The sequence below is a fragment of the Cupressus sempervirens genome, chromosome 4 (genome assembly GCF_028749045.1).
Source record: "Cupressus sempervirens isolate cs-2001-9-10 chromosome 4, ASM2874904v1, whole genome shotgun sequence".
NCBI lineage: Eukaryota > Viridiplantae > Streptophyta > Pinopsida > Cupressales > Cupressaceae > Cupressus > Cupressus sempervirens.
In genome coordinates, this window is record NC_143121.1 from 630,707,933 (window position 1) to 630,780,021 (window position 72,089).

Here is a 72,089-nt window from a genome sequence, read left to right on the forward strand (position 1 = left end):
TTTTTGTGAGAGAATTCGCTCCTATCCAAGAACTTCTCTCTAACACTTTCCCCAAAAATTCCCTTCCAACAGTCACTTCCAAATTTTGCTCCCAAAATTCGCGTCCCAAATTTTTGTCCAAAAATTCCCCTCCCTCAAATATGAACCCCTTAATTGTGATAAAGAGTTCTCTCCTCAAATTGAGGCACTAATTGTGCATTCACCCCGAGAGAACTCCGTGCTCACAACCCTTAATTGCATATTAACTTTTATTTATCTTTCTTTTATCTTGCATTAAACTTTTTCATGCACATTGAAAGAATTATTAAATAACTTTATTAAATTTTCCACTTGACTTGTTTTTAATTAATTATTAAATACTCATGGATGCATCATGCAAACTTTAAACTTTTAAATTTATTTTTGAAACTCAATTGATAAAATATTTATTAACTTAAATAATAACAATATTTAGCATTTATTTAGAAATGAACTCTAATTAAATTAAATAAATATTATCATGTTCTAAGTTTATACTATAAATTTTATCTTCAAATTTAATTCTTTTTATTTAATTAATTTCCTGGTTAATTAAATAAAATTAAATATTAAAATATTATAATAATTTTCCATTTACTTAAATCATTAATTAAATCTTTTAATTAGAATTAATCAATAGAAAATCATCAAGGACTCATAAAGTAAAATATGAAAAGCCATCATAGTAAAACACATACAAAGTCAAACTAAAGGGTTAAAATCATGAATCAATGTCATCCGACGCATTCGAAGGGTACACGACTTAGATACTTGTCCTAATTGTCAATTAAGACAAATGACTCAGAGGTTTAGGATTTGGACTCAAGAATTTATGTCCCCTCTCTTACCATTGAGATAATGCAATAGGGTATGTTCATCCTAGCAATTCAGGGAAGTTGATACCCGATACTTGCAACCTTGATAAAATCCACACATGTACATACACAATATATGCTAAGCTAAATAGGCAATGGTAGGAAGAGGTGCATGGTGTAGATCTTGACTAGTAGGTGACTACGACTCCCTTACTTAACCACATCAAAAACACAATACATAAAGAAAACAAGCACGCACACCATACACATGTAGTGTAGAGTAATTATCCATAAGAAAACACATAAGATGATCCATCTAACTAAACATCATCAATAACTTAACAACATTGTAATAATCATCATGCACACATGAAATATAGAGTACCGAGTAATCTCATCATTTAATCAACTAAATGTAAAACAATATCTAATAATCTCAAGATGATGCTACTAAACATCAAGTGTAAAAATGGCCTAAAAGAGTTTAGTAACGATAACAGAAATGTAACTAGGAAGATGTAAACTGGGGCAGGCACTACATGATAGACTATAGTAAATTCAAGCATTTTTTCTTTGAAGGAATGGAGCAACCAGTTAAATTAAATTCTAGTAATGGGTATGAAAAACTTTCTCTTTCTAGCCATTTTGGTGTCCTTTGTTACTAATTAATCAAATATTTTACTGTTGAAGATCATTATATGGTATATCATAGCTATCATTTTCTATTGCTTAACATGTTAAGGTATGGGGAAAAGGTTGGCATCCATTTCTTCTTGTTCTCATCTCTAGTTAACAACATTGTCCTTGGGGAAAACCATCCTATTCCCCAAGGGCTAATCTTTTTCATGTATCACCATGTTTGCTCTGATCACTCAAGGTTTAGTAGATGTCTCTCACCCATTGAAACCCCAAGGACCCCCAAATATTCCAAGTCCTTTGTGGTTATTGATGATATTTCTATTAAGAAAACCAAAATGGATTCCCCTTGAATTTTGGATAACCTTTAGTCCTCTAATTCTAAAAAATAAAATCATGACTCTTCTTGCTAATGGAGGCCTCCAAGAAATAGACTAATGCCTTGGCCAAATATAGTCATGTAAGTACCCCTAAATAGAGAAAAGTTGCACAAGATATTATTCAAATTGATAAGCATGATAGGGAGGTGAACTCATAATATGAGGAGGAGGAAAGAGCTTTGGACTCTAAAAGGAAAAAGGTGAATTTTAGCTCTAATGAGAGGAAATCTATGAGTTTGAAAAATAAAAGGGAAAGAATTACAAGGAACAGGGCAAGGAGGGATCTCACAACTCCCAATTGGAGGACAAGGATGAAGAGATGGAAGTGGAACAAATGCCCAAGAAATCTAGTTATTATCACTCTAATGGAGTTGATTTTGATGTAGAGGCACAAGAAATGGATCAGAGGACCCAATTTGCTAAGGAAAAGAGAATGGTGGTGGAGTTAGGGATTAGTAGAGGTGATGAGTGGATTAAAGTTAATGAAAAAATTGAAGTCGATGACATGGAGATTTTCCTTACCAATGTTCAGAGGAGGATGCAAGTGCTTAAGAAGGATTTCTTTGATAAGTTTTCTTAAATTAATGAGAAGATTGATTAACTAAATAAAAGGTTCAAATCTATGGTCATTGATCTTGGATTGGGAGTGGTTGAATCTTGCATTTACAAATTCTTGAAAAAAATGGTGAGAAAGGCTATTTTTGTGTTCATCAATGGCAAAAGAAAACTAAAAAAAGGTGAGTCAGGCTAAGGAGAAAAACTATAAGCAGTTAAAGAGTTTCATGGCAATCAAGAACTGGATGGAAGAAATCAAGTATCTGAAAGACTAGGAGACCATCAATCATGCTTAATATTTCCTATCCTAGGTTTTGATATTTTATAGGTATGTGTAATTTATATTTTAGTCTCTTCTATTTTTAAGACTTTGATCATCTCAATTTTGTGGAGGCTTTTGTTAAATACTATTAAGTGTGTCAATCCCCAATGTTGTTGTAGTAGGAAGACTTGGAATATGGTTAGCAAGTTTTTTAGTTTAAAATTAGGGTTAACTATGACTTTCTATAGCTACTCGAAGAACATGGATAGTTTTGATTAATGTTTTGGTTTTTCTTGGGTAGGACTTTAACCATTAGGGTTAGAGTGTGCTTCTTTTCTGCTTGGCTATAATGTTCTGGATCAGGGATGGTTGTAGTACTTTGTTGTTATCTGGGTCCAAGAACCCCTTCCTGCCCTTTTTAATCAAAATATTACTTTATAATCTAATCTTGAAAAAACTAAGTGAATTAAGTATTTGCATCAAATAATAATATTTACTTGTATACATATTTGAATGAAAAACCACCCACTCAATTATTCTTTATATAGAAACCTTGCAAAACATTAGTGGTATTCAAAACCATGGGCTAACCAATAGGAAACGTCCCCACATAGTGTAAAAATAGTTTCATTAGAGAAAACATATTTCAAAAAGTTCTTTTGGAAGTATTATAAGAAGTCTCCAAATAAACATGCATGTCAAAAAAGATATCTTAAACTTTACCTAATTCATATGTCAATAAAGGTTGTACTCATTTGTCTCTTTATGATCTTGAAATTTTTGTATATCTAATCAATTTGAAGACTTTAACTTTAGTTTTCAAACACATGTTTCTAAAAATCTTACTAATAAAAACATTTTAAAATCTTATTGGAAGTATTCTAAGATGTATTTATCCAAGATTGTACATCATAGTAGTTGTATCACAAAATGTCTTCAACAATTTTTGTCACTTCTAACCAAATTTATCTTTATTCAATACAATTCCAACCAATCACACAATTTTAATTAGGCTTTCAAGCACATGTTCATAAAAAATTCTACATTGAAAATATTTCACTAAATCTCTTTTGAAATATTTTAAGATATATCTAACCCAATCACACATTATAACAACTTAATTGCATCTCAACTTAATTTTTAAGTTCATATGTTTTGTTGTAATTCTAGCTTAATAACATGTCTAGAGGAAGAAAATTAATAGCTCCTTATAGCTAACTTTGCACATTTTGAACTTCTGAATAGGACATCAGCAATGCTTTTAGTTGTTGTATGTAACTTAGCCATTTATAATTGTTGTTCTAACTTATGAGTAGTAAAAATGAACATTGGATCCATTATGGACACAAGGACAAAAAAGTCACCATTTCAAAGTTTAATCCAAAACTCGCTCCCCATTGCTCTATTACCCATTTCCTTTAACAACTAAAATAATTGTACAATTGATTTATTAACTACGGCCTAATCACGTATCAGCAATACTCATTTAATTATACTATTGATTAGTTAATTTTTTGAAAAGGCCATTAATCCATTACATATTTAATAACCAAATCCAATAAACAAACTGAAACGTTGACAGCAATAGTGTTCATTCCCTCTTCACCATTATTCAAAGCAATTCTGCAAATTTAGTTTAACTGTTCAAGCACACATTTATAGAACACACATTTATAAGGAAAACCAATATCAATACGACACTGACTTGCAAAACACGGCAAGTGGACAAGACTCCAATTGCAAAGCTATATTGTATTACATTTGCAATTTGGTTGGTTGCATTTCTATAGGAAATCACAAGTAAACACGTATTATAATTTTGATTCAATGCTCTCTCTGATAACGTATTACAATTTTGATTCAATGCTCTCTCTGATAAACTGAAAACCACAAAGAATTCTCCCAACTTAAGATAAATTTATATAAAAATATATGTCTAATACACGAATAAATTAGATGGTTAAAATGATACCATAATCAAAGGTGACAACATAAACGTTGTTATAATACAAGAGTCTTAGAAAGACTAGCAATGGCATGATATCACTATTACTATAATCAACCTGGTTATGGGTATTCATAATTCCCATAGAGGATCCCACAAAAGAATGGGGTCGATCTCTTCGTAGAAGATTTCTTGAATTGGTTGCGGTGTTGGAATAGTGGCCGGATAGATCTCCTCATACAAGATTTCTTCATTTAATGGCGCTTGTGGTGTTGGAATAGTGGGATATACAGCATTTTGACCATCAAGAGATCCCGTGTGGAGGAGTAATAATATCTTATCATGCTTGGAACGCACAGTTGTGAGCTCTTCTCTCATGTTTTCCAGTTGGGTTTTCATCTCAGCAATCTGCTTCTGCAATTGTTCGATTGCATTTGCAGACCCACGAACAGGGTCTTCCATCCTCGCTTTTGCTTCAAACACCATACTCTTCACTGCTTCTTCTCTTTGTTCAGCCTTTATACCCTAAAATAGCATCACATAAAAACTATGAGATGCATTTTCTATACATGATTTTTCCCTTATTCGTATAACTTTTGAATAAGTAGATAAAAGAAAGAAAACATAAAATAAATAAAAGATATGTTTCACAATAGATATTTGCAAGTGTTGTTTATCACAACATGTTTAGTTGTTTTAGTAAATATTGGGACTGTGACATTTAGGTGGGTAAAGCCGAGATCATTGACGATAATGTGTTAAGTCTTTGAGGAGCCGCTTTTTGAACAGTATGATACGAGGTTGACATACCAAAAACTTTTACGTCAACGTGGGGAAACAACTCATACTGAAAACATCCCGCACGAAATGACACGTGGGAATAATTATGCATGTATAAATACTTAAACTACACACTCGTTGAGGGAAGTCTACTATGCCACGGAACGTAAGCTAAAATATTAATATCATATAATGGAATGTAATACATCGGTAAAAACTCTTACAGTTCCGATGAACAAAGTACATAAATAAAAGTATCATATCTACGTATTCTGATATTGTATTTAATTGTACTGGGTTTTAGTTTAGTATATTGATTTGAATATGGTGATATAATTATGGTTATAAAATTTTGATATTAAATTTAATTGTAGAGGGTTTTGGTTTGATGTATTGATTTAAATGTGTTTGTATTATTCTTGTTATCAAGGTTCAAATTTTATTAAGATTATTGTTTACTATTATATTGTAGAGGAGATTTGAGAACAAAACAAAACATCTCTGTAAACTAATGTGAACTAATTTAAAGAAAGTTAAATACAATCTTTCTTGTAAAATGAAATACAACTCCAATATATCAAAGTTTCCACTAAAAATTACTTTTACTCAACAATATAATGCAAAAGAGTAAAATCAAATGAGTAGTGGAAGAAAAAGGTATTATAGAATGAATCAGATTGGCAAACATATGAAGATGATCAGTGAACCTCAAGCAAGTTACTGAAAAACATACGCGATATAAGTATAATAGAATAAATCACATAATTTATGAGTGTACTTAGAGAAGTCCCTAAAAAATATAGCAATTTCAACCAAAAGCTTATGTCACAATTATCTGACCTTTGAGAACTCATATCAACTGTAAAATTCATTCCACATGTAATAATTTTAGTTTGCAAAACCAAAGACTAAGGCTTAAAGAAGCTTAAAAAGTGAAAAATATAGGCAATTCAAACCAAGAGCTCATGCCACAATTATCTGACCTTCGAGAACTCATGCCAACTGTAAAATGCATTTCACATTGTAATCTTGGTGCTCAAAACAAAAGACTAGACTTAATGAAGCTTAAAAAATGTACAAGTAGTTGGTCTTTTGAATCATCAGAAGTTTAGAACAACAAATTATACTTCCAATTGTTACTTCATTGTGGAATCCTATGATCTGGATTTAAATAAAAGAACTATTAATATTGTGGATCTTTCTCGAACATCTATTTGTTTTATAGTAATAAGTTATAAAACATAACCTGAAATATTGATATTAAATTTTTTTATACAATTAAATTTAAAAATAAATTACAAGGCATGACGACCATACCAATCTTAACTACTCATGTATTTCTTTAATCGAAGAAATCAGTTGTAAGTTCTTTCGTATCAAGAAAATTTATGTCCCTTCATACTTTAATCCATTCGAATAACAGAATATATAAAAAATACTATGCATAATCAAATCTACAAAATTCTTTCAGATAATAATTTTAATTAATTCAATTGAATATAGTCCCAACCCAACATTAAAGTAACATTAAAGTAAAGTTAAAGTAACATCAAGTCAAATAGAACAATCGAAATCCACGAAGTCTAATTGCAACCAGCTACCAACAACAGACCCACAAATCAGAAAATTTAAAAAAGGGGAAAAATCAGCAAAAAGAAATACAATGGCTAATTAAGAAGTCTTCTCCTTACCTCGGACCAAGAGACATGGAGCAAGAAGTTGGATTACCTGAAGCAATCGGACAATATGACTGGTTCCAAACACTCTCTGCACAATTGCAAATTTGTCGGGATCATCAGAAGGAAAATGCGGAGCCAGCACGCAATCTTCACAACACTTTTTGCGTTGCATTCGACAAGCAGCGCAGGCAGAAGTGGTCATCTTTCTTTTTGCCATTGAATAAAAATAATAATAATATGATGCGATACAATGCCTGCTCTAACTATTATAATACTTCCCCCAAGGAACAATTTCTTGTCTACTTGGCATTGACAACATGTCGACGTAAACAGAATTCAAGCCATGATTTCAAACGATAGCACGCGATTGGATGGGAGGCTACTGATTTTGAATTCATATTAATCAATCTCTTTTATCATGAAATTATTTGGTCTATTCATATCCATGCAAGTCTGAACAGCAGAAATAAAGGGGACTTTTTTTATCACCAGTCAAATATGTACAGCTGTTTCAATAAGATTTTTGTTTTGATTGATATATATTGAAAAGACAGATTATAGAAGTTTCAGAGAGGCATGAAGAGGTAGTATAGATAAGAGATAAGAAAAAGATCTTCGAGCCACAATCCGTATTTTCAACATATTACCGACAATTGTGATGGATTAGTTTGTTTGTATTCTCCGTCGACCTCACTGTTCATTTCGTCGACCACAAGTTTGGGCTCGTGTCCTATTTCTTCTGTCCCTCCCAAATCAGTGTGGGCACAACAATTATACCTTTTTTTCCTTGACTTAGAATTATGAAATGGTAAAGTTAAGAAGGAGGACTTCCTTATCAACTAACATATTATTTGATAATAACATTCTAGCTGGAACCTTCATGGTAAGAACAACATGACAACTTAAGCATCCATTGATGATATCAGTTGTACCATGAATCTTAGTGTTTGATGTTAAAAACATATATTTGGAAATTATTTCCTTTTCTTTTAGATTTTTTTAGTGATTTTAAAAGTAGATAAATTTAAATATTAAGAAAAGAAAGTTTAGTTCTTGTCTTTTATGCTTTCTTTAGTTTATATCTAAATTTGGGTCAATTCATATAGTTGTAACAACAACCAAGTTGTTCTGTCACAATAAATGAGATCAACTAATATTCTTATGCTTTTTATCTTTCGTATGTTCTTTAATTTTTATTTTTTTTATGATTGTGCAAACAAGAAAATTACAAAAACAACCGTAAGTTCAAAAGCATATATTAACAAACAAATTAGAAAACATGCTGAGCAAAAAGCCCGGGCCAAAATAAATAACAAATGACAACAGTTTGTCCACATCATTTAGAAGATGTAAAAATTTGTTAGTCAATTGAACGGAATGTTGAAAGAAACACTTTTTTTTGCCAAGCCCACCCATTTAGTAACAGTATCAACTATCACACTTCATTTTCAAGGGATATGCCCAAAGGAGATAGAATTGAAGTTGTGCGATAAATAACGAACTTGATCAACCAGACAAGCCAAATGCTAAGAGAACCTCTCAAGATTTTTTTTATTCAAAATAAAAGATTAAAAAGTATAATCCCTAAAGACTAAAAATGGGATCTTTTCAAGAAGAAAAAAATGACAAGTATCTTTCTGATTAAGGACATATTTAGAAGGCCATTGTAACCCCCACTTTTTTATAGTCCCAAGTAAGACATTTATTGTAATAAAGGAAACAAGTAAAGATTGTAATTGGGACGAAAAAATGTCATTCTTAATCATTTTCCACCAAAAGAATCTTCCAAATCATTATATTAAAGATCTATCATCTAATAACTACTAGAAATAAAGTAAATTCCTTTAGAATCAAAACCTAGAGCTAGAGTGTTACAATTTAGCAATAAAATGACATTCATAGAAGAAATAGAAATAAATGATATAGGTAAAAGCATAGATCTATGTCACTGTTTGTGATATCAAAACTTGTTTTGGTCAAATTTCATTTCTCTATCAAAACTGAATTTTATTCAAAAACTAAAAATACCCTTTTATAGATCTTAGATTCAATATCATCATTATATAAATTTTTGAGTGTTTTGATTAGTTATAATATGTTAGAATTTTAAAATATTATAAGTTGATATTTCAACATTTCAGAAGATGCTCACGTAAAAAAGGGAAAAAAATAGTAAATCATACCAAAAAAACAAAAAAATTATATTTATTTCTAGAGGAGAGAGTCCTCTTCATGAATATGTAATTTTTTCTCAAGAAGGTGTAGATTTGATTGGGAAGTTTTGATGGGAGGAAAAAACTGTTGGCTTCTGAGAAGGTCGAGGTTAAGTACTTATAACAAAGAAAATATAGATAAAAAATAATTATTTCTTTTTTTGTGCACGAGATATACATGTCATCTATAAGATATTTTCAAATCAAAACAAAAAAAGATGATTTGCTTCTTCTTTTTTGACGTGAACTACACCCTATATTTTTTATAGTTAAAAAAGGGACTTCAAAATAAAAGAAATGAATAAATTCTTACTCAATTTTTTTTATAAAAATCATAGGCATAAATTTCATCCAATTCTACACATTTCATCAGTTTACATCATTTTCAAATTCTAAACACAAATACCATTTTTTTTGTCATTAATGTTGAACTGTCGCATTCTGATATCATGTTTCTTCATAAAAGGTGACACAGGTTTGTGCTTTTACCCATATATTGTCTCTCTTTATAGTCTAACGACTTGCATCATTCTAGAAAAAGAAAGAAGTGCACCTATTTGATAAGATTCTTTAAAATTAACAACATTATACTATGAAACCTCTACATTAAATTACTCAAATGGTGGAAAAGAGGATTGTTAAAAAGGATAGGAGAGTGAACATGACCAAAAACATTTTTGTCCCAATTAAAAATATTTCATTTTCTAACATCAAAATTAAATCCCATATAAATTTCCAAAGGAAAAAATAAAAATAACATAATTAAGTCTTTAGGGGTGGAAACAACTATAAACCTATAAATTGGAAGGTCAATTGACTGATCCACACGCTATCTTTATTAGATAACTAGAGGGTTGAGTAGCTAGAGTAACACACACCTATTTATTACTTGATGGATATGTTTGTTGACACTAGAGTGAAATAACCAAACATCATGCAAGGGCGTGGAGGTTTGGTAGACAAGAACCAAGTTTAGATTGACATCACCACGAGTTGTATGTAGTATCACATGCCTCACATGTTGGAAATTAGCCTAGGGTAGATATGATAGATTTTTCATTGAGAGAAACATATACTTAGTGTCAAGTGAGAAAAGTATGGAGATAAAACTCTTGGCAGTAAGACTTAGAAAATTGTCTAAGTTTTATGAAGATTATCTATCGATATAGCCAAAGTTTTGATTGGTGAGCTTCACAAAGATACTATTGGCACATGCAGAGTTACCTAGTGATAGTAAAATATGTCAAGATAGTATTCTTAAGTGTGTGAGGTAGTACAACTAGTGTGAATAGAGTTATGACAGTTCTTCCAATTGCAGTATTGAGCTGACTGAGTAGGATGTAGTTAAGGAATCAGATATTTTATGTTAAGGAAATATTTTGTTTACCAAAATAATTACTTGGATAATTAGCAACAACATTCTAGATGATAATCCTAAGTGAGAAAAGTATAGTTTTGTATTTTGATATACATGTGAAAGCATCAAGGCTAATAGTACATAATATAATGTTCAATATTATGGTATAAAGGAAATATTTGAAATGTAAGGTTATGTGTGGCTATTGTGATATCTAGACTATTATTTTGTGATGTAAATTTTGTGACCAGAGTGGTAAGAGGAAGTATATGTGAGTTGGCATAACGAGATACAAAGATCATATCAAATATTGAAGATATCAACATTGAGAAAGAGGTTATTGTACATCTATACTTTTGTATAAGTTAAATATTATTATATATTTCATGTTTGGGTAGTGGAATCATCTTGCATACATTATGTAATTATAATAACAACTCGTAATACAGTTGAGGCTTCTAACAAGGCCTAGTCCTCTAAAAAGGACTGAGACACTATAAAGATGTAATAGAGTCCTAACAGGGTCAATATCTTTCACAAGATACATTTGATTAGTGGAACATTTTGTGGGTACCATCCCCACCATGGTTTTCTCTTGGCCAAGGTTTCCCTAGTTAACAAAATATGGTGTTATGTGATGCATTTCTTTATGGTTGTGATTACTGTTCAACTTAATCAGTTTATTTTTGTATGCAAGTTATAAGATTGTGAATGATATCCATAGTAGGGAAAAAGTTTGTAAAATATTGATTCATCCCCCCAACCCCCCTCTCAATATTTCCTATTTATAAAAATTAGTATAAGAGCACAACTACTCAGAAGAGGCCTAACAACTTTAGTAAAATCTCTATGGATATGGATTAGTTATAGAAGAACCTAGAAGAAGCACTTGAGAAACTTGATGTACTTATAGAACATATAGATACTCTAGAGGATGAGTATGAAGATGCAAAAGATTGCATTAAGAATTAGAAGGACAATATAGAACATATATCAGATCCAAGAAAGAGAAAAAAGATTAAAAAAACAAGGATTGCAATTAAATTCCAAGGTTTAAGAAAGAGAGTGAGATCCTGAAGCATGAGCTAGAAATTACAAATTTGAAGTTGAGTCTAAAGGATGATGACAAAGAAATTAAATCAAATCAGAGATTAGAGAATATAGATTTGAAATGAAAACTTGCAAAGATGACATCTAATCTTGAATCATCGAAGTTACAATATGATAAAATTGAGAAGTACAATACAATTTTGAAAAGAGAGCTTACACAATCTAAGAAATATCTTGAAAGGTTATATTCAAGTAGGATGAACCCACAAGAGTGGGTTACACTTTGTTGGAAGAAGAAATTCCTCCAAAACATTGATGGCCAAAATTTCAACTTTCATTGTTTCAATCAGAACTCGTAACAAAGTTTTGATCAAAATTAAATAGAGCCAAATAGAGTTTAAAAACCCCAATCTGCAACCCCAATTTTTATTTTCATTGTTGCTTACTGACTAGTTTTGGTCAAAACTAAGGAAAAGAGGTGCATCTGACTAACCAGCCTACAAAATAGGTACGAATTTTCATTCTTCATCCCTTTCTAATGTTATGTGTGTGTGTGTGTGTGTGTGTGTGTGTGTGTGTGTGTGTGTGTGTACACACACACACACACACACACACACACACACACACACACACACACACACACACACACACACACACATATATAATTATTGTATAAATATATATATATGGTGTATATACACATATATGATGTTTATATGTGTACATACATGTATGCATATGCATACATATGTGTATATATACATATTATGTATATATTTTCTTTGTATTTTTTATTGCATATATGTTCTATATTAAGTTAGTTCCATGATCTAAACTACTTCCCTAATCATAACCATAACTTTAATTTCTTGATATTAAACCCTAGTCCTTTTGTTAAGCCATGTTCCTAAATACTAGATATGGGCTAATTCTAATCCAAACTTGTAAGTTCTATAATATTAAAAGCTCTCAACCCTAAATCTAGATCCTGAGATCTTAAATTCAAACCCTAATCCTATATATAATCCTAGAGTTCTCCAAAGATGTAATAAGTTTAACTCTAATTTTAGGTAGATATCTAGAATATGATGTAAATGTACATTCCCTAACCCTACTAAGTGAATAATCAAATTTCTAAATTAAATTCTAAGCCTAATCCTAAATGATAAACCCAAATCAGGGCAAGTAAAGTTAAACTTAGTGAACTCTAAGATCCTAAAAATTCATGTAATATACAAAATCCTAAATCATAAGGTCTAAGTCAAGAACATTATCTTGAATTTCTAAGTAAATCCTAAAATTATTTAAACATGTTATCCTAGACCATACTATAGGTCCTAATCCTATTATCCTAATTGCTAAACCCCAATCCAAACTAGTAAACTCTAATCTTAAAAGCTCTTGAGCCCATTTAAATATTAATGCTAATTCCATTTAAATCCTTACTCCTAAGCTCATAACTTACTTAACTAGATAATCCTAGAACCACAATGTACTAACACATGTATGAAAATCATCTAGACATGTGACTATTTAAGTTTAAAAAATTACAATCCCTATTAAGGTTTGATTTTAGAAACAATTCCATTTTAAAGTTTGATCACACATGTATATTTATTTATTTAAAAGTTTTAGGGCTTATATATTTAAAAGTAAAATTTCAATACATGTGTATTCTCTTGTCATTTTTGAAAATAAGTTTGATTCATGTGTATTATGGGTTCATTTCATGTTTAATTGACTTAAATGTATATCACACATACAAAATCATTTCACATGTACATGTATGACTTAAATTAATATATGGCATGTGTGTGTGTATACATGTATAATTTCATATTTAGGAAAATTATATTTTCTTAAATGTCACATGCATGTCACATAATAAATTTTAAGTTTATTAAATGTCATGTATTTTAATTTAAAATTTAGGTTTACACATACACATACTATCTACATACATTGGTCCACATGGTAGATCAACAACCTCCTATCCCCCCAACCAGTAGCCTGTCTCCCCTAGATTAGCATAAGATCCCCCCAGATCAAAAGTCTCATATCCCTTGCAAGCAACAACCTGTCCCCACCAACATCAGTGTAGGAGCACCCTAGATCAGAAACCTATTCCACCCCATGAGCTATATGAGTGCACTAAGAAAGAGATTCTGAGACTTTAGGAATCCTTGACTAGTGACACATTCTCTAGTGTTTATAGTAGTACATGTTAGGATTACACCTCTGACAAAAATAAAAATTACATGAAAATACAAACAACATCATAAAACAATAGATCACACAGAAGAGAACACAAGACACCAAGATTTAACATGGTTCACCCAAACCCTGGGCTACATCCACCAAACAACAAGCTCAATATTATTATGATCCAATGATTAAAACTTGATTACAATCTATAATCCCTTATATCTCAATACCATTGTAAGAACCAATTTTTGCATCACTCCTTATGAAACAATCCCTAACCTTAAGCCCTTTTATACAAGTATATTTGCTGCTTTAGGGTTAAAATTAGTTACAACATGTTGGCCATAAATTAGTGAATATAAATAATATCCAATTGGCAAATGTTAGCCATTGGCAAATAGTAGCCCATCATTGGCGAATAGTATCCCAAAAAGAAAAAATTGGGGTGATGTCGTAAACCCCAAAGAATTTATGAAGTATGTACATTTCTTCCCTAATCAGTCACCACAAACTAAGAGTACATGCTAGAGAATTTTGCACAACCTTACATTTATTAGAGATGATATTAATGGTACTACTCTATATTCAGCATAGGATATATAGGTTATCCTTGATAGTAAGAGACTAGAGATCTCTTTGGGTCTTTCACTTCAGCAGGTACAAGATTTAGTGTCCAAAGATGTTTTGAAGAGGGAATGTTTCCCTCATTATGTTTCACAAAAGTTTGTTAAGGGGTATTCTCCCTTCAAATGTATAGATCTATAGGTGGTTACATTAATACACCTATGATTCCTTCCTGCTCATGGTTGTTATCCAAATAACAACTAGATTCCACTCTATTTACATGACAACTTTGTGTCAAGGTTTTCTTAGGAAGGGTAGTGAACTACACTGATTTACTAGGTCACTTAAGACATGGGTGTAAAAGATGGGTTGATAGGTTGCTAGGTCATTCACCACAAACACATATGGCATTATTAGAGAGAGTGCACTTGATATTTCTCATGTATTAGGTCTCTCAGCTAATGAGGCTTTGCATAGCACCTAGTTATGGGTGGTGATTTAGGGAATTGGAGAGATTAGTTATGTATAATTCCTTATTTGAACAAGTTTCAAACCTAATTAGTTAGGTATAATTCCTAAATATAGTAAATATATATATAGTTCATCCCTTTAACCTGCACATGTCCTAATTTCATCCCATTAAGCTCAATATTCCAATTTGTTCCTCTTAAAAATTTGAATTAGTTAGATATTCTAAAATTAGCTACATATGTTAATTTGAATAATGTACACAAGACTTAAACGCATGTGTTTTATTTAATTTAAGTTGTTTATAAATATAATTTATTTTCTAATTTGAACAAGTTTCAAACCTAGAATTAGTTACATAATTCCTTTAATCCCTTTAATTAATTAGTTAAATAGATATAGTAGTTCATCCCTTTAATTTGCGCATGTCCTAATTTCATCCCCTTAAGGCCAATATTCTAATTTTTTCCTCTTAAAACATGAAAGGATAAATATATATACTTCATCCCCTTAAGGAAAAATGTTCTAATAAAAAAGTCAAAGTTCAATAATTAGTTACAAGTCCTAATTTCAAATTGTGTCAAATTGTTTAACCAAATTTCAAATTGTGTCGAATTATTCGGCCAAAATTCAAATTACAAGTTGTTTCTATCTCGTATCAAGTGGTCCATTTCATGGTTCGATAATATTTAATATTTTCTCATGATAATCAATATTGAGCCTCCACTTATGTATTCTAGGTCCTTTGATAGGATGAAGAGTTAGACCAGTGGAAATAACATGGTTAGTATATTGATAAACCTTGTTATTAGGCTGATAATCAGTCAAATAAATACGATTTTAATTACTCTCTTTTGCTTCAAATATGTTCCTTGTATAACAATAGAACCTACATACACATTTAAAAAATATCTCATATAGATTAATTGTACTTAAGTTAAATATAAAAAATCAAGTAAACATGCTTCAACTATACTAACCAATGGGAAACATAATTCCAAAAGTTATTTCAATCTTTGTTAGCTTCTCTCTTTCCATGGTGCAACACAATAAATAATAGATAGCACCTTCTACATTTTGAGAGTCTACAATGACTGCAAAATATTGCCTACACAAAGTACATGAGTATAATAGTTATCACCTAACATATTAAATTAACCAAAATAATTTAAAACAAAAACATGTAAATACATACATATCAACTTTGATCAATCCTAAAATATGGTTGTAATCACTAGAAATCAATGGAATATCATCATCATTTTCATCCTCAGACTCATTCATATTAATGACATCTAGTGGCACCAAAGTCCATTCACCCACATATCCATGTACTTTATTAATGCAACCACCATAGTTTTCATCAATGCAATTAGGATAAAAACATGAGTATTCTCTAGTGTACAATGACCACACATTACTATATGTACTCATAACTAAATGCAAAGATCATGTCTTCTACATTCTTGCATGAATGCATTGATCTTCTATTGACACCTAAATGTAAGGTCCATACATACATTTAAAAATTCAAGTTAAATATTCAAATTAATCTATACTTGGTACCTCCCAAAACACTCTGAATGGTATGACTTGATCCACTTGTGATGACATGTTACCTATATTTGTTAGCATCATAAAAATGAATTTACACCACTCAACTGCAACATGAGCATTATTAATGTGATATCCTTTATAGTTCATTTAGTACTTTCTTTAAGTATGTTTGATATAAGCTCCAGTGCCATCATGCTCACCCTTTCCATGTCCACTTTGAAAAAAAAACTCCAAATGTGTGGTATATTAAGGTGTTAATGATAGCTACATAATGCATAAAATGGTCTCGTTAATTTAAATTATGTTGTACATCCATCTGAGCATACAAAATATTTTTCTATTTTTATGCCTTTGTTTTTTAACTATTCAAAAATGTGTTAAAAAAATGTTCCACAAAATGTGTGTCATGACTTTTGTCATCACTAATTTAAAAGTGATAATATTTTTTAATGACTTGTGCTTGATCTATACTTTCCACACCATCCAAAATTGATTTGTGCATGTCAATAAGACACTGGAACCATAATAGTAACCTGCTCTGTAAAGTAGTATTTTGAATGAAATTATTCTTGAGAAATGAAAGAGTAATTCTCTGCAAAGTCAACAACAAATAAAATTTTTCCGAGTGGAGATTCCCTTAGTGTTTAAATTTTTTCTACTTGCCACTTAGAAAAAAAAAGCATGATGTATATATGGTTGAATCAATTTATGAAAATTTGACATAAATTCTCCAATAGGTATCTCATACTCTACATATTCCAACCTTGTTGATTTCTTTCCAACTTCTTTTTATGACTTTATGTACTTATATCTCTTATAGTTTACTATTCTCATCATATCAGTATCTTCATATCTCAAAGGAAATTTAGTCATGTTACCACATGTTTCACAAGTTCCTCTTATGCAATATTTTTCACATAGTGCATGAACATCTAGTTTCTCACATAAGATTGATGTTATAAATTGGCTCAGTCATTTATGGAAAGAAGTTTGAGAACCACCACTTTCTTCTATCATCTTTTAGAACCCTTGATAGTAAAAATTAAATTCAACATAATATCAACAACAACACATTTCAAAATATTTGTTTATCTTCACAAAATAGGGCTTTAAAATCTTTCAAACATTGTCTATCCAATCTTTGTGGCGGGATTTAAATTTAAAAATGAGAGATACAATTCATGTTGTGTGACATCAAACCAATATTTTGTGTGTTGAATATATTTGTTAGGCATGATCCTATGCTTGATGATCTCTTCTATTTGGTGAAGGATGAGCATTATCAATCCAAAATTGAATAACTAAGTTCTTAACCATTTCCCCAATCCTATCAAATCGAGGAGCTCTACACATTAGTGCCCAATTGTATTCTAATGTACTATCATCCAAATTGTTTCTCCTTTTTAGATAATGTAATATCATCTTTCAACTATACCCAATATGCAATGATAGTGAGATCTATATTTTTCCCTGTAATTTCTTATTTAAAATATATGACAGTATCACTCTTTGTGCAATGGATCTATCTATAGATCTAGATTTTTACCCAATGGAATGTAACCATTCCTTAACACTTTCAACAATATCCTTTTTTTGTTTATAATTCTTCCTCTTTTTTATACTTGTATCAATACCCTATAGTTTCAATGGCTCTTTTAATTCATCTTTGAGAAGTGAAATCAATAATAGTTGAGTTTTCTCCACTGTATCAAGATTCTCAAAATGTGCAATTATATCCTTTGACTTTTTATTCAATTGCCTCTTCATAGTATGTGTAGGTTGACTAGAATATTCTCTTAAGTTTTCCACATCCATTTCAATTAAATGATCTATGTTTCTATGACAAACTTTTCTCATCAATCTTTGAGCCACATTAATATTCTCATTTGTTGTTTGATCTCAGGCTGGAAGAATTTTCTTTTTAAAGCCTTAAGCTATAGTATTTTTAAGGGACTTATATAAATAAAGATATAACTTGAAATATTATACAATTTTATCTTTAATCAGGAAAAATCTTCAAATATTATAAATGTTTAACTTTTAATTTTTGAACTAAAGAGGTCGATGAACACACTTCTTTGACCTTGTAATGATCCAGGTTCTTCAATATCCATTGGTTCAACTTCAATTTCCTCTTGTCCAACATTTTCATCATTGACTACTTTGCACATGATATAACAAATAAAATCAAGCAACCATAATTTAATGAACACTATAAATTAAAAATGCATTGGAAAAAATATTGCACATGCGTACGTTGCCTCCTATAGGATCCCACTAAAGATTTTCAAAAAAACCCGTCTTCTTGTTCATCAATTCTTTTTTGTGCATACTTACTTTCTCTTCTACCTTTATTGCCCATGTCACAAATTCTTCTTCCAAAATTTGAAAACAAACATGTTGAAAATATTTTCTCCTTCCCAATTGAAGTGAAAATTATCTAAGTTGTTTATATTGTAAAATGAAAAAAATATATATATTTATATGAGAATTTTTTTCAAACTAAAAACCCCCATAAAGTCAACTTTAGTAAATTTAGTGAAAAGCTTGATGAGAATATCCTTGTGCAATGACATCCTTGTGATAATATTGGTCTTGGATACTTTGGAGCAGAATCACCTAAGAGATCTAAAGTTACTAAGGAACCAGATCTTGTGATCTAATAGCCTAAACCACAACAAGAAGATTAGAACAAGGTTGAGTCAAGTTAGTCTAAAGATGTACCTAAATAAGCTAAATCACCTAAAGAAGTAATGAGCCAATTTACTGGAAAGTGTTATGCATGTAATGAAGTTGGTCATAGAAAGAAGGACTATGTAGGTAAGTATACTAACATACTTCTAGTTATTCTTATAATGGTTATGGTTTTGGACATAAAACTAGTGGTTATGACTTTAGGAAAACTAGATTTAACAATAATAATGGTAGAATATTTATAGGTACTGATCTTGTAGATAATAGACCTATTGGAGAAACCAATATTGTAATAAATGGTATAATTTGTTATATATGCAACATCTTTTGGACATATTTCTAGATATTATAGATTATAGATCAATTAGTCGGGACCTAGATATGGAAACAATGTGATAGCATGTCAAATTTGAAATAACTTGGGACATACTACAAGATTTTGTAGGAAAAAGATTGTAAGGCTATCAAATAACATGAGGAACAACATGAGAAACCCAAAGTTTAGAAGGAATATGAACAATGTTAGAAGGAATGAGAATAACAAAAATGGTTAGAAAGAAAATATGAAAAAGCATGCAAAATATGTTAATGAGATATTTGTTAGAGCTAAGGATGCCATAAGTTCATATGTTGTGATAGAAAATTAATCAAGTGAAGTACTCGAAAACAAGATAATGTTAGTACTTGCTACTAATGAACCCTTATCTATTTGAGCAACTTATTTCATATTTAACCAAAGAAACTAGTGTCAAAAAATTATTTGCACCCTTAGGCAAAGAGGTGAGAGTTGCATCATTATAATGAGGTAAGAAGGAATGTAGTAAAGCTATGGTTAACTGCACATAAGTTTTTGAGTTCATATGTGGGTGCACAAAGAGAAAGAATAGAAACATCTTTTTGATGAATGCTTGCTTGCACAATTAATGAAAAAGTTAACAAGTGATTTAAGGATCAAAATTTGATTTTTATGCACCATTTGATCATGTGAAGAGTTAAGGTGCAATTAAAGGAAAATCTAAGAGAAATTAAAGTGAAGTTGAAGGATATATGAAGGCTATTCTTAAGTCAGCAAAATATGCTGAATTTTGTAGATTTGGAACTTTTGAGGAAAATATGCAACTGATTTATCAAGATAAGCTAGAGAAGTTTGTCAAAAGAAAAATAGATAACACAATGAAGAAAGTTATGTGGATTGCATATACCTCATGTAGTTGGGCTTTAGGAAGGATTGAAGATTTTTCTTCAATAATTAATTTCTTAGGAAAGAATCTAGAAAATTGTGTATTACGAATTGAATGAGAAATTAAAAAATTCATTTATTGAAGTTACATGAAATGTTCATTTGTATCCATTCTTAACTAATTGGATGAAATAATAAATTAAATAGAATATTTTATTACCATGACATGATCTAAAAATATTAATTGATTGTAAGTTATTCATAATTTCATGGGTAAGTGCAAGAAGTTGGGTCTCACTTTTGGGCAAAAAGCGGAAGTGGTTTTCCTATTTTTAAAATTTCTTGTCAATTGATGTCAAAATCTAACGCATTTAGAGATTGAATATAGAAAAAAAATAGGAAATAAAAATTGTAGTGTTCCAAATCTACTTTTTGAATATGTAATTTATTTGTGTACCCATATGATAGAACTTTTTATATATAAATCTTTAGAAACCACTTTTTCAAAATGCATGTTTCAAGACCATACCACACTAATGTATAGACACAATAATTTGACACAAATAAATATTTTTTTGTAAATCCTTTTAAATGAAGTTATCTAACATACCAAAGATTGATGATAATATCTTTCATTTTTTATTGAATAATTTTTTTAATTAAATTTTAATTGGCTATAAAAGTAAATTTTAAAACCTCTCGTATACAAACACTATAATTTAATCAAAATTTTACTTTAAAAAAAAAAAAAAAAAAAAATTCAAAAGAACTGAATCTAGATTGATGACATATAAATTAATTTAAGAAAATTTATAAAATAAAAAAGTTATTAAAGTTTTAGTGAACATGACTATTTACATTTACATACCACCTTTGATTAAAAAATAATTTAAAAAGAGTAAATAAAATCTTAACACTATAAAATTTATATTTCTGAAATGAGGACAATGAGAGCTCTAATGGGTTTTTGTTTCATAAAAAAATTTGATTGGGAAGGCCCTCTAAAAATTATGGCAAGGCGTGAATTTGTTAGTTCAATGCCTTAGCCAAATCTTAAGAGGCCAAGGCATAGGCTTGGTCTTAGCAAGCCTATCATGAACAAAAATCCAATGTAGGAAAAATCTCACCTCATGTTGTAAGAAATAGGCATCTCTTATTTTGAAATTCAAAAAATGGGTACCCATTTTGAAAAATTAAAAGTGGCATTTAAAATCCCCCCAAAAATTAAAAAAATATGATTTTTTTAGAAATAGGTACTCATTTTTTTAAAGTTAAAAATGAGTAACCATTTCTAAAAAAATCAAAAATTTTATTTTTTCAAAATGGGTACCCATTTTTTTAAAATAAAAAATGGGTGCCTATTCTTGAAATTTAGGGTCGAGTACCCAACCTGAAAATGGGTGCCCATTTTAAAAATTGGGTACCCATTTCTAGGAGGTTTCATTCTGTGGATTTGACTTCCACAAAATTGCAACTCAACTTTGTGCATTCACCCTCATATCATGATGTAAATGTCATGATATATTTTAGTGTGATGCACGTTGAATTATAAGATTAGTTAGGGTAGAAAGTTCCTATGCAAAAGAGATGTGACTAAGTAGGTCATTTGTATCTAGGGTAATGCTTAATTTTCTCAGATGTACATTGGAGAGTGTCTTAAATTAAATTTTGTTTTTTTATTGTGAAAATTTATTATTGGAAGGGTGTTGAATTTGGATCATTAGGGAAGGGTAGGAAATGAAACTAATGTACTTTTCTTTCCTACCTACTAGTTTTTATGTACTCTCATACTAGTAAAATTGCTTGGCCAAGATATTATAATGAATACATATGTAAGAGATGCAAGGTTGCATCTATATTTAATTTCTACTTAGTTATATGTGAATGGTAGATTAGTCACATGGCTGCAATATATCAATCTGATTCAACTATCGATTGGGTTGCTAGGTTCCTTAGGAAGGGTCAGAGAGTTCTTTGTATCAGGAAGAACCCCAAGGGATCTAATCACTCCATGGTTGGATAGTAAAAGTGTTTGGACACACTCTTGTCTCTAGATAGCAAATGGATTCCTATTCTAAGGGCTTTGAGATAGGAGCTTTCCAAAAGAATTCTAGTGCAAAGGAATTTCTATTTATACTTAAGATGTAAAAGTGTAACTATGTATGTATTATGATGAATGGTTGTAAGCAAAATTGACAAATTGGTTGGTTACTTGTTATATTTTGATAATATGTTATTTATGATATAAAATTTCATTTTTTGACATTTGTCAATATTACTTTGGCATATGTTGTTTCAACATGTGGTTAGATTGATTATTTATTGTATTTTTCATTTAATAGAAGTTTGAATTTGATACTTTGTGCATTTATCTTGAATTTTTAATCAACTATTTTTTGCATTCCTTAATTATTAGCAAAAGGTGATCTTTACATCTCTACACACCAATAAATGAATACCTAGATTGTAGATAATGTGGTGAATATTTCTATATGGAGAACTTCATCTTTGATGTGAATTATGTCACTTTATTACTTTTTGTTTTGGTGGAAAGACCCTCAATGCCTCTACCAAATCTCTCACATGTTAATATGCAAGATTGTTTTATAATAGTGTAAATATAGTGCTAGATCACTGAGAAATGCTAGCATATCATAGAAAACTAACACACTTTGGTGGAACAAAACAAAGGTTATTGTGATAACAGTTTACACTAACACATACACACTGATATCCTTTTTAGTGTATGAGTTAAATGATAGAATTTAGGAATTAAAAAAATAAATTAGTAAAATTATGAAATTTAGGATTAATTGAATAATTTTGGAAATCATTTATTTTGTATGGAAGAATACAAATGAAATAATATAAAATTTAAGAATAATTTAATTAATTTTATATTTTTCCAAAAAAAAATTGATCAATGAAAAAGAAAAGAAAGATGTTAGTCTTTATTACATAATAAAAGTATTCAATTAATTTCAAGAAAATGAAATATGTTAGTCAATTTTAGGTGTTTATAATTGTTAATATTTCTTTTATATTTTTTATGTCCTATTCATATATGTTTCTAGTTAAAATATTCATTAAAAGGAGGGTGCATAGAATCATCATCTAATTCTATATTCTTATCACAATCGAAACTTATTATTTGTGTTCATGTTGATTATTTTTAACCTTTTAATTATCATGAATCATAGTCATATGCAAGTTAAAGTGGGAAAATATGTAAACTCAAGAAAAGACATATTTGATAATTGTATGGTCCATTTTTAACCACTTACTACTAAATAGAATGAATATATTCTAAGCTTCATTTGTCTATATATGGCCTAAGCCTCAACTAAATTGTATTTCAAAAATCCCAAGAATTAGAATATGGAATTTGATTTTCATTTGTCTTATCCTACATCAAAACTATATGTGTACATTTAACTCCAATAAAGAAAAATCCTAAGTTAACCCTACACATATGTGAGCCCTCTTGTAATTAGTTTTTATTTTTTTATTAGTACTATTGTATCACTCTTTGATTTCTTCGACTAAATTAGTGATTAAAACTCTTTACTTCCATAAATGAAATCAATTATTTTTAAGTTTTCTTATAAAACTAATATATTGCATAATATAGATGCAATTTTTTTATGTTTATAAATGAACAAAACTAATATATAGCTATATCATTAGGTAAAATATTTAGCCTCTTATAAACATTTTCTATAAAAGTACAATTTACCCAATTTATTTTTCATGATGCAAATTAATGCATATTTATAGTGTTGGGATAAAACATTAACAATTATAAAATAATACAATATTATAGACTATATATTATTTAAATAATTATTACTATATAAGATATAATATTATAATATAATATATAATATAATACTATATCAATAAAGTATTAAGGATCATATATAATTAAAACAATACAAAAATAAACTAAAATTGAAATTAATAAATAATACAACTAAAATGTGTTTAATCAAAATTAGGATTTTTAATTTAATGAATCATGTAAATACTTTTAAGATTATTATTAGATTTTCGTACTTCAAATTTCAACTATCTACTACAATTTTAAAAATATCATAATAATTATTAAATTAATATATTCAATATTTATAATAATAATTATCGAATTATAAATTTAAATATAAAACTGAAACTATAATTAATTACAACAAAAGGCAAGTACTTAGCCACTATGTGGCACTTGGTACTCATTCAAATCACTAAATCAATTCTAGAAGTTTATTTAAATAAAATAGGAAATATAAAATAATGATTTCAAATTCATATACAAAAATTAATTTTACAACTTAGATATTTAATTTATAAATAAACCCTATACTTGAAATGTATATAATAAAAAAGTTAAATCAATACAAAATATCTTTTAAAAGACCCTTAAAATAGATAAGTTTCTTTTTTTAAAGAAACATAGATAAGTTTGTTTGAATGGCTAGAAGGGGGGAATAAACTAATAAACCAATCCCATGTAAAACTATAAGAGACCTAATTTCCAACATTGATTCTCAAATGTTGTATTATAATTAAGACCAGTACTTTATAATCACTACACTATATCAATAGCAACCCTTTGATTTATATTCTTAATTAGTAAGAGGTCAAAGAAAAGACTAATTCTTATTATGTGTTATGACTTACTATTATTATTATTGTTATTTATTAAGCTCAAGTAGACTTGAACCCAAGACATCCCAAGTAAGAGGCTTACGATTTACTATTGTGTTGTAGATTCTTGAACTTTTCAATTTAAATGCTTATGAATAAACTTATCTTGACATTAATAACAAGAGCTAGAGTCCTTTCCTTATGAAAGAGATGGACGATATGAGAATCAAATGATAGTTGTTATTGCACAACACATATTTAAAAGAAAAAATAGTTAGTTGAGAAATAGTAGAAAATGATAAATCAATGTGAACAATTTGATTATATAGAAAATTGTATTTGGCATTATTGAGTTCAAGCTAAAGTAAAATTTAATAAATGAATATTAAATTAAATGAAAAAGAACCAAAAAATTTAGAAGGTAATTATTAAGAATAGATATAACTAAATTATTGCAATAAAGTTAAAGCAAACTATATGATAGAATATGTTTTAAAAATAACCAATATCACAAATAAAATAAAATCAAATTTAATTCTTCTTGTTTTCAATTAGGGATAAAATGGGTATTTTTATAGGGGAAACCGCCAAAAATTTTACATAAAGATTTGGAAATAAAAGTCCTAAAATGAAATAGTGTCCCGATCAATAGATAGACCCATCACCACAACCAACGGAACCTAGCAAAAGCCAACACAAACTAAAATACTAATTGTCTAACTAGAGGAAAAACAAAAAAGATACAATGCATAAGAGGAAGAAGCTAAACTATTTTTTCTTCCTTCTCTTTCAATTCCTATTGAAATTTTTTAATCTTCTCAATAAAATCTTTGATATCTTTTTTGTTGATTTGAGTCCCTTTCTTCAGCTTTTTCTTGGTGTTGGAATAGGTGTCTTTTCCAAGACTAGCATCCTCCTCTAGATTGAACACTAGCTTCACCTTCCTATTCCGATTTGAGATAGCTAACACCTTGTTCATGCACTCTACAGTGGTTTCAAACAGACCATGACATTTGGACAATGCATTTCTAGTCAAATTTTCCATTTATTCTCTTCATTTCTTCGATTATCTCCGGATCACCCTTCTGTTCTACATCCTTCCCCTTCTGCCCTTTCTCATCCTCTTTACTCCACATCTACTCTATTTTTGCTTCAAGAGCTCTGAATTTTAAATTCAACATTTTAACAAAATGGAAATTCCATTTATATTGTCTAAGCGAGTAGAGGGAGACCACTTTTTCAGTTTGCAAAACACCATAAGAAGTGTTGAAAACCAGATCATTGATATCTTCCTTTGTAAGCTTCGCATTGAACACCTCATCAACCACTTGCAACATAGAAATCCTAGCCTTTCTCTTTTCCTTTTCCTCCCATAAAGCTTTATCCATTTTTTTATTAAGTTTCTACTTTCTGACTATGAGTTAGACCTTCAATCTCCTTGCCTTATACTTACTCTTATTATTTAGATAAAAAGATATTGTTTTACAATAATTAGAAATAAAATATAAATTTAATTTATTGATTATACAATCATTCTTTAAATTAAACCTGAAGCAAACAACAATGATCATTTATATCTATTTATATAAAGTTATTAACTTGGTAGGAATAATGTATTAGATTATGAAGGACAACACTATCAATTATTATAGAAATCTATATAGAAGGTATTTTTACTGGGAAAATGCAGATAAGGCATGTTGACTTGGTAGGAATAATGTATTACATTAGAAAGGACAACAATATCAATTATAATATTTTATTAAGAAAGGAAAACAATATCAATCATATATAAACTTAAAGGAGAGTGATGTTTGCATCAGGATAAATAATAAGAATTCTACATGTATATATTGTTTCAGACACTCAACAAATTGATCGCTTAGAGGATCTGTTTCTTTTGAGATGAGTTGTCAGCTAATAAAAGATAATGGTAACATGTACCCAAAGAATGGGCAACTCATACTACTGGCGCAGTAAGCTCTGATCCGCATTACTATCACTGCAATCCAAACACGGATGCTGAGTATACCCTGCTTCTCCCAAAAGTTTCCTTGTTCTCAAAACCAATTCTTTATTGATAATTCCTTTTCTATGCCCGGCCAATACCCTCTCAACAGCATTGCTGAATGCACCCTACGCTTGCCCATTTGGATTTGCATCCGCAGACGTTTCATCAGATTGGCACCCACTTAGCAAAATACCCATGTCTTCATCAACCGGTTCTTTCTTATCGTGTAGAACTAGACTTCCACTTTTCCCGTGTAAAAGTAACAATGCATCTTTCTTAGCTGTGTTGGTAAGCAATCGGAAAGAATCCCCATTATTCTCAACCGTGTACTTTGCATGGTTTAGAACGTTGGAGCTCGCATCGCTGCCGAAGAGATGGAAAAGAGCAAAAGAGCAACTCTAATGTCTTCAATCTAAGTTGGGGATTTCCAGTCCTCTCTTTTGAGGACTTTACAGGTCTGGTCATTCTTAAATATCATATATTAATGGAAAAATTAAGTTTGAAAAAATAAATCAATTTTGTCTATTCAACACTTTTAGCTTAGAAATGAAGTCTTTATGTGTGATGTTTAATTGTTTAAAACTTTAATATTTCTGACCGAAATTGCCTTTTAGAAATGGGTAAGAAGTGTGGCCCAATTTGTTTTTTTGTTTCTCAATCACCCCTCCACTTTTTTTTATTAAAGGAGAAAAAAAAAGAGTCCTGAACAGTAAGGAAAAATAACAGCCCTCCGCTGTTGCATGAATCACACATCATCGTGAATGGTGCCCTCTTGGCCACTTATGATAAATCACAAGTAAACATGTAGTACAATTTTGATTCAATGTTCTCTCTGCTAAACTGTAAACAACAAAGAATTTTTTCAACTTAAGATATATTTCTATAAAAATATGTCTGATACACGAATACCTTAGATGGTTCAAATGATAACATAATCAAAAGTAAAATTGCTATTGGTTAGATAATTGGGAGGTAACCTCCGACTGATCCTTCAGCCTTTTTGTACTCTGAAATCAGGCCCCCTTTCTTTTAACTGCTATCTTATACCTTAAAAACATAATCAAAGGTAGCAACTTATACGTTGTAACAGTATTATACAATACAATACTCTTAGAAGGAATAGCAATGGCCTGATATCATTATTATGATTATCAACCTGGTTTTGGGTATTCATAATTCCCATAGAGGATCCCACAAAAGAATGGGGTCGATCTCTTCGTAGAAGATTTCTTGATTTGGTTGTGGTGTTGAAATAGTGGCCGGATAGATCTCCTCATACAAGATTTCTTCATTTAATGGCGCTTGTGGTGTTGGAATAGTGGGATATACAGCATTTTGAGTATCAAGAGATCCCGTGTGGAGGAGTAATAATATTTTATCATACTTGGAACGCACAGTTGTGAGCTCTTCTCTCATGTTTTCCAGTTGGGTTTTCATCTCAGCAATCTGCTTCTGCAATTGTTCGATTGCATTTGCAGTCCCACGAATAGGGTCTTCTCTCCTCGCTTTTGCTTCAAACACCATACTCTCCACTGCTTCTTCTCTTTGTTCAGCCTTTATACCCTAATATAACATTTCATAAAAACTGTTACATACATTTTCTGATTTCACCTATTCTTGTAAATTTAAAGCAATTAGATAAATGAAAGAAAATAAATAATAACCATAGAATAAAAGATATAATTTATAATGGTTCGCCAATTGTTTGCATCTATTTTCTAATAGTCTAATCTACAATGCACTCATGCATAGACTGCACACAGTCATTTATAGAGAACTCTTCAAATCTAAGAAATGAAAGAAAACTAATGATGATATGACTGTTGATTTTTACATCCCAACAATTTGGATCCGTTTGCTGCAGAAGAACTTGTTTTTTTCCAGAGCTACAAGTCTTAAACAATCATATTACCATTTGTTTGTAGGAGAAATATATTATATACAGTATAGAAAGTTCTTAATAACATGAATAGGCTTTCTTTATCACAGCAGGTCAGAATAACTATATGAAACAGAACTATTCTATAAAGCAGAAGACGGCTTTGAATTGTTTTCTTAAAACAGACCAAACAGACCTACCATAAAAACCGGAGATTAAATGTAGAACATAGATATGTTGTTTATCACTATATGTTTTGTTATAGACATATATATGTGTTTATAGTTGGAATAAATATTGGGACTCCAATCGTATGTGACATTTACATGGGGAAGCCGAGATCATTCACGATAATTAGTGAAGTCTTTGCATGTATAAATAAGCTAGCTGAAGCGACTCGTTGAGAAAAGTCTGACGAAATATTAAATATTAGGAAACATTTCTTTCTATATATCATGTAATGGAACGTAAAACATTAGTAAACATTCGTATAGTTCCGATGAACAAATTTATTGAAGTATAAAAATAAAAGTGACATACCTATTCCGATATTATATTTAATTGTAGTGGGTGTTGGTTTATTGTATTCATTTAAATAAATATACCGATATTCTTATCATCAAGATTCAAATTTAGTGGAGATTATTGTTTATTATTATATTGGAAAGGAGATTTCAAAACAAAAAGTTTAGTACTTTATTAAAATAAAATAGAATTCTAATGTTACAGAGTGTCCACTAAAGCTGATTTTCACTCAACAAAATAATACATGAAAGTTAAAAAGGTATCGTAAAATGAATTGGACTGACAAACATATGAAGATGATTAGTGTACTTCAAGAAAGTTACTGAAAAACATGCACAACTTAATTATAATAGAATGATACACATAATTTATCAGTGTACTTACAGAACTAGTTGAAAAATATAGGTAATTCAAACTAAAAGCTTATGTCACAATTATTTGACATTTGAGAACTCGTACCAACTATAAAATGCATTTTGCATAGTAATCTTGGTGATCAAAACCAAAGACTAAACTTAATGAAGCTTAAAATTTGAAAAATATAAGCAATTCAAACCAAGAGCTTCTGTCACAATTATCTCACCTTTGAGAACTCGTGCCAACTTTTAAATGCATTTGGCATAGTAATCTTGGTGCTCAAAACAAAAGACTGGACTGAGTGAAGCTTAAAAAGTGTACAAGTAGCTTGCTTTTTGAATCATCAGAAGTTTAAAACAACAAAATATGCTTCCAGTTGTTACTTCATTATGGAATTGTGTGAGGTGGATTTAAGTAAAAGATATATTAATATTTTTGGATATTTCTGGAACATCTATTTGTTTTACAGTAATAAGTTACAAAATATAGCCTGAAATATTGATATTAAAACTTTTTAATACAATTAAATTTAATAATTAATTACAAGACATGACGACCTTACCCATCTTAACTACTGTATTTCTTTAATCCAAGAAATTCAGTTATAAGTTCTTTCTTATCAACAAAAATTATGCTCTTTCATGCATTAATCCATTCAGATGATAGATCACAGAGTATGATTCAAGCTGTTGATATAAAAAATCTATGTATAATCAAATTTACAATTTCTTTCAGATAACAATTCTAATTAAATCAGTTGAAATATAATTCCAACCCGACATGAAAGTGACATCAAGTCTAACGAATGGAGCAACCGAAATCCACAAAGTCTAACTGCAACCAGCTACCAACAACAGACCCACAAATCAGAAAATTTAAAAAAGGGGAAAAATCAGCAAAAAGAAAATACAATGGCTAATTAAGAAGTCTTCTCCTTACCTCGGACCAAGAGACATGGAGCAAGAAGTTGGATTACCTGAAGCAATCGGACAATATGACTGGTTCCAAACACTCTCTGCACAATTGCAAATTTGTCGGGATCATCAGAAGGAAAATGCGGAGCCAGCACGCAATCTTCACAACACTTTTTGCGTTGCATTCGACAAGCAGCGCAGGCAGAAGTGGTCATCTTTCTTTTTGCCATTGAATAAAAATAATAATAATATGATGCGATACAATGCCTGCTCTAACTATTATAATACTTCCGCCAAGGAACAATTTCTTGTCTACTTGGCATTGACAACATGTCGACGTAAACAGAATTCAAGCCATGATTTCAAACGATAGCACGCGATTGGATGGGAGGCTACTGATTTTGAATTCATATTAATCAATCTCTTTTATCATGAAATTATTTGGTCTATTCATATCCATGCAAGTCTGAACAGAAGAAAAAATGGGACTTTTATATCACCAGTCAAATATGTACAGCTGTTTCAATAAGATTTTTGTTTTGATTGATATATATTGAAAAGACAGATTATAGAAGTTTCAGAGAGGCATGAAGAGGTAGTATAAATAAGACATAAGGAAAAGCTCTTAGAGCCGCAATCCGTATTTTCAACATATTACCGACCATTGTGCTGGATTTGTTTGTTTGTATTCTCCGTCCACCCCGCTGTTCATTTCGTCGACCACAAGTTTGGGCTCGTGTCCTATTTCTTCCGTCCCTCTCCCAAATCAGTGTGGGCACAACAATTATACCTTTTTTCCCTTGACTTGGACTTATGAAATGGTGAAGTGAAGAAGAACTTCCTTATCAACCAACATATAACATCACAACTTAACTATCACGCTATGCTAACATTGATGATACCAGTTGTACCTTGAATCTTAACTTCGTTGTGAGACCGGGCGTTGGAAGAGGCCAAAGGAGGCTTGGGAAGAGAGAATTTGCAGATTTTGCAATTCTGGGAAAGTGGAAACTGAACAGCACTTTATTCTAGAATGTGAGGCCTACAAGGATAGCAGGGATAAGTTTGCGGATACTATATGTGACACTTCTTGGCATAACCTGTTCAACGAAGAGTACATTGAGCAATTGGGGGGGCTCATCATTAGTCTACACAAGAAGCGAACAGCGCTACTTAAGTCTGCTTGAGTTGTCTTGCTGTCCCATAGGCTATTTTTGGCCTCGTGGACGTTAAAATTTTATCTATCTATCTATCTGTTTGATGTTAAAAACAGGCGACGTCCACCCAGCAGAATATATCCAAACAAGCCAAATGCTAAGAGAATCTCTCAAGATTTTTTTTATTCAAAATAAAAGATTAAAAAGTATCTTTTGAAGAAGAAAAAATGAGATCTTTTGAAGAAGAAAAAATGACAAGTATCTTTCTAATTAAGGACATATTTAGAAGGTCATTGTAAACCCCACTTTTTGATAGTCCCAAGTAAGACATTTATTGTAATAAAGGAAACAAGTAAAGATTGTAATTGGGACAAAAAAATGTCATTCTTAATCATTTTCCACCAAAAGAATCTTCCAAATCATTATATTAAAGATCTAGCATCTAATAACTACTAGAAATAAAGTAAATTCCTTTAGAATTAAAACCTAGAGCTACACTGTTACAATTTAGCAATAAAATGACATTTATAGAAGAAATAGAAATAAATGATATATTGTCTCTCTTTATAGTCTAACGACTTGCATCATTCTAGAAAAAGAAAGAAGTGCACCTATTTGATAAGATTCTTTAAATTTGACAACATTATACTATGAAACCTCTCCATAAAATTACTCAAAAGGTGGAAAAGAGGATTGTTAAAAAGGATCGGAGAGTGAACATGACCGAAAACATTTTTGACCCAATTAAAAAGATATCATTTTCTAACATCAAAATTAAATCCCATATAAATTTCCAAAGGAACGAATAAAAATAAGATAAGAAAGTCTTTGGGGGTGGAAACAACTATAAAGCTATAAATTGGAAGGTCAATTGACTGATCCACATGCTATCTTTATTAGATAACTAGAGGGTTGAGCAGCTAGAGTAACAAACACCTATTTATTACTTGATGGATATGTTTGTTGACACTAGAGTGAAATAACCAAACATCATGCAAGGGCGTGGAGGTTTGGTAGACAAGAACCAAGTTCAAAATGACATCACCACGAGTTTTATGTAATATCACATGCCTCACATGTCTGAAATTAGCCTAGGGTAGATATGATAGATTTTTCATTGAGGGAAACATGTACTTAGTGTCAAGTGAGAAAAAGCTCTTAGAGCCGCAATCCGTATTTGAACATATAGCCGACCATTTGGAGTGATAGATTAGTTTCTTGTGTCGTCCGTCCACCCAGGTGTTCTTCACTTCGTCAACCACAAGTTTAGGCTCATGTCTATTTCTTCCACCCCACTTCATACTTTGTCGTTATTTTTTTCTTGACCTTGAATTATGAACTGATGAAGTCAAGAAGGGAGACTTCATTATCAACTTAACTATCATATGATGCCATTATTGATGACACCATAGATACAATGAATCTTAGTATTTGATGTTCAAAATTATTTTATTTTAGAAATTTTTAGAATTTTCTAATGGTTTACAAAAAAGATGAATTTAAAGATTTAGGTAAGAAAGCTTTTCTTTATTTATCTTTAAATTCATGTCAAATTATGTAGTTGTAACAACAATTAAGTTTCTCTATCACAATAATTGAGATCAATTAATATTCTTAAATATTTGTCTTTTATATGTTTTTCAATTTGTTTGTTTTTATGATTGTGTGGACAAGAATATCATAAAAATAGACATAATTGTTCAAAATCATATATAAACAAATGATTTGGAAAACACGCTGAACAAAGAACCCTCAAAAATATAAAGAGCAAAAGACAAAAGAACTCATCCATATCATTTTAAAGATGTAAAATTGATCAGGGAAAAAAAAAAAAAAGAGTTCCAAAAGAAACATTCCATCCTCTAGGACCATGTAAAGCCCATTTAGTAAGAATATAAACCATCATACTTTATTCTTAAGGGTTTTGTCCAAAGGAGATAGAATTGAAGTTGTGAGATAAATCAAAATTTTGATTAACCAAAGAAGTCAAATGCTAAGAGCATCTCTCAAGATTCTTTTTATTCAAAAAATCTATAAAGACTCTTAGAAAATAGATATTGAAAAAAATGAGAAGTATCTTCATGATTAAGTCCATGAAGGACACACTTAAAGGTCATTGTAACCCCCACTTTTTTATACGGTCCCAAGTAAGGCATTTATTTTAATGACTTAGGAAACAAGTAGAGATTATATTTGTGACAAAAAAAATATCATTCTAAATCATTCTCTGCCAATGAAAATCCTCCAAAACATTATTTTAAACATCTAGCATATGTTAACTACAAGAATTAAAGTAAGTACCTTTAGAATCAAAACCCAAATATAGAGTAATACTCATTTACAAGAAAAATGCATTCATAGAAGAAATAGAAACAAAAGATGCAATATCTCCCTTTATATTGTTACTACTCATATCTTTCTATAGGCTCTCAAATATGGTTCGTGTCTACTCTTTCATCACATTTACACATTAACATGTCCCATTTTCTTCAATTCACTAACTTGAATGTCATCAAATTCACCCTAATATATCATCATTTCATTATTCATTCCTTGGCCTTGCCAAGTCCCTTAGTGCCTTGTCATCCTATCCTATCATCCTTTGTCATCAACTTGATCATTGACATTGTTGAGTCCTTTAGTGTCTGAACATGTGCTTTTCCAATTGATCTAATAGCATGGACTCTATCTATTGATGTTATTTTGGTCAACCCTATCAATCAATTTTATTCAAACCTATGACATTTGTAGTGCCTATTTAATGTCATATGCCACTAAATCCATGTCATGTGTTCTTGACATGCCATCATTTTGTGTCAACCGATTTGGCATCATATTCGATCTGTATTTTTATTATGATTTTTTAATCATGTTATTCCTTGTATTTATTTGATCATCTAACCAACCTTTTTTATTAATTTTCCCTATTGGGATAAATAGTCCATTCTTTATTCCTATGTCTTTAATCATTTATTTCATCTCATCTTATAATTCATTCTCTTTTATTAATTATTTCTAATTAATTAATATTTATTAGCTGATTATTCCATTTTTCATGAATTTGGAGATTATTTTAATTTCCTAATTCTAATTTCTCTTTGTGGAGGAATTATGAGTTTTTGAATTTTAAATTTTAATTCTTACATTTTCCCACCAATTGTGCTTCCACTTCCTCTTTGCTAGCCACCACTTTCCATTTTTCTTTTGTTATAAATTGTTATAGCTTATAACAATTTCCTTTTTATCCTTTGTCACAAATTGATATAGTTTATGACAATTTTCCTCTTTTTCTTTTTGTCGTATTTGTCATAGTTTATGACAAAAAAAAAAAAAATTAACTCTTTAATTTTTAATTGTGCATCCTTTTGTCATACTTTACAATAAAAATCCTCTTTCAAATTTTTAGATTTATTTAGTCTATGACAATTGTGTTTTGTGCACATAATTTATAATTTTCCATTGAACATTTTATGAAAATTCTGATTATTTCTTTCATTTTGATTAACCACATTTTTCAAGTACTTTTTCTATCATTTTGTTGTCATGAATTAGGTTCATATTGTCACATGGGAGAAACATATCAAATTTAAGGAAAAACTAAAATTACTAGAGCATCTTTAGGGAGTGTTTATTTGGTTTATTTCATATTTTATGCACTTTCTTTCATAGCTTCAATGTTAGGTTAGCAATTTATATTGTATGCTTTTATAGTTAATGGTTCCCCTAGCATGCATATTTTTTTATTTTTTCCTCTCCAACATTGGGTGAAACTGACATGAATATATTATACTATTGTGTTTTCTCTTCTTATGTATGTGTACATGAAAGGAAGAAGCTTGGAGCGCTCTTGGAGTCTAACTTTGTTGTTACACATTTTCTTACTTTTGAGGATATAAAATGAATTAAAAAGTCACATATATCTAATTAGGAGGTCAATGAACATCACATCATCTTATCTATCTTAAGTAGAAAGGTAAAAGAACAACAATTTGTCACGTGTTTACAAATTTTCCTTTCTTAATGAGTAAATTTTTTTTTAAAAATCAAATAGTCTAAATAGGAGGATCAAAGAACCCATATTTTCACATAGATCTAATTAGGGAGGAAAAGAATTAAAAATCTTCATATGCTCTCAAATTCCCTCTCTTTTAATGGGTTAATGAACAACAAGCATTATTCAATAATAATTAGGAAGAAAAAGAACAATAAATTGTGTATTATATCACATTCACTTTCTAATAGGATGAAGAACCATGTGCTTATGTGCTTGTTAAAATAGTTCATGTCTTCATTTTAGTATTTCAAAAACACTTGGTTTGGTGCTTAAAAAAAACTTTTTAAAAGTCTCTTGTGTGTCTGGTCATTTGTAATCCCAAAGGGCTATATAAACATATCATCTCCCCTCACCTTTGTGGAACTTGGGTGAAGAGAAATATGTGTAGTTCTTTTAGAGTAACATTTTTGTGTTACCAATGATCTCTTTATAGCTTGTGACAATCGTGGGATGAAGAATTGATACTAAAAAATACTAATGAGTATGGTTCAAGATGTTTGACAAAGGCCTTGTGTGCTGTCAAAACTTGTGTGAGTTTTTAAATAGATTAGAAAATGTTGTCTTTGGTGAACTAAAATTAATTTTCTATTCTATTTAGAATTTTAGTAGTGTTAGAATCCAAAGAGCTATACAGTTGTATCCTCTCCCCTCACCTTTATGGATCTTGGGTGTAAGATAAATCCATGTGATTCTTTTAGAGAAGCCTTCCTTGGACCAAGGTATTCGACATTGGCTACCCCAAGGGATGAATTTTGAGCAATAACCAGCCAAATCTAGGTCACCAAAATAACCTCTATATAAAGGTTTTATTGTGAGTAATTTCCCATCAGTGGTATGGTTGGTTGATGGTTCTCCTTCATTATCCTTAACGATGCTCAAAACCTTGGTTTGAGCAGGGCTTGGAGACCTCCTACTAGGGTTCATCATCCACCTACTAAACAAAATGTCCCAGACTAAACATATTTTTTGTAGTAGTGAAAAAACTTCTATTCACTACCTAAAGTAGTCACCTATATGTGTGAAGACATCTTGTTCTCTAGTGGTTGTTAGTACAGACAATGGATCTTTAGGGAGTGATGCCCCTTGGAAAGAAGATCTTAGTATGTCCAACAAGTGATTACACTATAAGGGGGAGCCTATGCTACCAAGATCCAAGGTTTTCCACTTTGGATAACTGTAGTTGAACTTTAGTTCGAGTGAGAATTCAATGGATATAGTCCTTTTAGTCTAGGTTGTGGCATGTCTTTTCATTTTAACAACATCCATTATGTCTAATATTGTGTCTTTCATGAGTGTTCAAAAAATAATCAAGATAGTTTACAAAATTCATGAAACTCTCACAAACACATTCAAACTTTGAAAACATTTCTAACATACATTTGTTAAACTTTTCAAACATTACAAAAACATGGAAACATAAACTTGTTGCCTTAGGATATCATGCCATGTCTTTTAGTTTTTATTTTTCATATCCATAGATTACATTTTTCATTGTCATATCCTTATTATAGTCCTTGCACAATTTTCATTTTGCACTTATGATCCTTTTTGCATATTGTATAGTCCTAATTTCGATCCCTACATTGTCTTCATTTTGCACTTAGCATAGCTTACATTATTTTAATATCTAATCCACATTTTGATCCTCATAATACTCATTTTTATCCCATCAAAATATTCCTTTTCATCTAGGTCCTTGCATTTTCCTCATTTTGATCTTATCACAACCCTCATTTCAAACCTAGGAAATTTTGAATTTGGTAGAGAATCAAAACAAAATATGATTCTTAAACTATTTCCTTGTATGGATGAATAAAAGATCTTGAACTTGGTCAATTTTTCATTTGTCCTTTTATCAACTTTTTCATTTTGATTTTGTCCTTTTTCTTTCTTGGTCAAGATCCAATATTCATCCTTGTAAGGATAAACTCTTAGATGCATATTTTGCAAAGATCATCTTCAAAGTTCAAACCTTTGCATATCTTTAATTTTCATGTTTGATATCCTTAGTCTACACCTAGCATATACTCCCTTTTGTATAACATCACTTTGTATAACATTAGTTGGCTTAATTTTTATTTTGCATAATCCTCATTTTTTATAATCCTACTTTGCACAAACCATAGTTGCATAAACTAAGGTTTTCATATAATTTATTCTTATCCCAAAAAATCTAAAAACAAATTGCATTTTTCATAATCCCAAACATTTTCATTTTCATATCCCAAAACATTGTCCAAACATCAAAAGCCTCTAAAGTCCAAAAAGTATTTCCAAATAACAAACCTTTTGCTAGTCCATCAACATTTCAAGCCCAATATTTCTTTGCATAGTCAACCTTTTACATAACCCCATATTGCACTTCATCATTGCATATCCTAAATGTCACGAAGAAAGAAGAGAAAATTTGAGCGATTTGTGAGAGCCAACAAATTCATATGTTCATGTGTACCTATTTTCTTAGGATTCAAAGTGTGAATAAGAATTTTTTGGGAATAGGGTGAAGTGTGAAGTGTCCTATTCACTAAAACCCTAACCAACATCAATTGCTTTGAGTTATACATTTCTAGAGAGAAATGTGAAGGAAAACTCAATGAAATTGATTCATAATGAAGCATGAAAGGAACCAAAGTACAAATTATATCCAAAAGTCGCTACACAAATAGATAAGGTGGGTGAACTATCTTCCATTCCACCTGGGGTTTTGTTGGTGAATGATATTTTTTTCATTCTATCACTGTAATATTGTAGAAACTTACAGTTTCAAGATTTGAGAAGTGTATGAGAAACTGTGTGGATGGGAATTGAAAGATGAACTCAAACACCTAGAGACTAAGGGTATTACACATGCCTTTCATTTTGGAAAGGAGTTCAAAGTCCACTGGATTTTCATCATCTCAAGCCAAGCTCGTGATATTAAAATTTATTTGGATGAACCAATTAAGATTACACAAGATGTAATTTATATGGTTACTAGATATCCCATAACTAATAAGGTGAAAACCTTCTATACGGCCTCTAAGGATTTAATTGAGAAAAATATAAAAGCACAATGGAACAATCTAGGTTGAAAAATTGTACCAATTGAAGACCTAGAATTGAAATTTGGAGTCTATGTTGTAGCATACAAAATCTTTCAATCAAGTAGACCCAACAACATCCCTTGCATGGAAGTTGACATAGGATACTAGATTGTAAAAAGGGTCATAAATGTGACATTGCCAAGCTATAGTTGAAGAAACTTGCAGATAACATGAAGACAATCAAAGTTGCAAGATCTAATACTTACAAATTATCCTCATTACTAGTATGCTTATTTGCAAACATAGTAACATGTGGACACATTGACTCCCTTTTTGCCCCACATCCTAGAGACTTTGACACACCAGATACTTGGGGATTCCATTCCCCCCATCCCCTATGCTGCCACAAGATTTTTCCACCTCCACCAAAGATAGGGGCATCCTAGTGTTGACTATTTATGTTCAATGTTCAGTGTCCAAATTCAATGCAATATTCAATTATTTACTCTTTTACATCTTTATATCCTGTATTACAATACATCTTTTCATAACTAACATTTTAGGTACCATATTTAGGTGTGTATATATACCTCCCCTCATGTCCCCTGCCACCATCCCCATGTTGTCCCCCCACCATTCCTAAATTAAGGGCCCTCTGTCCCCCCATCCTAAAAACGTGTCCCCCTATTCTAACACCCCCCCCATTCCCTAGGTTGGTGTAACTATGTTTGCAAAATTATTTTCTCTTTGTTGGACATGTAAATTAGAGAATAGATACTCATTTTATATACCAAATCGATGAGTTTACTCAAAGATTAGTAGACAAATTTGATAGTGTAATGACCGAGTAGTTTGAAAATTTCAAGGAAAGGATGCATCAAAGGTTTAGAACTACCCCATAGCTAGTTCAAAAAATATCTTGATGATATTTTCTTTATGGTTGATACTGACAACACACTGGCAAAAGTAGTGAATCCTAGGGTTGCACCTACGGATTATGCTTGATCAATATAGATCAAGACATTGAGGCTATTGAAGCTCTATTGATCAAGTCAATTTATAAAAATCCACAACCATTTAGGAAATATGAAAAATAAAAATAAAAGATAAAGATGAACTTTGTTTCTCCCAAGGTATTTAAGAAAACTAAGAAAATGATTGAGAACTTGGAAACTAAACTCGGTGCAAGTGAAGACAACCAATCTTTGATGATACAAAGGTAAGTTGAAGATGTTGTTGAAGAAGAGGATAAAGGTAAAGCTATTCTTGTTGTTGAACCACAAACAAAGAAAGGTAAGGAAAGACTTTTGACCACTGCAATAAGACCAAATAATACAAGAGCAAGAACCCAAGCTACAAAGGAAATGACAACACCATTGAAAAAGGGTACAGTGAGAATTACCAAGCCCTCTCAACCAAAAGTAAATACTTATCAAAAGAGAAAGGAGGAAACTAATTCATCAAGAAAATTAGTTAAGAAGCCAATGAAAAGGAGAAGAATATTAATTATGAAAGGTGATAAGAAAGAAAAGTCAAGTGAAGGAAGTCCTTTTAGATTTTTTGTATGAAAAAGACATGAGACCATTGAGGAAATAACCAAGAATATCAAAAGAAATACAATATTTTCTACATTTAAATATTACATGTATGATTCAATGAGTGAAGAGGACAAGAAAAAGGTTAAAGATGTTGTAATAGTTATGATGACTAGAATCAAGTACATGCCTATGGAAACTGGAAATCTAATTCTTGGTGATCTATATCAAAGAATTGGCAGTTGATGGGAATGTTCTCTAAAGACTGAAAAGAAAATGGTTGAATGATCACTAGCTGCTCTTACAACAAATTTTTCTCTTGAAGACATAAGTGAAGCATTGGAGCATTATAAAGATATGTTTTTTTAAAAACAAATATTTATTTATCTTTTGACAAGAAATTTACAACTAGTTGGTGAGGAAACAGAAATGATTTAGAAGCAAGTGTATAATATCAAATATCTACAAGAAGTAATTCAACTTGATAACATTGAGATTGAGTAAAAAATTGCACTCAAGAACAAAGAGGAGGAGTGTATTAGTATATCCCCACAAGAGATTGTTGATCTCAAATTGGTTTTGACAATTGAGTGTCAACACACTTAAGAAATTTTCTAAGTTCATGCCGAGCTAAGTAACATATGTCGAGTATAATAAAGATGCTGAGTAAATAGTAAGTGTCGAGCAGATAGATAGAGCCGAGCAAGTTTCATGTGCCAAGTAAACAATAGATGCCGAGAAAGTTCAAGTGTCAAGCCAGACAGAATTTTAGTATGTGTTGAGCATCAGTATTATCAAGTGTCGAGTAACACACAATTGATCTAGTTGTTTTTGATGGCACAAACAACTATGTAAACTACTTTTTGAGTTGACATATAGATAAATCTTGAAGCTTTGAAGATAAAATTGAATCTATTTGTCTTCCCTATGTGATCTACATGAAACCCATCAAAAAAATGGAAGGAATTCAGCAGAAAAATTGGATGAATCTCAATTGTAGATTCATACCTAACCCTAAGCCACAAAATTCTTTTTAAAGAGAGATGAAGTCCCATATTTCATACTGTGTGAGAGAGAATGTATGGGAGGAAGTAATGCCAAAAAAGATTTCAAGGAAGTGAAAAGGGGTGGATTGATCAAGTTGAAGGTGACTTAGAAGAAGGTTAGAATTGCAAAATCAATTACCAAAACAAAGGATCAAGATTACAACAATTTCATATCAGATCAGAGAGGATCGAGATCAACTAAATAGGGATCTAAAATCACCAATATCAGATTGTAAGTGTATCATATTAAACATCTATTGTACTTTGTAACTACATTAGCAAGATGAAATCCTATGGACTTAGGTTGGTTTAACAGTCATTGTATAAATCCTTTAATAGGGTGACATTCCAAGTGAGTGTTCTACAGTCCATTAGCTAGGAACACTTCTAATAGGGTGTTAAAATCCTTTAATAGGGTAGGATTTAACAATCCTTTGTAAGCCTTTAATAGGGTAGGTCTTTCATAGGGAAAACCATGAGAATGGTCAAAATATGTAACCTTAATAGGTGAACTTTATTACTGCAGTAGTGAAGAATTGTGGGTGTCATCCCCACCTCAGTTTTATCTTCTCAACAGAGGGCTTCTGGGTAATCATATTTGGTGTCATGCATTTATGTGTTTGCATTTTCTTTACATATTATTTATATATGTCTATGCATGCAATGTTTTAAAGTTAAAAGTTTTAAAGGTTAAAGTTAAGTACTTTGATTCACCCAGCCCCCAGACCCCCCCTCCCCCCTCCCAGAAGTATACTTCCCACTTGTAAATTCAAATAATTGGTATTAGAGCCTAGTTCTCATTAGGAGAAGCCTTATAGCTTGGAGAAAAGATCTTGAGATGGAGGTTTACAAGTTGGGAAAGACCATTGAAAATCAAGAGATTGAGATACATCTCTTACTGCAACAAGAGATTCCTTGAGAAGCTCACTAAAGAGAAGGAAATAGATTGCCATAGCTGAAAATGAGACCCAATACAAGGAGATTGATACCACAAAGTTATTTGCAGATGGTAACTCTTGTGAATTTGATGCAGCAATTGCAAATCTCATAGACAAGAAAAGAGCACAAGCTGAGGAGATAAAAAATCTCAAGTTGGAGCAAGAATCACAAGCAATACTACTATGTGAGGTGACTAAGCAAAAGAAGAAAGCTATAGAAGACAAGGCCATGATTGAAGAAGACAAAAGAATCTTGTCAAACATATTGGGAGAAAATTAGCAAAGTTGTCTAGAATCTCAAACATGTAGTTGGATACCCTAAGCCAAATGATGAATGCCCATCATGAGTTGAATGTCAAGGACATTGAGATAACTACATTGAAGTCATAGAATGAGCAACTACAAAATGACCTAAAAAGAGAGAAAGAGTTTTTTGAAAGTTTCAATAGGCCAAATGAAGCTATCAAGTACTTTTAACAATCACTGAAATCCCCTAGATCCAACAAAGGCACATCAGGATTGGGCTATACAAGCACTAAGAAGGCAAGTCATCTAAGACTGCTAAACAAAGGAATGACAAAGTTAAGAACTCTAAACCTAATTGTCATTACTATGGAAAGAAAGGACATATAGCTAATGTTTTCAAGAGCAAGAATGATAGTCAGAATGCCAAGACAAGGAACATGATCCATTGTTACAAGTGCAACAAACAAGGTTATCAGGCACATGAATGTAGAACAAGGACCATGCATGCACCAAGATTTGAAGGACACTACTACAATTGTCAGAAGTTTAGACATAAAGCCTTTGAGTACAGATCCAAGTCCACATGATCATCAAACAAGGGAAGAAATCATGAAAATTCCTATGATTGGGACTACAATATACAAGACATAGTTGTTGCTCTTGTCAAGAGTATGGATACATTGTAGAGAATTACATAAGAACACATTTTAGTGGAAGCTATAGCAGATGGTTGAGCCAAAATACATGCTTTAGTTGTTTGAAGACTGGTCATATCAGAAAGCACTACCCAACAAGGACAAAGGCACCTAACTTAGAGTCAAACAAGGGAAAAGGCAAGGTAGATATTGAGCACATTATAGGAGAGATGAATAAGACATGGAAGATGAAAGATGGATGTAGCACATCAAATGAAGGGATCACTTCACCTGAAGGGTTTAATGGTCACACTTCATCAAACTAAGAAAAAAGTGGTATGTGGGACTGATATTTAAATGTTTCATCATACATCAATTCCAAGATAGGATAAGTGCTAAAAAGGAAAAATTAGTATAAATAAAGATGCAAGTTATCAAGAAAAAGCCAAGGTCAAATTTTAAATTTTTCATCTTATTGCCAAAGTGTGAAAAGTTCACTTCAATTTCCAAGTAAATTCTAGTGTGTGCTGAGTTGTCAACCAAAGTTAGTTGAAGTTGAGTTAGTAGTATCTACTGAGTAAAGGTAATTCCTATTGAGGCTGAGCAAAGGTAACTCTAGTGGATGCCAAGTAATAAAAAAATCGATGGGTGTCGAGTGAAATAGAAATTGTATAGAAGTTGAGTTTATAGTTACATGCACCATGCATTAAATGTGATGTTTTCAAAGGATATAAGGCAAATTTTTAGTCATTATTTGTCATTACAAACATAGAGCAGGAAAAAGAAAACCATAGAAGTGAATGGGAAGCAAAAACTGAAGCTTTTGCATAGATTACAGCAAAGACCAAGCACTGTTTCATCGATTTAAAGGTATTCCTCATGAGCTAAGTTATACAGTTACGAAGTTTAATATCTTTTGAAACCCTAGTTTTGCAAAATGGCCTCTTGTTCTAGAAATCCCAAGGATAAGTAACCTTTTCAAGTTCAATTGGTTAGTAATGAGGTCAAGCAACTAGATTTTAGGCCAATACTTGAAGTTGTGTACAAGAATAATGAGGCATTGTCAATCATTCCACCCAAGGTCGTAATGGCCCAGGACATAAGGAAATGTTATAATTGCAAGGTAGGAGCAATAGGAGATATGGAAATCTGATAGGCATATGAAAAAATGTGTTAGAATGGAGTATTGGAGGAAGAATTTCAAATTATTGAGAGAAAGGACTTAACTTGTGCCCTAGATTTCCCCACCGTCTTTAAGATTGAATGGATAAGAATCGTTTTGAGCAGAATCCATGATGGATGTTTATGGTTAGAAGGAGGACCTATCAAGTTGTCAAAATAGATTGTGCACAAGATTACAGAGTTTCCAACCCTAGAATAGCCCAAGACTCTAAGAAACGACTCAAAAGAAGCTATTGAAAAGAATACAAGGGCTAAGTGGAACAAAGGGGCATGACCATTGATACCATCAAAGATCCACTTCTAGAATTTATAGCAAGGGTCATATCCCACAAATTCTATCAATCAAGTCAACTGAACAATGTGCCATGCATTGTAGTAGATGTAGGCTACAAAATTGTTAAGAAAGATCATACTTATGATCTAGTAGAGCTACAGCTATAGAAAATCAATGAGAATTTAAGAGAAATAAGGAGATCAAAAGGTGCTCAATACAAATTTGGTTCCATTTTGATATGTATATTCTTCTATGTACAGAATGAGTTTCCTTCTTTTGGTAAGGTAGTTTGGAAGACCAATAGGTCTATGGTAGTACAAATTAATGAGTACATTGAGCAATTGGGAGACAAATTTTAGTCTATAATGACTAGCTATTTTGAGGATTTCAAAAAAAACATGAAACAAAGGTTGAGAATCCTAGTTTCCCTAGTTGAAAGGTATTACAATGACATTTTCTTCATAGTAGATATTGACTACACATTTATGCAAGCTGCAATACCCAGAGTGAGATGGCTAAGGCCATTGGGGTATGAAATTAACATTGATGATGCATTAGCAGCCATCACAGTATTTCTATTAGAGGAAATCAACAAAGCAACAAAACCTTTTGGTACTTATGATGTTGTGAAGTCTAAGGTGGAAATGGATTTGAAAATTGCCTCAACTCTAAAGAAAAAGGATAAATTGGTTAAGAAGCTTAAAGCCAAATTTGGAGAGGGAGTTGAAGGTGAAGAAGATGATGAAGATGAAGATGAAGAAGAATAATAGGGCCAGGAGCCACTTACCTTGACACAAAGCATGGGAGAAGATGTTGAAGAAGAAGAAGGTGCCAAGGAAGAATAAGTTGAGGAAGCACTAGCTAAACTAGAGCCTGAGAAGAGAAAAGCTCAGAAATAGCCTACAGCTCAGCCCAAGGGCAAAAAGATTACAAAGCCAAGCCCTGCCAAGCCTATTATCCCAGCCACAAGAGCAACTACAAGGGCCACCACTCAAAAAGAAAAAGAGAAAAAAAAAATAGAAGAAGAAGGCTACCGAGCAAACAGGTCCAATGCAGAAGAAGATAAGATGGAAATATGTTGCATAAATAGAATCTAATGAAGAGAGGACCAAGTTAGAAGACACAAGCCAATTTAGAGTGGTAAGTCATGACACCAAATCAGATTTAGGAAATATTTGTGATAATATTAAAGATAATGCAAACTTAACTGGCTTGAAGAACATTGATTTCAATAAGTTAAGTAGGGAAGAACAAAACATAGTTGAGGAATCCATCTATACCATGATAACTAAGTTCAAGAACATCCCACTTGAACTTGATAATTCAATACCTAAAGATTTATATTCTATTTTTAAAAATAAATAGCATTGTTTCCTTAACATGCAGAAGGAAATAGGAGAGTCTACATTGGCTTAAGTAATGCCAGATCTTACAAAAAAATTGAACAACTAAGGCTATCAAGAAGTATGGGAGAAAATTTGCACCTAAATACAATGCATTCACCATTCCTCAAAATAAGATTGAAGATGTTGTAAAGAAGTCCACTCAAATGTAGAAGTTGATTTATGGACTAACCACTGTTAAGGAAGGAGAGGAAGATCCCTTTGAGGGAAGGAACAATGAGGAAGAGGAAGAGAATGAAAAAGAAGGAGAAGAAGAGAAAGAAAAAGTAGATAACATAGTGGAGGAGACATAATAGAAAAAAGATAAAGTGACAACAGTTGAGGAGAAGCAAACAGAATAGAATGTGTTAGACACACAATTGCCACCTTTGAGCCTTCCACATTACACCTCTACACTTGCAAACACAATAACAACAAAGGATGTTCCTAACAACTCTGGTCAGAACATCAATCCATTGACTATAGAGGATCTTAATAAGATCCTTGACCAATCAACATTACAAGCTCAATTATGCAATAATCCTATATTGGTCAGTGTAGATTAGTTGCAGAAAGCTATAGCTAACTTAACAAAGGATAAGGTGAATCCACAAGAACCACCTTCTATTATCCCTATAGCTACTAGTAGACAACCTATAATGCAAACATCAATAGACACATCCACAAAGTTTGACTCCACAATCAAAGTGATGATGATTGAGCACAAGACTCAGACTATAGAGGAAAAAGAGTCTATAAAGGAACAAAAAAGATAGATGGATACTTCTATTCCTACTGCACAAGTACAAGGTGCACCACCACAAATAATTTTTATTGATAAAGACAAATTAGAGGAGGAGAAGGAGATTCCAAAGGAAAAGGATCAAGAAGCAATTCAAACTTTGGTAAATCTACCAACTACTGGGACTCCTACAAGAATGCCTCAGAAGTGGAGGACTAATGTTATGCCACTCCAAATCTCAGCATTAGGCTTGAGCTCTACAAAAGTTGCAAGGGTACTTCACTATGGAGACCCTACATTAGATGAAGAGATAATCATTTAAAATATGACTAGGACACTATTACACTTGATCAAATAAATCTAATGCAAAAGGAATTGGAAAGAAAGAAAAACCAAGAGATACTCAAAAAAGAGTATAAGAAAATGCAAGCACTAATTGAGATAAAAGACATCTTTCTAGATGCATTCAACTTGTAGGCACCTAATGAAACCAAGCCAATATTGGAACAACTATCAAAAATTGTTTAACAGGCGACCAATGAAGACTGAGAGACTAATTTAAAACTCATGGAATGGTTTGACAAGAAGTTTCAAGGAAAGGTGAATGAGAAGATATCTAGTGAAATAGCACTATCATAGGTAGAGATAGCAAAGAAAATTGAGAAGGTGAAGATAGTACTAGAGAATATATTCTCACTGTACACAAAATTGTGTGATCCTTCAATCTTCACACAAGAAACCAACCAAAGAATAATGAGCTTGGAAAGAAATCTAAAAGTATCAAGCATGCAATTGCCAAAAGATCCAGCTCAAAGTGAGAAGCACTTTCATACAACACTTCTCACCCAAAAGGAACTAGTTGTATTGATAGTAGAAGAGGCTAATACTAGAGCCAAATTAGTTTAAATACAAGTCACCCTAACCCCTCACATGGAGATTCTACAAAAGGAACTAGCCTATACAAAAAATGTATTGAAGAAAGATCCTAGTCTTTCAACATTAGATGGCTTGATTCACCTTGCAGTAGAGATAGCAATACAAATCAAATCCCTAGAATTTGCCTTACAAAACTAGGATGCTACTCTAAGAATTGTAATGGAAGTAAATAAGACCTTCTTTGCAAAATACTCCATCAGCATATAGACCCTTTGACATAAGTGACAAAAGGGGGAGAAATTGCAAGACGGGGGAGATAAATAAAAAGGCCAGAAGGAGACTTAATCTACAAGGGGAGATATGTGAAAGGGGGAGCCAAAAAAAATAGAGTGGAGAAAACAAAGGGGGAGTACAAAGCAGAAAAGCAAAAATAGGGTATATCAGACCATATCAGACAAAGAGTATCAGCATAAGGAAAATCCACTCAAAGGAGTAAAAGGAGTAAAATTTTGGTTATGGAAAAAGGCACATCAACTTAGGGGGAGACAAAAAATTTTGAAGTTTTGTGTATATGCCAAACTATAATTGTATTATACTTAAGGGAGATGAACTCATTGTGCATAATTAAGTGTTTTTGACACTCATGTCAAAGGCAGAGATTGTTGATCTCAAATTGATTTTGACAATTGAGTGTCAACACACTTAAGAAATTTTCTAAGTTCATGCTGAGCTAAGTATCATATGCTGAGTATAATATAGATGTCAAGTAAATAGTAACTTTCGAGCAAATAGAAAGAGCCAAGCAAGTTTCATGTGTTGAGTGAACAATAGATGTCGAGCAAGTTCAAGTGTCGAGCTAGATAGAATTTTAGTATGAATCGAGCATCATTATTATGAAGTGCTAAGTAACAAAATTGATTTAGCTATTTGTGATGGCACAAACAACTATTTAAACCTTTTTTTGAGTCGACATATAGATAAATCTCAAAGCTTTGAAGATAAGATCGAATCTATTTGTCTTCCCTATGTGATCTACATGTAACCAATCAAAAAAATGGAAGGAATTGAGCAAGAAAATTGGATGAATCTCAATTGTGGATTCATACCTAACCCTAAGCCACAAAAGTCTTTTTAGAGAGAGACGAAGCCCCATATTTCATAGTGTGTAAGAGAGAATGCATGTGAGGAAGTAATGCTAGAAAATATTTCAAGGAAGTGAAAAGGGGTGAATTGATCAAGTTGAAGGTGACTTAGAAGAAGGTCAGAATCACAAAATTAGTTAGTAGAACAAAGGATCAAGATTACAACAATTTCATATTAGATCAGAGAGGATCGAGATGAACTAAATAGGGATCTAAAATCAGTAATATCATATTGTAAGTATATCAAATTAAACATTCTACTATAATTTCTAACAACTACATCAGCAGAATGAAATCCTATGGACTTAGGTTGGTTTAATATCCATTGTATAAATATGTTAATAAGGTGACATTCCAAGTGAGTATTCTAAAGTCCTTTAGCTAGGCACACTTCTAATAGGGTGTTAAAATCCCTTAATAGGGTAGGATTTAAAAATCCTTTGTAAGCCTTTAATAGGGAAGGCCTTTCACAAGGAAAATCATGAGAATGGTCAAAACATGTAACCTTGATAGGTGAACTTTATTACTGTGGTAGTGAAGAATTGTGGGTGTCATCTCAACCCCAATTTTACCTTCTCAGTGGAGGATTTTTGGGTAATCATATCTGGTGTCATGTGTTTATGTGTTTACATTTTCTTTACATGTTATTTCTATATGTCTATGCATGCAATGTTTTAAAGTTAAAAGTTTTAAAGGTTAAAGTTTAAGTACTTCTAATTCACCCCCCCTCTCAAAAGTATACTTCCCACTTGTAAATTCCAATAGAGATGACAGATTTTGTTCATCAAATGGTGGAACATATAGTTGGAAGAGCTATAACTATTGATGATACACCTAATGAAGAACCAACTAAAAATTTGAAGAAAGATGATGATGTTATGGTTGGAACTGAGTAGAAGGATGAAGTTCATGTATCCACCAAGCTTACATTTTCTCATTTTGCTAGGATATGCACCAATAATTGAACAAATCAAACCATATCCTACAGCTAAGACATAGGAGAGTTCACAAAATAAGAAAGATATATCTATTGGATTATTACAAACACTTGTAGATACTATTCCGGTGATCACTAGTGAAGAACAAAGAGATGTATATATTGAGTAGTAATCAAGAGAGACCAGGGGGAGAAATAACTGACACTAAAAACACAAACAAGTAAACACAAATGTTGATATTGAACAATCTCAAGATGGAAGAGACTACACGGAGTACAAAGTAGATGATTCTGCTACAGGTGAGACAATACTACATCACAAAGCTCTAAGTAAGGGAATTATTGGGTAAGGCAGGCACCACTTACTATTGATTAAAGGGCCCCTACTATTTTTAAGGAGGCAATACGAATAAGGTTTGGTCAAATCTATTTACCACAATTATGTTGATGAGAAAAGATAATCAGTTTTGTATAATTGCAAATAATCCATAAGATTCATCACTATCTATCTATACACAAAATGTTGTATTAAATCCAATTTTGTTTTATCTACTCTCTACATGTTAGTTAGAAGAACATATGAAAGAGGAGAAACACAATATTATTACACCAAGACAATTTGAGGAAATGCCTCAAGTGCCATGACTACAAATTTTTACTACTTCTAGTATTGTAAAAGGTGAACAGATAGATAAGAAAAAGGAAAAGGAAACAAAATTAAGTGAGGAACACAAACAAAAAAACTAGGATTGCATAACTCTAGTTCCATTATAGGTATCAATGAGCACCAGTCATACTAAAAAATGAGGGAATAAATCAAAGAAGAAGAAAAGGAAGTACACGAATTCAACTCTAACCCATTTACATTAGATAAAGTGTTTTTTATACCATCATGATATCCTAACACTTTGGATGAAGAAAAGATGACTGTATATACCAAGTTTTTTGTAAAAAAAAAAAAATTTTGAGAAAGTGATGTTGAAAAGGAGCACAAGAAAAAACAAGTTCTCCATTATGTCAAAGACATATTATTGGGTATGTGTAGGATCATGGTCAACCAAACTTTGCCATTAATTGGTAATAAAAAATTAGCAAATCAAGGTTATGTCAGATTGACATGAAATTTTCAAATTGTTATGAACTTTCTATCAAAAAGTTGAGACAAAAGAATCTCTAGGAAATTGAATTTGGTTGCTAAAATACTAAGCCTTATCTTTAAAAAAAAAAAAAAATTGATTAGTCAAAAATTTGAATTTTAGTGCAATAGTACAAAAAAAATTAGGAGAAAAATATGAAGTAGACGTATGTCTAACCACCTTAATCAAAATAAAATGATAATATTTTTTAATAAGATCATAGATATAAGAAGTGGAATCATTACCAAACGTGATTCATATTTGGGGGTATTTTTATTCTAAATAAATAATTAATTATGAATTTTCTACTATAGTATTTTCAAAATTAAACATCTCTCATGTCTAACCACCTTAACTAATTCAAAACTCTATAAAATTTAATTTTCATTTTTTTCCTTATAGTAGAAGAAGCATAGAATGTGATGCACCTTTTGGATTTCAAAATGTTCTACCACTTGAAAGTTGTAGTTGTTTTTCAATTAATGTGTCAATCAACACTTTATACATAACTCAATTAGAAAATAAGTAATAATTACTTCCTAAAATGATAATTTGATAGACATTACATTTATGAAAAGCAAAGAGAATTCTTAAGAAACCCTTTTCATTTCATGAAATTTGGGTGAAAAAAAGTCATCAAATACATGTTTGAAGTAAAAAAACACACAAGCATAGGCCAAAAACACATTTTTGGGACAATTTTAAATTTGACCATGTAGGGTTGGTATGTAAAGATATAATAGGACTTATAAAGGTATTCTTTTTTTGGTTTGGTATCAGGATGTGTGGAATATATTTTAAAATGCTTTGAGGCATGTCAGAACTACATATTTTTTAGATCACCACATTTTGGCACACCATGATCCTACACATACCCTGTTGGATGTTGTGCCTAAAATTGCATTGAATGAAAAGATACCAATTTTGGATTAGCTCATACAAATTGTGGACAAACTCAATGAACCAGAAATTGATACCCAATCAAAGCTTATGGAGCAAGTAGAGAAGAAATTTGGGCGACAAGTGTTGGAGAAAATTGCTAGTGAGATTTCCATATAGGAAGTCACTTTGTCCACTTATGGTACTGAATTGGAATATTTTGAAGAATATTTTACTATTGTTTGAAATATAGTGTGATATTTCCCTACTAACAAGTGAAGTTAAAAAAAACTACAAAAAAGTTAGTAATGATATGAAGGCAAGTGCAGATGAATTGAAAACTAATCCAAATACTATTAGGGTGGGTTTGGTGTTGCAACAAACAAACAATCTATCAATGTTTGATAGAAATACTCAAATTATAATACTTAGGAGGTGATTAAACCCTTGTCACAAATCCTAAGGGGAGTACTAAACATTTCTCCAACAATCTCCCCCTTAGCATTACTCAAGGGTCTAAGTATTTGAAACCTATGACCAAGCTTTGATACCACTTGTTAGAGTGGGGTTGTCATTGCACTAAAATACCAATCTATCAATGCTTGATACAACCACTCAACTTATAATACATAGGAGGGGTTAAGCCCTTGTCAAAAATCTAGAGGTGAGCGCTGAACATTTTTCCAACAAATACATCATCTCTGCACCATAACTAAGTGAGATTTCCCATAGGCTTTGAGCATAAATTGTTACAAGAAGAAATTAATTTGAGAGTAGAGATCAACAAATACAAGCATTTCTAGTACCTCATCTTGAGGTGATGCAAGATCATGCCAAAGTTACCAAGGATCTCATAGTTACCCCAAGTTTATCAATTGTTGATCATATGACAAATCTTGTAGCCAAACTGAGCATAGAGAAGTAAATTATTGAGCTGGTCAAGTTCAACTAGGATAGTACACTAGAGATTATGTCAAAGAATCACAAGGATTTTATTGATCACTTTGGATTGCATCCAAAGTAATTTTTTTAATATTTCAAGCTATTTTGGCATCAGTCTCATAAAGGGGGAAATTATATTTTTTTCTCTATATGTTTCTGTTATTAGGTTTATTTTATTGAGTTATATGGAGTTGATATAATACAAACAAAAAATAGTTTTGAAAAAAAATTTTAAAAATAGGTCATACTAAGCAAGTAAATGCATAGGGGGAGTTGTGCTTATTTCTATACATAATATTTTTTCCACCAATGTCAAAGGGGGATATTGTTACTCCTATATGTAATCATATTGCCAATTAGTGTCAAAAAGCCAAATGAAGGTGAACATAATAACTGAGGCTATACACTTCCTAAACAATGAAGGTGGTGATGAATGAGTCTTATAGTGATATCTAAGCTTAGTACTCACTGAGCTACTCTACATACCCCAAGGAAAATACATCATTGAGCTAGTTGAAGATCACCAAATAGAGAAATTACCAATCTAGACATATATAACCTAGCAATGTTATTACTGAAAATTAGCACAAAGAATATAGAATTTATCAAGTCAAATAGAGGCTATGTAAAAGTTTGAATTGGCACAAAATGTAATGAGACATGATCTATTCAGTTGAAAAAAAGTTTACACAATTTGAGGTAAATATTAAAAAAAGATATCTTGAAGAATTTGAATTGATTAATTTATGAATACAAGGTAGAAAATGCCAACAAAATTGAGGACGGGAAGGAATACAATGATGGATTACTTTGGATCATTGATTTTGATCAATTTTGGAAAGTTCCCAAATCCTAATTAGGCAAGATTGTGATGAGGCAAAGGAAACTATAAAAGGACATATATGGAACACTTTAAATGTTGTTGATGCTTTTTTTCTTGAGAGAAGTATACATAAAAGGAGACCAGATGACAAAGCTAAGTATAGAGTATATCAAAGGTCAGAGATCTAAGATTCAATTGAAATTGAGAGGAATTACAAATTAGTCAAAGAAGGTGACATATCCATGAGAAATAGAGGTATCAAATCAAGAAAACATCCTACCTTTCCAAATATTCTAACATTTTCATGTGTGTGTGTGTGTGTGTGTGTGTGTGTGTGTGTGTGTGTGTGTGTGTGTGTGTGTGTGTGTGTGTGTGTGTGTGTGTGTGTGTGTGTGCGCGCATGCATGCGTGTGTGTGTGCACGTGTGTGCGTGCGTGCACGCATGTGTGTGTGAGTGTGAGTGTGTGATTGTGTGTATGTATGTATATCTATGCTTTTATATTCTTATCAAAAATGTAAATTATTTTTATTTGAATGATAGAGATTGAAAGGACCTAAAACCCTTATATAGATGAAAGCTTAAAAACAACCAACATAGTGAAAGTGACACAAAATCCCATGAAACTACCCAAACAAAAATTTAAAAATGGGTTTTCACAAGGACCCCCAACTTCAAGAATTTTCATAAGGACCCAAAAACTTCACAACCATACCTATTGTTCATACAAGGGTTTTTGAATGGACAATAAACCAACAATGAGCAACTCAACACCCAAAATCATGCAAATAAAACTCCTCTCAAATAGACAGTAAAATAAGTGAAGGGGTTTTACCATGGATCCTTTAACCTTCTGAAAATGATTCATCGCACTATTACCCAATTCTAATTTTTACTGGACATTCCAAGCAAAATTACTTTCATACCAATACAACTCCTATCCCCCTCTATAGGATGGTATCCCACCAAAATAATAGTAGTAGGGAATAAGGATTTCAATGAGACAACACAAGAAAGAAGTCATCTAGTATTAGAGTAAGAAATGCACAATGAATAACGTATCCAAACACCACTCACCTCTTCCCACCAGTAAACCCACACCTCAATATGGGATGACATAATCTTAATAAAGAGTAGGATAATGAACAATACATGGACAAAATAAACCAATCCCATAATATGAAAACCATTTCAAGGCCCACCTAAATAAGGTTTTTCTTCACCTCAATAGAATATAGACTAGAGGGATCCCAATGAAGAGCCATATGAATCCACCAAAGGAAGAAGCACTTAGGAACCCAATCAAAAATCATTGAGCCAACCAAAATAAATTTGGGGCTTTGAAAAGTATCAACACTAGAAAGATAAAAATATATAAAAAACACACATCATCTACCATGTAACATACATGAAAAAGAAAATCAATGAGTAACCGAAGAAGCTTATGACAAGAGAACTCAAAATAAAACACCTTCAAAATTGAATAGTTAACATATATCTCTGTCAAAATAAATGAAGCCTAAAAACAACCACATTAAAGCCTTCCAAACTCCAATACAAGAAGAGAAAGGAGAAATATCTACCTTCTAAGAAAGAAATAGGGACCAACTCATAAAATCTTGATTATAGTAGAAAATCCTAGTAGTATGCACATATCTCTCATCAAAGGGTTAGATATTCAAATCCACAACCATGAAGCCCATTGACCATTGGAAAGAGACCCAAGAATCAACATCCTAGACACTCTTCAATGATAAAATAGAATTAATTGAAGAGGATGTATACCTCCACTTTATGGGGCACTTAGCCATTCAAATATGTATATGTGAGGGAAAGAGATGAACTTCCAAATATGATTCTACTTATGGTCCAAATTAGATTACCTAGGACCCATAGTAAGATGGATTTTAATAGTAAATTCAAGTTATAATGAGGAATGAAATACACAAAAATATACTCACTTAGGCTCTTAATAGGATAGTGTGAATGTGAAATCGAACTAGTTGCTTAAATAATATGAATCTACATTTTATGTAAACACAATTAGCGCAATTAAGATGTAAATCTAGGGTAATAATATGAGAGGAAATAAAATATGAAAGACTCGCCTTGAAATTCATAAAGGAAGATGTATTATAGCTCCCAAACTCATAGATCTAGAATATTTTTGAAAATCCATCTGCAGATCTTAGAATAAAATGATGAAAGAAACAAAACCCAGAAATCTCCTCGAAAACAGAAACTAAAGGATAGTCTTGATTTAATCTATCTCCTCTATGCACCATTTATAGAATAGTCTTGCTAACAAGAACATAGATTTTTTTATTTAAAAGTGAATTCCTTGAACATTTCTTCAGCCATAAAATGCAATGCTTGTTAGTATTAGGAAAAGACTACATTTCAATGGATTCCATATTTTCATTTTTAAAGTTTTAGATTTGAGTGCATAGATGGGCATCTCTTATAGCCTTTTCTTGAGTGTCCTAGCTCATTTTTTCACATTCTTTCAACAACATGATTTTAATTTTGTAGTATGGTTGTAATTGGAATACATTAATTAAATTTATCGTATTCTATTAATCACTATTTCTAGTCCACTCTAATATTTCTTTGACTATATTTTATAGAAGATTGTTTAATTTCTTTATAGTTAGAAATAATAATAATGATGATAATAATCTAAAGGAGAAAAGTGGGGGAAAAAAAAAAGATAAGCTAAAATAAAGGTTTTATGGTTTGAACTTTAACAATTCCAACTAAACAATCATATTAAATCTACCTAATAAATATGCTAAGATATGCAAATAGTAGGTAGAAAGTCAGACAAGGGGTAGTTTTAAAGCTTAAATGGTATATAGAACCCAAGTTTCTCAACAAACTACATGTCACTATACACAATTTAGAGAAGGGGACTCATTTGAGAAATAGATAGACATGCAACCTCCCTAGAATAACAGAGGAGGTGGTCATCCTGATAAATCAATGCACATCTCCTACTACAAAAAAGCATGCACCTAAAACACTTTGTGAAGATGCGTAGACTTCTAAGGCTCGTTTGGAGAAAAATATGTCAAATAAGGTCATTCTTGAGCACATGTACGTCTCCTTCACAACAACTTTATATGGGGAACATGGGGTTGAGGTATTCTAAAATGAAACCACATTGAAGTGGCAAAGAGATATCTAACTAGAATATTAGTTTTATTTGTAGATTAAAATATTAGACATCAAGGGGCTAGTAGAAAATACAATTGACAATGTTCTCTAGTATGGATAGTAGTGATCATTGTTTTTTCTTTTATAAAACATTTGCAAGAGACTTGTCATTGTGTGTTTTCAAGTTTGAGACTGACAACCTAAGTTCATGTTGACTTGCTTTTGCTAGAAAATGGAAATACCATTGAACTTCTTGTGCAACATTGCAAACCATACTTGAACAGAGGTAAAGTTTCACACTAGTTCAATCTTTATAGGGTTTTGAATGTTATTCCAATAAGCAGTTCAAATACACTTCCATTTATACTTGATTGAGGCTTTTTTGAGGTCTGACATGATTGGTATGTAATGAAATCTATGTAGAAAAACCCTCAATAATATTCATGTTACTAAAATTTTAAAAAATCAAACAACTTTGAAGAAGTATGAATCCCCCATATTCGAATGTGAGAAAGGTATAATTCCTAATGAAAAAAAAAAAACCTAAATATTTGAATGCTTGAATTTTTGGAACAAACCTTTGATATAAATGCTAGCTAATGTCTTCCAAAAATCTCCTAGTAATGTGTGAAGAAAAAGGGATGTGTACAATATATAAACCAGCTAAAATCATGAAACAACAATTTCACAAGTATACAAACACAAACATAAGCTCTTGAAAAGCAAAGAAAACCCTTTTGAGAAAAAACCAAAAAAACCTAGAACTAGGCACCATTAATCCTAACAACTTATGGAAAACATACGAACCAAAGGGGGAAAAATGGATCATAAATAGAAAGCTAAGTATCAAATTCACCTTAGATTATGATACCCTCCTCATCACACAATTACATAGAAATTAGGTCTTCAAATCTGCAATACATTTTCTGCACAAGAGGGTGGTATCAAAATTGTGGGGAAGTAGATTTAGAGGTCACAAATTTTGTTAAAAATATATTTTCCTATTTCAACTTACAGAGAGATCTCAAATTTCTTACAAAAGCAGAGTGAGCTCTCATATGGAGAAGACCATATAATAAAAATAATTAAAAGTGCCTTCTCCAATTTTTAGAAAATGTACACCAATTTATGCACCATATTCTTCATTATAGTACCACATCAATACATGCAAATAAATATTTTAGAATAAATTCACTTCCATTGCAACTATTATATGGAATAGAATCAGAAATGGACATGTGGGTAAAATGAAAATTTTTATGTTATGCATGAAGGATGCATTGTTCACTTTTTACATTAAAATTGTACTCATAATAATTTTTGAAAAATTCGTAATAACTAAAAGAAGAGACTCCCCACAAAGCAGCTTCAACCAATAAGAAAAGTACAATTTAAAATTAATATTTGTATAAAGATATAACATTATTTAACAACTTTAGATTTGAGAACACTTTTCCAAGAAAATATCTAATAGAAAGGGGGAATGAAAACTATAGTTATTCAAAAATAATTAGTATTTAGATGTTTTATGAAGATCTGCATCATCATCAAGATAGCAGTGATCCATTTAAACAATTCTTTCTAAGCATAAAAATCAATAATCAAACATGGCATAAATAATAAGGATTGTACATGTATAGTATATACATTGTTTCAAACCCTCAACAAATTAAATTAGTTGAGCGTTCGTTTCTTACGAGATGAGTTATCAACCAATACATGAGAATGGTAACGTGTACCCAAAGAATGGATAACGAAAACTATTGGCGCAGAAAGCTCTCATCCGCATTCCCATCACTGCAATACAAACACGGATGCTGAGTATATCCTGCTTCTCCCAAAAGTTTCCTTGTTCTTAAAACCAATTCTTTATTGCTGATTGCTTTTCTATGCCCGGCCAATACCCTCTCAACAGCATTGCTGAATGCACCGTAAGCTTGCCCATTTGGATTTGCATCTGCAGACGTTTCATCAGATTGGCACCCACTTAACAAAATACCCATGTCTCCATCAACTGCTTCTTTCTTATCGTGTAGAACTAGATTTCCACTTTTCCCATGTAAAAGTAACAATGTTGCATCTTTCTTAGCTTTGTTGGTAAGCAATGGGAAAGATTCATCCCCATTATTATTCTCTAGCAAGTGCTTTGCGTGGCTTAGAACGTTGGAGTTCGCATCGCTGCCGAAGAGATGGAAAAGAGCAACTCTGATGTCTTCAATCTCAAATTTCTGATTCCCAGTCTTCTCTTTCAAGACTTCCATTATGGATTCCACCGCTATGAACTTTTGTGCTTCTGGTCGATGGCGCTTTTTGGAGATGGGAAAGACGTGTGGCCCGATTTGCTCTTTTTCTTTGTCAATCAGCCCTCCGCTGTTGCACGAATCGCACATCATCGTGAAGGATGCTCCCTTCGCCACTTTGTTCACGATTCCTCGAAAGTCATCATCTGTGTCAAACATCCATCACTGTTGTTACGCAAATGGATAGACGAATAACATTCATGGGCCCTTAAGAATTGTGTGAAACATATTTTTCAGTAAAATGTCAACAAGATTTGATCTTTGATGGGTTCATCTAGAATCGTTGATCTTTGATGGGTTCGTCTAGAATCATTGTATATGAGAAATTTCTTAATAAGATTAGATTTTTTTACAAGATTGAAGACATTTCTCATTCAACAATTTTTAATTCTTAATACACACTTACTTAATCATGGCCAAAGCTCTATTGAGAAGATAAGAGCAGATTTTATTATAATACTGAATAAATTTGTAGATGGTCAAAATGTTGCATTCAATGAGACTTGATCACTTATGAGCTCTCTTAGAACTATCATAAGCCAAAGACCCATTGACAAGATAAAACATGATTTTGATACAAGATTGAATGCACTACAAAAACCTTGTGCTCCGCAAGATATGATCCTTGATGGATTCATTTAGAATCAATGTAGACCAAAGATCCATTAATGACATAAGAAGGAAGTTTATTAGAAGATAAAAGATGCTCATAGTCAACTAAAACATGGAATTGAAGAAGACGTGATTTTTTATAAGTGTTCATAACCACCCAACACATGGACTAAAGACCCATTAACAAGATAAGAAAAAATTTCATTACAAGATTGAAGACACCTATATATGAATGAAATATTGAATTAAACAAGGCTTGATTTTTTATGGACTCATTTAGAACCACCAACCATAAAGCTTGGACCTATTGACATGATAAGACAAGATTTTATTACATGAAAGAAAACATTCACAGAATGTCAAAGTCTTGATCTTTGAAAGACTTCAAATTCCGAGTGGACTCATCTAACCCAACAATGGAACAAAGACTCATTGAAAAGACAAGACGTGATTTTATTACAAGATGAAAAGCATTCATGGAAAATAGGAGTCTTGCACTCAACAAGATTTGACCTTTATAGATTTATTTGGTACAAAAATGAAGGAAAACCCTATTAACTAGATAAAACATGAGTGTATTACAAGATGAAAGACACTTATGGGAAATCTAGACCATGCACTCAATGACACTTCATATATGATGGGCCAATTTAAAAGCACCATGGACCAAAGATCCATTCATAAGATATGACAAGATTGAAGAATTTCATACACAAACAAACTTATTTTTCTATGAGTTTGATTAGAATGATCATAAATCAAAAACTTATTGATCAAGTAAGACACGGCTTGATATTTGATAGACTCATTTGAAATCATTTTAGGCCAAATATTCATTGACAAGACAAGATTTTATTACTATATTGAAGGCATTCATGATCTATATGTTTTGTAATAGAAAACAACAACAAAATTGAAAATAAATCACTGTATTTTCAAAGATCTAAAGATTGTCTTTTGACTTTTGTAGTATCTTACCAAATCATATTTGAGATCTCTCTGTAAGTTGAAATAGGAAAATATATTTTTAACAAAATTTGTGACCTCTAAATCTACTTCCCCACAATTCTGATAACACCCTCTTGTGCAGAAAATGTATTGCAGATTTGAAGACCTAATTTCTATATAATTGTGTGATAAAGAGGGTATCATAATCTAAGGTGAATTTGATACTTAGCTTTCTATTTATGATCCATAGAATAGAATAGCATTAATTTGGATATAAAATAGATCCATAGAATAGAATAGCATTAATTTGGATATATGGACATGAATTGTGCCATGCGAATTCGTAGTCTCTTATTCATATATAACCAAAATATATATGAATAAGAGACTATTCTATTAATTAATGCTACCCTACACCAAAGAACCACAAATATGATTTGGCAAGATACTACAAATGGGGCACAAATGTAAAATAATAAGAATAGGTGGAATGTGGAAAGAAAGGAAGTACCAGTGAGAAGATTGAAGTCGCATGGCACAATGCACTCGTCGTAGGTGTGACCACGACGCCGATGTGGCTTCTTGGCCGGAATGAAGGTACCATGACCGCTGTAATGAAAGAAGAGAACATCTCCATCCTTGGCCTTCATAACCATGGAATTAAGAGCTTCAACTATGTTTTTCCCAGTGGGTTGAATAGAGGCCGAATCAGTATCGATCATAAAGCTGATATTATCCTCAGGGAACCCAAATCGTCTGATGAGCGTTCTACGCATGTGGGTCACATCGTTAACACAACCTCGGAGCTCGTTTTTAGTGTTGGGATAATTGCACCCCACTAACACTGCATATTTGCTCACCATTTCTCTTTACCACCCAATAGAAAAACAGCCCAATTTGAAGTATATAGAAAAGAAAGAACGTTTGATTGTATTTATAGACGGGCATTTGTTTTCCACAAGCAAGCAGAGGAATCGAAGGCGTGCAAGGATTCAGAGGGAGGCTTTCGTGGGAAGATCTTCAGCCTGGAAAAGCTCATTTATCGGCTTCAATCGTGGTCTTCCCCACGCCGGCAAATGCACGCAATCCTAAATTGTTGGAAGGTCAGTGTTACACGGCATTTGTTTCTATGCAATTATGATACTAAAATATGGGTTGTGTGGCGTATGAGAAGAGATTTTGGAATATTTACAGAGGCATCTACATACGCCAACCATGTTCCCACTCTCTCTCTCATTGTTGCTGCCTGCCTGTACTGCATTGGCATATAACCTTTTTAATACAAAGTTTAGACATGGCCATATAAACATCACACACTAAGGTTTGATTTGTAGACTAAAAGTATTAAATACTCAAAGTTGACTTATTATTATATAGGACAATTATGGTGAGAACAATCTTTTAGTAGATTAAATTAGAGTGTTTAATCAAGATTTATTATAAAATCTTCAAGTTAATTTTATTAACTTATGTTTTATAAGTAGTGGTTTACATGAATAGATTCTTTATAATTGTTAATAGTCTATACGAAATTCGTTGCATCGTGTCATGTTCATGAGGGATGATGTGTTAGGACTTTCTAGAAAGTCATCTATATCAATTTTTCTTCAATGCAAATATGATTAACCATATAGATTTCCCCTAAGATAAAACTCATTGTGCTTGCAACCTCAATTACGAAACCACCAAGTGTTATGGCTTAAGTACCATTTAATATAGAACCCTTCTAGTTCAACATATAACTAGTAGAAGATAGGTCTCACATTTTTTAGTTTTGTTATAATCAAATTCATGGTTGTGTTCAAATATTGTAGACACAAGTTAGGGTTGTCTTCTTGAGATAACAACATCATTCTTTGTAATTTATTGTTACTTCAATTATTTGTTAAGTGTATATTTTTACTCATTTTTTCATATAAGGATGATGTATGTTTCTTAATGTAAATAAGTTATATTGATTATCATTTAACCCTAGTCAAGGGTCATTGTGTTTTACATATTCATATCATTTGTGTAGTTCATACTCAAGTTTTGCATATTATTGTCAAAGCTTAGTCATGTGTTCTATAGTTTTTTCAAAGCTTTTATCAATCCTATTGAGTTATGTCTAAACCCAAGGTCTATGGTTTGTAATCTTTGTGAACTTTGTTGTCTTAAACTCAAGATTTATGAACTACATGGTTACTATATCTTTAGGTCTCCATTTTGTAATCTAACTTGACAAACTAAAAATTTAGTAATATGGTATTAGTTTTGTCAAGTCTTTGTTAATACTAATCATGGGTGTTAATATAGATTTTATGTTTTCTTATTTGCAAAGAGGAGGTAACACATATAATATGGTTTGCAAAGATATTAAATTTCCATCTTAAAAAAAGATGATTGTAGAACACAAGTATTATAGTTTTCTCATTTTCAAAAACATAGATTAGACATTTCATTCGATAAGGAAAAAGGGAAAAGCTTAATTTTTTTTTTATCTATACCAAACATGAGTACATATTCAGAGGCAGTTGTGAGAAGTTTTCTTTAATAAGCTTGGGCAGTTGATTTATCAATTTTTATCATATATACTCGATGTTGAAGATGGCAATGATGTACAAAGAGGGATATTTGGATTCTCATGAAGCATATTTAATTTTTGTGTATAATAATTTTACTAATTAGAAATACCTAATAAAGGTCACGAGAATTCATAATCTCATGTTATGCACTATCCAACACAAATCCATAAATTTGTGTTTGGTGATGTATGATATTGGATTATAATAACTATGCAAGATCTTATTATATAACTCTTTATATGTAATGAATTGAGTTGAAAACAAAAGCTATTTGGACATAGAAAAGATTATCAATAAGATAGCATTGTTAGTGATACTATTGTATAGTGAGTGAGGGATTGTAAAAAAGGATATTTTCTAGGTAAGCTAGTGAGGCATTTGATGTCATTCCGATAAGTCATCCTAAAAGGGGAATGACTTAAACATCACACACTAAGCTTAATTCCTAGACCAAAAGTGTTAAATAGTCAAAGTTAACTTTTTTTTCACAGGCTTAATTCTTCCCTTAGTATGTGATGTTTAAGGGTGGCCCCAAAAAGGTGACACAACTATGTATTTTTACCCATGAATCTTCTCTCTCTCTCTCTCTCTCTCTCTCTCTCTCTCTCTCTCTCTCTCTCTCTCTCTCTCTCTCTGTGTGTGTGTGTGTGTGTGTGTGTGTGTGTGTGTGTGTGTGTGTGTGTGTGTGTGTGTGTGTGTGTGTGTGTGTGTGTGTGTGTGTGTGTGTGTGTGTGTGTGTGTGTGTGTGTGTGTGTGTGTAGGTTATGAGCTAATAAGATTTGGCATGACTTCTAAGAAAAATTCTTCTTCTTCATAATCCGCACAAGTTATGAGGATGTTTTTTTGTTTTTTTATTCCTTGTTTGAGGCTTCATTTTGCCAAGGAAAAAATGTTTTGAAATTCAAATAATTTGCATGGGTTATGCAAAATTTTGAGTTTTTTTTGCATGTGGTCACTTTTTTTACTAGCAACTTGGTGCACTTACCCATTTACATCTTCCAACTTTTTCTTGGGTCTTTGTTGTGTTTTTCTTTATTTCTAGTTGTCTCTTTGTTGTTTGTTTCTATTTTTTATAGGTTTCTAGTTTTTTTTTTCTACATGGTCTATTATTTTTAATGTATTGGTTAAAGTAATTTACTAATAAATTTTTTTGTTAAAGGATTCTATGTCTCTTTAAAATCTATTTTTACCATAGTAAAAAATATTGTAGAAATTAAACATGAAAAATATATCTATCAATAAGAAGCATACCTTTTGTTTTGGAAATGTACCATATTAAATTAAAATTAATTCAATTTAATGATGTTTTAACACCTATTTAATGTGGGATCATCATTTATTTGCATCTCTTCCACTTTCTTCTCGATTCTTCTCATTTATCCTAAGCAAAAGTAGGGTGGGGCCTAATAGACCCTCTTTAATGCTCATATTTTATGGTGTAAAGCTCAAGGTAGGATCTAACCACTTATGTCCTCACTTGCCTTCATCAAATCACTAAAAATATATTTTCTTCAATGTAACAAACTTTTCTCAAAAATTGCATCTAATTTCCAACATTTGGGACCTATTTCGAGATGGGAAGGATTCTTGAGGATTTTGGGCCTTGGTTAGTAGGGGTGTATTGCATCTATTCTCAATTAGGGATGTAGTGCATCCTTACTAGGACAATTTAGGATGTAGTTCATCCCTAATCAAGACCTATTTTGGGTCCACTTCTTGGGTCTCATGTCTAGATTGATCTTAGGTGTTAATTTTAAGGAGAAAGTTAGTTCTAAGACCTTATAAGCCCATCCATTTGCCTCATTTTTCATCCATCACACATACAAACTTGTATTCAAGTTCTCAAGCATTCAAGCAATTCATATATTGAATATCAAGGATTCAATCATACAAGCAATTGAAGGAATTTATCTAACATTCAAGATCTCCCTTGACACATTCAAGATCATTTGTTACATCCATTCATATTCTTTCCTCATGATCCGATTCAATTCATAAAGTGAGTACATTGCAGTATTCAATTTGAGAGATCCTACTATTGTAAGGTGAATTTGTGAGTTTACTTTATATTTCATCATTTTAGTATTCTAATGTTTAAGGTTAATTCCTAAACTAGGGTTTGAGCAAGGAAAAACCATTTTATTTTACATTTTTCAGATCTCAAAAGGAAGAATAGGTTGTGGATTTGGATACCCTTTTCATCAATCTTTAGAGATTCAAAAAAAAAATCACATTTAGAGACCATTGATCAAGATCATATTTATTCCCTACTACCTAAAGTCATCCCTGCTAAGAAAATTCAACTCTTCCAAACAACCAAAAAATTTATAGGTTTTATATATCTTACATCTTTAGGTTTGGGGCTCAAATTATTCGTTGGTAGGAGTTTTATAGACATCAAAAAACTAGATCCAAACTTCTTCATTACTAAGGTGAGTTCTCTAGTTACTTTCGTTATTTTAGTGCATTTGCTTCTAAATCTAGTGTTCTAATTTCATTTCATAGTTCTTAATACATTAAGGGATATAAGGATCTTACATTCTTTCTCTAGTTCTATCCTATTAGATCTTTGTTTGCATTAGTACCCCTTCATCATTGGTTGACACTAATATTCCTAAATCGAATTACTTTAGAGTTGGGATTGAAAGGATTTATTTCCTTAGACTCCCCTTTGAGGTGTTATGTTATGTGATGAGCTTAGGTTTAATTTCCTTGATTCACATTTTCTCCTATACATTATTGGTGAATCCAGTTGTCCAAATTTCTACTTTTGATTTTTGTGAGATTCTCATTTGCATTCTATTTAGAATCTTTGGATTTTGGGAAGTTGTAGACTCATGGCTCCCTTTGATCTAGGATCCTCTTCTCCTTTATTTAGAAACCTTAGTGATCCTATGATTTCTTGTTATCCTAATGAAGAATGACTCTTCTCACTCATCTCACAATGAAAATGAAGCTTTCAAGGTTCTTCCTGAACAAGTTCATAAGATTTCTACTAAGATTAAAAATATGCACGATTGGCTTCTTCAAGAGAATCACAATAGTAATAATATTGCTTCTTTTGATGCTCTTAAGAAAGTGATCTATAATTATGAATATGGCATTAATATTTTTCTTGGTCTTACTCACCTTTTCCACTCTCCTATCACTACAACATTTGGGGTCAAATTGCGATGGCAATTTGTGACGATGGTGTAATTTGTGGTGATTTTCATGTTTTTTTTGCAATTATCCCCAATGCCATTGCAATACTAACATCTACATCATAATTGTGACACCCACAAGCGTTTTAAAAAAATAATAAAAACATAAATCATTCCCCATTTGTTTTGATTGTAGAGAGCTATGCACAAAAGAGGGTGGAGAGCTCTGGATGTTGTTGTGGGGCATTTTCATTGGTTCATTTCATTGTTATGATCTCTACGTTTCATTATTGTGCCCTTTCTCTGTGATTTCATTATTGTGTATCTCTGCATTTCGTTGTCATGCCCTTTCTCTACAACTTGGTTATAGTGGCCTTATGAGTTTTGCATTTTGTTGCCATGCCCTTGCTCTATGATTTCATTGATGTGCCTTTCTCTATGATTTTTTTTCCATGCCATGCCCTTGTGATCTATGTGCCCTTACTTTGCAATTTTGTTGACTTGTCATGCCCTTGCTCTACAATTTCATTTTCGTACTCTAGCTTTGTGATTTTCTTCAAGGGAGCTATGTAAATATTGGTTTCTTGTCCTTCTAAATAGGTATCTCTTTGTATTTCCTTCTAAACATGTATATTTAAAGATCTTGTTAAGGTTCTTATTACATCTTAGCACAACAACAAAATTCATACAGTTGCATACATATTCTAGAATCCAAATAATTAAACAATAAAACTCACTCAACCCATGCTAAGTGACTTAACTCAAGATCCTCCACAAAAATAATGCAGACTAGGAAAAATGGGTAGAGTTCACAAGAAATTTTACAAAAATATATCATTGGAGATATTTTTAGGAAGAAACTAGCCATAATCTAGTTAAATGAGTCTAGTTACTAATTAGCTAGGTTGATTACAAATTCATGTAGAATTGTCATCAAATTAGGTCAACACCCTCACTTGCAGAGCTCTCATGTCAAGCACTTTCTGTAGTATTTCAACACCATATTGTTGCTTCTTAGCTCTAATAGTTCTTTAGGTGCATTTTCTTGTAAAACATTAATTTTTTTAAACAATTGTAAACTCTTAGAAAATGCATTGTTGTTTTCATGTATGTATGTATATATATAATAATGAATAATATTATTATTATTTGTATGTCAAAATAATAACTAACATTACCATTGGATCATATAGTAATGAAGTAATCAACCCAAAAATCAGCAGCTAGACCAATTTAACTGGTGTTTCCAATGTCATAGTACCTACCACAAAAATTTCCTAGATTCTATCTAGTGGCTCCCATAATATTCTCTATATTGTCTAGCTATTGTTTTTGTTGTGCAGTCTCTTTCTAAAGCCGCTCCTTCTCCTTCTCTTTCTAAAGTCACTCCTTCTCTTTTTCTCTCCTAGCTTAAATTTTGATTATCAAACTTCTTAACATCTTCCTCTCATTAAGTCAAGCACTTTCTATACTATTTCAACACCATGTTCTTGCTTCTGAGCTAACAGTTCTTCAGTTGTATTATCTTGTAAAACATTAATTTTGTTGAATAATTGTAAACTCTTAGAAAGTGTATTATTGTTTTCATGTATGTATGTATATATGCATGTATGTATCTATATGTATGTATGTATATGTATGTATGCATATGTATGTATGCATATGTATGTATTTATATGTATGTATCTATATGTACGTATGCATATATGTATGTATATATTTGTATGTATGTATGTATGTAGAAGTATGTATGTGTGTATTTATTCAAAGAGATCTTGTGGATTGTGGATTATGGATAAAAAAGATAAAAAGAAAAGAAAACACAACAATAATCATTCCCCATTTGTTTTGATTGATTGTGGAGAGCTACGTGCGAAAGAGGGTGGAGAGCTCTGAATGTTGGTGGAGATTAGTGGAGATATAGGATTTCATTGTCATTCCCTTGTGATCACTTCATTTCATTGTTGTGTTGTTCCCTTGTGATCTTCGTGCCCTTGCTCTATGATTTTCTTCAAGGGGAGAAGAGGTACCTATGTAAATGTTCTTTTTTTCCTTATAAACATGTATCATATAATAGCTTTGGTTAGATTCAAGGATAACTAATTATGATGATTGTATGCATATGTGCATGTATGTATGTATATTAGTTCACTATGTAAACTTATTTACATTCATACATACACACTTGCATATTACTTGTGCTAAATTAAATTAATCATTCATGTCTTGAATTCACAGAAGAAATTATCCTTGCATTCAATTGAAATTATTCATACCAAACTAAGTATGTAGAAATTTGTATTTATAGATTATATTATCTCTTGGTAATTGAGTAAAGATCTCATGCATAATATCATCTAGGTAATGATCGGATGCATTCAAATTAAGTCATAATAGGATCGAGAAAATGATCCATTTATGTTACTTCATACAGTGTTTTATTGAACATTTTGTTTAACATAATCATTAATACTAGAATTACATAGCTACAACTAGTACTATTGTTTTTTTTTTAATCATATACATTTAAGACTATTATTTTTCTTATTATTAGACTATATATTTGTTATTACTAAAATAAAAATGTAGATCTCTAATAGTTATCTTTTTTAATTTCAAGATCTTCATTATTAACATGAAGAGTTTCCACTATTGATCAGTGGAATAGCCACAATGTGGAGCCACATAGCTCATATCTTTTTCCACCAAATTATATTTTTATTATATTTTTTTCGTTCAAAAATATTATAGGTGAATGTTCTTCTAATTTTTCATACATTTAATAATTTATGACTTGTCATTTGTCGTTTGAGGTTATTTTCTATTCTAAGATAGAGGCATCTATCATAAGGATGGACACGCCAATTTTGATCATCCTTCTTTGAAATTTGATTCCCTTATCAAATTAATGAAATTACTTGTAACTGACACCCTAATTTTTTACAACTTTCCATATCATCCATTCACACAACCATCTTCCTCCTACCCCACCATAGCATGTAGCCTTTGTTTGATATTTATATCTTAGTCCCTCTTGGATTTTGAACCTCATTGAACCTATTTCAAAATGGTTCCATTGGTCATATGTTTGATAAGCTCAATGTTCTAGGTAGTTTAGTTGTTTCAATGTTCAAAAGGCTCTTGTCTTAGATCAAAGTACTAAGATTTAAAGACTTTGTAATTTAGGTTGAATGGTTCATATCAATTTGTGCAAATGCTTTCAGATGTCTCCAAGAACATTTAGGTGTATTTTCATTCATAATAGTCCATGGACCACAAATCAAAATCAAAGTTCACATTTCAAAGGCCAAAGGTTCTAAACACGAAATCAATGATTCAAAGTGTTGATTCATCAATCTGAATGTACAGTTCAATGGTTCAAGTTTGACAATTCCAAGTACCCCATACCCTTTTAGAAGAACAAGTATAGTCATTTTTATCTAGAAATTTTATGATGTATAAATTTAATATGGAGGAGGATATATCAACATCACAAATGAATCATCCCATCTTCATAAACAACATCTAATCTTCTGTAAGTCTCTCTCCTCTAAAGACTTAACACATAGAGCCATTATCATTGTAAGTAAATTCACTCTCCCCGATACATTCAATCAAAACTATTCATACCAAACTAAGTATGCATAAATATGTACTTACACATTATATTATCTCTTGGTAATTGAGTAAAGATCAAATACAGCTTCCAAGGTGATAAAATTGCATATGCAAATGTATGTATACACACACATATGTGTAAAGACAAGTTTCTACACACACACACACACACACACACACACACACACTTATACATACATATACATACATACATAGACACACACACATATGTGTGTTTGTGTATGTATGTATGTATGCATGTATGTATGTGTGTGTGTATACACATGCATATACATAAAGAGAAACTTTTCTAATCACTTGTTGTGGGAAATATAAAGAGATGCATGTTTAAAAGGAAAGGAAAAGAATATTTACATAGATACCTCTTCTCCCCTTCAAGAAAATCATAGAGCACTACTACATTTGGGCTCGAATACACCATAAATTATATTGTTGCCATAGATTGTCATTGCAATTTGACCCCAAATGTTTTAGTGGAAAGGGAACAAAGATCACAAGGCACATCATGACCATGAAATCATAGAGCAAGGGCACAGAGAGCATAACGGCATGACAAAAAAATGTAGAGATCACAAGGGCATGGCAATGAAATGTAGTGATCACAAGGGCATGACAATGAAATCATAGATCTTCACTAATCTCCACCAATGGCATGACAATGAAATGTAGAGATCACAGAAAAAAATGCACCCATGATAAGGGCACATCAACATTCAGAGCTCTCTACCCTTATTCGGAGCTATCCACCCTCTTTCATTTACATCTCTCCATAATAAAAACAAATGGAGAATTATTTATGTTGTGTTTTCTTTTTTCTTTTTCTTATATCTAAAATCAACTTCACATTGCGTTGCAACTCTGGCATAGGTTTTTGACCCTTGATAGCTTTCATTTCAGCATTTCAACATTCAAGATTTCAAGTTTCCTCTTCATTATAGAGTCCTTTCCACCCTAAAAAACACTTTGTTACTTGATTAAAATCTAGACTTGAACAAAGCCAAAGATAAAAAACCTATTGCCACTTTGAAAAAAATGTTGCCTCCAACATTGCAACCATATAATAAATGGGAATAGCACATGCCTAAGCCATTACCCAGTTAAATTGTTCTAGTTGCTAATTAGCTGGGTTGATTACAAATTCTTGTAGAACTGTCATTAGATTAGGTACTATAAAATGAATAATTAGGTTCCTAGCTAGTAGGATCAAATATAGTTTTCCAAGGTGATAAAATTGCATATGCAGATGCATCACTTGAATACCATGCATGAAGCACATTCCCAACCTTGAAACACTCTGATAAGAAATGGTAAAGCAAATGCAGATGCAATACATGAAAAATTGCATAAATTATAGTCTTTATATATACAAAGAGGTCTTTTTAAAGGTGCTTATTACATATTAGCCACAATAGAAAAATTGATCTAGCTGAATACATATTCTAGAATCCTAATAATTAAACAATAAAACTCACTCAACCCGTGCTAAGTGACAGTGCAAGATCTTGCACAAAAATAATGCAGACTAGGAAAAATGGGCAGATTTAGCAAGAAATTTTAGGAAAACATATGATAGTAGATATTTTTAGAAAGAAACAAGCCATAACCTAGTTAAATTGGTCTAGTTGTTGATTAGCTGGGTTGATTAAAAATTCCTATAGAACTGTCATCAGATTAGGTACAATAAAATGAACAATCAATTGTTCCTAGCTAGCATGATCAAATATAATTCTCAAAGGTGATAAAATTGCATATGCAGATGTGTGTGTGTGTGTGTGTGTGTGTGTGTGTGTGTGTGTGTGTGTGTGTGTGTGTGTGTGTGTGTGTGTGTAGATATGTATGTATGTATGTATATATTGTTAGAAATAATAGTCCACCAAGATAACTGGGGGGGTGCGGGGGGTGGGTGAATCAGTTATCCAACTAAAAAAATTATCAACCTTAATTCTTCTTAATATGCAACCAAAGTAAGCAACATACATAACAAGATGCACATACACAATTACACCAAATTTGTTAACTAGAGAAACTCTTGATCAGAGGGAAAACCCTAGTGGGAATGATGCATATATATATATATATATATATATATATATAT

At 31.5% G+C, this 72,089-nt stretch overlaps 3 protein-coding genes and 2 pseudogenes across 3 annotated transcripts; all 5 read right to left on the minus strand.

Annotated features, from left to right (window-relative positions):
- Positions 1 to 4,585: 4,585 nt before the first annotated feature.
- LOC149562812 (LOB domain-containing protein 24-like) lies at positions 4,586 to 7,379 on the minus strand. Its single transcript, XM_089823925.1, has 2 exons — positions 7,120 to 7,379; positions 4,586 to 5,136 (listed from the first exon to the last, which is right to left on the minus strand). The coding sequence occupies exons 1-2, from the start codon at positions 7,285 to 7,287 to the stop codon at positions 4,744 to 4,746; spliced, it is 561 nt and encodes a 186-aa protein (XP_089680051.1). The 5' UTR covers positions 7,288 to 7,379; the 3' UTR covers positions 4,586 to 4,743.
- A 19,535-nt stretch (positions 7,380 to 26,914) lies between these two features.
- Positions 26,915 to 27,814, minus strand: LOC149562813 (metacaspase-9-like; annotated as a pseudogene).
- Positions 27,815 to 27,942: 128 nt separating this feature from the next.
- LOC149562814 (uncharacterized) lies at positions 27,943 to 28,653 on the minus strand. The gene has a single exon (XM_089823926.1). The coding sequence runs from the start codon at positions 28,532 to 28,534 to the stop codon at positions 28,181 to 28,183; it is 354 nt and encodes a 117-aa protein (XP_089680052.1). The 5' UTR covers positions 28,535 to 28,653; the 3' UTR covers positions 27,943 to 28,180.
- A 1,880-nt stretch (positions 28,654 to 30,533) lies between these two features.
- Positions 30,534 to 30,915, minus strand: LOC149562815 (LOB domain-containing protein 12 pseudogene; annotated as a pseudogene).
- A 27,463-nt stretch (positions 30,916 to 58,378) lies between these two features.
- LOC149562816 (metacaspase-9-like) lies at positions 58,379 to 61,889 on the minus strand. Its single transcript, XM_089826269.1, has 2 exons — positions 61,160 to 61,889; positions 58,379 to 59,234 (listed from the first exon to the last, which is right to left on the minus strand). Exons 1-2 carry the CDS (start codon positions 61,509 to 61,511, stop codon positions 58,549 to 58,551), a joined length of 1,038 nt encoding a protein of 345 aa, XP_089682395.1. The 5' UTR covers positions 61,512 to 61,889; the 3' UTR covers positions 58,379 to 58,548.
- Between the last annotated feature and the right edge of the window lie 10,200 nt (positions 61,890 to 72,089).

Coding starts and splice junctions, on each gene's coding strand:
- LOC149562812 (XM_089823925.1), bottom strand. CDS start 7,287: ATGGCAAAAAGAAAGATGACCACTTCTGCCTGCGCTGCTTGTCGAATG. Junction 5,137..7,119: donor ATATTGTCCGATTGCTTCAG/GTAATCCAACTT, acceptor ATGCTATTTTAG/GGTATAAAGGCTGAACAAAG.
- LOC149562814 (XM_089823926.1), bottom strand. CDS start 28,534: ATGGTGTTTGAAGCAAAAGCGAGGAGAGAAGACCCTATTCGTGGGACT.
- LOC149562816 (XM_089826269.1), bottom strand. CDS start 61,511: ATGGTGAGCAAATATGCAGTGTTAGTGGGGTGCAATTATCCCAACACT. Junction 59,235..61,159: donor CGACTTCAATCTTCTCACTG/GTACTTCCTTTC, acceptor TGTTTGACACAG/ATGATGACTTTCGAGGAATC.